Consider the following 72,089-nt stretch of genomic DNA (forward strand, 5'->3'; position numbering starts at 1 on the left):
GCTTCTCTGATCATTTTCTTGTGAAATAAATGTGGTATTTGAGAGACACTATTTGCTTATGGTCATCTGTTCTTCCTGCTGGAACCTACAAAAAACTAGTACTTCTTCTCCAATGGATTGTAATGTTAGCAAAATAGAGAGGTGATCAATTTCTCTATTAATGACATTTACATAAAAAGAATAAGAATCGGTACTATTAAAAAAGTTCGTGAAAGAAAACAAAAAGAGATTATGACTATGTTGAAAGTAGTGCCTCAAGTTACCTGTTGTTTCTTTTCAACAATTTCTTCATTCTTTAGTATTTCAAAATCTGATAACAACTTCCGCATTTTCTAGATTTCGTCGAGATCTTTCCAATGATTCTTGAATAAAAAATGAGAAAGTTAGATTGTTTTGAAATTTTTATGAAATTGTGAAAATTGTCATGTAAAATGTGGCATGGGAACACGATACTACAATGAAAGATGATGTAAGTAGATGAAATGACATGTTGATCATGAATTTCTGGCTACAATTCATTTTTTGACAAATAATTCATTTAGTTAAATGCATAGCTATAGAATTATTTTCCAGCTATAGAATGTGCACAGTTTCTGTAGCTAAAATCCTGAACAAACAACCCAAGTCAGTAAATAACCAAAAATGAATTCAAAGAGCAAGAAACAATGTAACTTGTAAAGCCAAAATCCAGTGATAACTGCAATGCCTTTTTCAATTTTTTTTTAATTAATTTCTTTTAATTTTCTTTATCAAAAAGAAATTATAATAAAGAAAATGATTTTTTTTTCTTTATCAAAAAGAAATTATAATAAAGAAAATGTTTTGTTTTTGCTTTTGTTTTTGCTTTTAATCATGAGACCCATAGGGAATGAGACAAATATGTCTCTAAAATCAACCTTATTAAATCAGATTGGACTCATAGACCTCATTCCATGTGGAGCAAGGTCTGTTATTCAATGGATTCTTTTAAAATCAAATTTATTAAATCTAATTGGACTCTTAGACCACATGCCATGTGGAGCAGAGTTTGTTATTCACTTGGATTCTTTTAAAACCAAATTTATTAAATCTAATTTGACTCTTTGACCACATGCCATGTGGAGCAGAGTTTTTTATTCACTTGGATTTTTTTCTTTCAACATGCCATGTTAAAATAATTCAAAACAAATCGTTTTTCCCTCACACAATCTACAAAATGGAGCTCTAAAGAACCCCGAATTTCTCCCAAATGGTTAGGAATACAAGGAAATGGCTTTTGAGTTATTAAATTCGTCCCGTTCTTGAAAAACCCCATGTCCCAGTTTTTTTAGATTCGTCCTGATTTGCTCAGAAAAATCATTTTAAAATTGGGTGTCAAGACAACTTACACTTTCTAGCAATTACGTTTTCTGCAAAAATCAATTTCATGTTTCTCCTAAATGGTTGCAAAATCCAGGAAATCATTCATACATTACCTAATTTCCCCTGTTCCAGAGAAAACCCATGTCTCAATTTTTTCTGATTCGCCCTAGTTTAATCAAAAAATTCGTTTTAAAATTGGGTGTCTATGCTGCTACGTTTTCTAGAATTGTTCCCATGAATTTTGATTTGCAGGTTTTAAAGGTTGGGCTTGTGGCTACATGGATATCTTCTAGCAAAGGAAAGGAGAAGATCTAACTCTTGCATTAGAGAGCTAAGGATTTTTGCACATGGATTTGCAAGTCTTATAGTAGCTAAATAATTTTTATGATATACTAACAAAACAATTTCTTTTTCTATTCCTCTAGGTCACACAAAGTGCAGAAGGAGAGAATGCTTGAGATATATATTTTTTTAGCATAGTCAAGATTTTGTCAATCGATTCCTTTGTAAATTTTGCAAAAATGAAATGAAAAGGCTTGATCTCATACCTTAAATTATCATTCGTGATCTTCAGTTGCGCTCCTTGTTCTCAACCATTCGTTTTATTGCAATTTTTTCCTACAAAGGGTCAGTAGATGGGTGGTTCTTACTGCACCATAAAACATCAAATTTATCCTAAAAAATATAAAAAATTATTTTTATTTTTCCTATCTATCTAAAAGCTATTTTTTATTTTTTATTTTTCAAGTATATTCATGCTTCCAATGAAGCCATTTACTGATTAGAATTTTTGAAATGCTCAGATCCCAACTTGAAAAATATACCTGATTGTCTATAAGGATTTGCAAAAATTGACTTGACCTTTTGATTTCCTGCAAGGATCTCTTGAAGAATTGATGAATATTGTTACCTAACTGCTTCTTGATACCATTCCTCAGTGTAGTCTTTACGTTGCATTCTAGATCCTATGTCCATAAATGGTTAGAAAAACAAAAACAAATAAAATACACTCTAAACTTAAAGTTAGTTCCTATGCACACTTCTCCGGCAACGGCATGAAAATGTTCGAGCAAAGTGATTACCCGTCATTTAATTTGTCAACTCAGGGGTTTTGTAAACTTCTAAAGCATGCATGTATTGTATGTGCTAGAAATTGTCTTTTAGTTTAGATCAATCTAACTAAAAAATAACAAAAACCAATTCACCTAATCTATGAAATCAAATAATGAAAATGAAATTCAACTAACGTGTGAAATAAAAAACAACTAATGTTACTTAGTTACTCCAGCATTCAATTATGAAATGTTACCTTCTTAAGATGATGTTTAAGCAGCTATTTATACTTTAAATTCTAATGTCCTAGAAAATCAAGTAAAATGTGCAAAAAAGAACTCAGTAATTGCATTATCAAATATTCAACCATTAAATCTTGAAATAAGATTAAATAAATTTCATAGAATGATCTTTAGGAATATCAATAAATGCAATTAAATGAGGATCTTAAAAGCAAATATAAAAGCATGAAAAAGTAAAGCTCAATGATTGCATAGGTTGAACATTCCATCACCCAATTTGAAGTCACCTTCTTGGCCTGATCCTTTATTCAATTATACAATGAATTGATAGTTTGATCTAAGGAAGTAAATAGTAGAACATGAAAGGAAACTAAATAGCTATGAGCCCTTGCCTCAAACTTAATCCAATTAGAAAATACAAAAATCTTCCATATTGAAATGTTTTTAGAAAAGCAAAGATTACATAGTCATTTTAAAAATATGCTAAGAAAGAAAATAAACTTTAATCTATAAAAGCAATTAAATCTCGCAATCATTAGATGGTCATTGCAATGGTGTATGAGGATGGCAAGTGAGGAAGCTCCATATGCAAGAAAAACTAAATCTTCAAATCTCCAAATTTTCTATTAAAAACATGAGCATTTCTCCAACTTTACACATGCTTTCAAAGGAAAATGCTCATAATAAGACACATATTCCCTAGGTGTCTCATAGAGTTCTAATCCAAATAAGAAATGATGATAAACCTCATAGAGTTACAATCCAAATAGGACACATATACTTCTTTGTCCTTTATCCAAATCTCCTTTCAAGGGAATTCGAATTTGAGCATTGGAGGCCACATAAGGGTGCCTTGGAAGCTTCCAAATAACCTACACATGTCATGAAACTCAAGCCACATTTATTGATACATGAAACCATGTTAATTTCCTAGTTTTTAATCATAAATTCACTTTAAACACATAAAATAAATAGCTTTGTTAAATAAGGATCCTAACCCATATATTTATGGAAATGGTGGATAATGAAAGATTATATGGTTATGGAGTTGCGACATGTGAGTGAAATGGTGGCGATAAAGGTGAAAGTGTATATCATTTTAAAGACATTTTGGAGACCCAATAGTCCTTGCTATAGCTAGGAGGACATGATTTTTGTGTGACAACATGTTATTCTCTGATACACGGAAATAAAATATGCCCTGAAACTTAAGATGTGTATAAACTCATCACATGAAACTCCTATTCTATAATCTCTCATACTTCCATGAAAATTTCATTACAAAGGTGAAATATTTATAGTGCAACCTACAACTACCTTGAGCAATGTATAAGATATTCCTTTAAGAAATTGTGGATGGAAATTTCAACCATAATTACACCTAGAGAAATGAGGTGATCTTACATCCCAGTTGGAAATCCGATAGAGAAGGAAAACACCTATATCACTTTGAAATTAGATCTTCTAAATCATCAATATAAAGTTGAAAGAGTATGGGACCTCGGCGACAATGGACATCTTTGCTTTGACATGTATAGTTCTATGTATTCCATTTGTTTCTCTGCGTTTCTACTAAATAGTTTAGTATGTCTAATTTATCTATGCTAATTTTATTGGTTCTTGTGGGATGGTAGTGTGTTTTTCTCATAGACATTAGCAGAGGGAGAATGTAGACATAAGTAGGAGAAAATCATAGTTGCCAATGCATTTACACAACATAGGTCCAAGGAGATAACATTGCCCCAATAGTTGAAACAACAATAGTCAATATCCAAGATAAATATGCTCACCCAAAGACAGAGAGATTAGTAGCCATTTTGTTGAACAACAACATTATGAATCTTGGGATGGAGTAACATCACAATGGGTTTCTTTTGATATTCTTGCAGAAGTTTGTTTGAGCTCCTATTCTACTCACAATCATCATTTTCAGCAGCACCTGCATCATCCTGCTCAACCATCATCTGGGTCTAGAATTTTTCCCCTAATTAGGTCTATTTTTCTGTAGAGGAATATATTGGGCTCTCTTTATGATTCACCTTCATTCTCCCCTATCTCAAGGGAAGCTATTGCATCTATTCACTCTCCTATTGGTGACTGTGTTGGGAGCTCTTTGAATGAGCCATTGCCATTAGCACTATCTAGGGAAGTTATTGTAGCAAACATAGTTGGTGCAAAATATTAGGTGTCCATTGACTCTTCTACACCATTGATTAGCCTCTTTATAGTCATTGGTAGGTATTTGGGTGTATTTCATATGCCCTTTAGGTATAATTATTTACTTGACAGACTGATAAGATGTAATTAATGTCACATGCATCCAATGCCTCTTTATATGCCATTTTTGGAATTAGTGTCTGCTAGACTGATAAGATGAATCACAAAGATTTTTACCATTAGAGAGATATTAATTCAAGACATTAATAAGTATACATTCTTCAAACTAGCGGTATCTTCTAGTAAATATGAAATATATTCTCATAAAAATAAATCAGAGTGAACTCTGGAAAATATTGATAAAGAAATCAAAATGGAAAATTTCATATTTTTTTGTAGTTAGTTGTTATATTTAATTCTAACATAACCCAAGGAGTTAGCTCAATGGGTTGTTTCTAATGTTTTTAGTCATTAGCTAGTTCCATGCCGGTAGACAACTCCTTTGAGTCCCATTGGGTTAGGTGCAATAGTCTATGTGGATGGTTTTACTGGGAGTTCCATCTAGTAATGGTCTGCTCCTTTAATTTGGACTCAAGAGATGCAATTATTGTCTCTTGATCATCCCTACAACATTTATGTTCCTTCAATTCTACCTCTAAATTTCTCAAATTTTCTTGTAACGTCTAAGCTATTTATCAAGTTCAAATTTTTCCTAGTAAGATTCTTGTAAAGTAGCCTCTAAATTTGTCTTCTCTACTCTGGAACAATATAAGGATATTTCACTTGGATCTAAGGTTGTTTTAGTATCTTCTAGGCTAGCTTTCAGATGCTCATACTCGTGACCCTTTTTAGTAAGTTTACTATTTTCATTAATAAGGGTTTGAACTTTAATTTGTAACGTGGCTAACTTCAGAGACAACTATTCAATCTCACTCCTATAATTAAGTTCATTCTTCACTTGTTTCTCAATCTCATGCAACGTGTTTTGTAGCTTTGATGATAATGCTTCACTCTCTTTCTTTGAGAGACCTAACTGGTTCATAAGTTCTTGTAGATTGTCTTGATATTGCTTTTTCATAGATGCAATCTCTTCTTCAGCCTTTCTCAGTGATTCTTACAAATTGGTTTTCTGTAGGCAGAATTCAAAAGATTCTTTAAGTGCTTGTGTTGCTAGTTTCTCAATAGCATCGAATGTTGATGATGTATGTTGAGAAAGCCTCTTAAATTCTTCCCGAAGTCATTCTATTTTAGTAGAATTATTCCATCGAGTCATTCTTAGTGCTTCTTCTTCCCTTTTAGCACTTTGTTCCCATTCCCTTTTAGATTGCAACAATGCATACAAATATATTGCAAACTTTGTTGTCTTTGTATCTATCTCTTGTTGTAATTGTTCAAACTTACTCTCTAGGATACTTGTGGTTGAAAACAAAGTTTCATGCTCATCTCTGAGATTTTATAATTCTTCTTATAGTTGTTCCTCCGATTTTTAATATGAACGCTTCTCATGCTCCCATTTTAGTGCTTCAAATTCATTCTCTAATTGATCCATCTCTTTTACCAAATAGTCCAATGATTCTTTGTAGTCTTCAACCTCTCTAGAGAGTTCAATAATATTTGCCTCTAATTCAAGGGTTTATGCAAGCTTCCTATCCATTCTCATCAATTCCTCTCTTGTTTGTTTTTCTGTTTATTTAGATCCACTTTTTTCTTCATCATGATTTAGTTGTATCAAGCTCACAAATTCTCTTAAGATGTTGATCATTTTTCTCTAGTAGATGTAGTAGCGTGCTACCATTCTTTCTGTGATCACCCTCTACCTCATAAGTTTTCTTATCTAAGATTTCTCTTATTCTGTTTTCAGACTCAGTATTTCCTGAGTATAATGACATTTCTTCCATTAGATCCCCATTCTGTTCTCGTGCTATCTTTTCAGCTTCTTGGCTTGCATTGAGGCAATTTTGCAACTCAAGGCTTTCTGCCTCCAAAGCTTCAAGTTTTTCTTCCATATGTTGTTTAGTTTTTGTCAGTTCCTAGGCTTACTCATCAACCATTTCAGCTTGAGATTCTAAGTATGAAATTTCAGTATTATATATCCTAATTTCCTCCTCTAATTTCTTGTTCATGTTTTCGAATTCAACTTGTACTTCATCAATATGAAAAATCTTATCCTTAAAAGCTTGTATATCACATATAGCTTCTTGGCTTGCATGGAGGCAATTTTGCAACTCAAGGTTTTCTAACTCCAAAGTTTCAAGTTTTTCTTTTAGATGCTGGTTATTTTGTGTGAGTTCCTAGGCTTCCTCATCGACCATTGTAAGTTGAGATTCTAAGTTTGAAATGTCAAGCTTATATATCCCAATTTCCTCCTCTAATTTTTTGTTCATGTTTTCCAATTCAACCTGTACTTAATCAAGCTGCAAAATCTTATCCTACAAAGCCTATATATCACATATATCATTTTTCTCGAATGGGTGGTTGTATTCCAACCTTTCATCCTCTTTCAAGTCAAGAGTAAGGTTTTTGACATTTTGTTTTTGGGCTTCTAGATTATCTTCACTTGTTTTGACAAGATGGATTGTCTTGGATGAATTATGCATACCATATTCAAGCTCAGCTATTCTTTTGTTTCTTGTATCTATTTCATTTTTTAAGTTACAAATCAATCTTCTACTTTATTTTTCAGCCTCTTAAAAATCTGTCTCTAAAGTCTCCATGTCACCTCGCAGGAATTGGAAGCTTCTTCCACTATTACTGTGGATAATTTTGTTAGTAATCTCTCTAATTTTTTGCTTTGAAGATGATAGTGTTTGTAGCCACTCCATTTCAATATCCTCAAATTTCCTTCCTTTATTATCTTCACTAGATTTTGAAACATCACAAGATCTGCTAGAGATCTCCTCAATCTCTTTACTTTTCTTCTGTAATAACACTTCTAAATCTTGAACTTCTAGAAGAAGCTTAGAATTTGATTCTTGAGCCTTCTATAGCTGCAAATTGAGATTTATATTAACCTGTTTCTCATAGTCTATCTCTTGATGGAGATTCTCTATGATAAGCTTAGCATTACCCCCCTCATCTGATGCTTTATTTTCAGCTTTAAGATTTTGGTTGCCTTCTCCTAAACCCTTAAGTTGTTCAACTTCTAGTTTCATGTTATCTTGCTCTACTTTGAGAGAGAAAATTTCCCTTGCAAATTCTTGTCCTTGTTTAGTCTCCTTTGTGAGTTGTTTCCAATTCCATGGATAACTCTTCTGCCTATCTGTCCAATGATGAAACATCATTCTAGAGTTCCTCAATGATTGTTTCAGAAGATTGTAGCTTTGCTTTCAGCCTTTCATTTTCTTTGTATATATTTTCTTTATTAATTTCCATGAAGTAATCTGAATTCCACCTCCACCTACACCTCCACATCAACATCCTTCCAGCACTCCACATCCACCTACACCTCCTTCCATCCCTCCACGCCCACCTCCATGTGTCAAGTCTACACCTACCCCTGCACCTTCCAACCATGGTAAGCATCTGAAATCATTTTAGAATCCTTAAATTCTCTTTTTGAGAAGGTAATTTTTTAAAAGTATATGTTATCTCAATTACAAATTCCATTTTCTTTTTAAGTATTCTTTGAAACATAATTGATTTTCATTAATATTCTTTGAAACAGAATTGTTACAAGAATCTTGACTGGTAAGTTTGTATTATCACTCTGCCAGCATACTCAAACAAAGGGATTTATATAGGAACATTTTCAATATTATTGACATTAATCATTAAATAACAGGCTAGGTCTTGGTCTTTCCTTTTAATCACTCGATATGGGCAAGAACGACTTTACAGTTTTATAGAGATGGTTCTTACTAAAAAACTAGGGTAAATCTTTCTTAGGATACACATTTATCAAACCATATGATACATATCTGTTAAACCTTAACACAGATAAAATATTCAACAGTAAATCTATCAATTTTGGAAAAAACTGTTTAGAATAAATATAGTTTTAAATTTTGGAGAGGGCATTTATCTGAGTAAGCGCAGATTTTGAAATATTTGAGAACTTTCAATTACACCATCAAATTTTCAAAAATTCTTTTTTCTTGATACAAATTCTAAAATATGTCGAGAATGTTTAGTACACCATAGAAGTTAAACTTCCTCCAAATAGTTCTCTGATCATCATGGCTAGCTAAGACTTGGTTGCCATGGGAGCTACAATAATGCTACAATAATCTTCCCCATAGGAGCTGTCCAAAATGGAATTTGGTCATAGTTGCCAATTTTAACACGTATTTACATGGTTGAAACAATTTCAATATGCACAGATGTTTGGCATATCTAACTTAATAATGGGAATTTTTAGAAAATAATCTGAAATTCTGGTTACAAATCATGTTAAGATTGTGAATTAAAAATAGATGTACAATGTTTTTCCAAGTTTTGGTGCAACAATAAATCATCTATCATATTTGTTTTAGTAATATGTTTTATTTCTAGTTTCAGTTCCATTTGAGGAATCCGCCAATAGTACATTTTGAGTCAAGTTGTTTCATCCAAATAGAAATATTTCTTCATGTTTTTTGGAGATTTGAATTGAAATTTCATACCTTGCTTCCTTTCTCTTTGTTTTATAATAACCAATATTTTTGTGGAAATTTACTTTCTTTTTCATTTATTTATGTGCAAAAAGAGATGGAGTTGTTTTATAATATTGCTACCTGTGAAGAGAGTTCTATCATTGGCGTGGTCAAGTGTGGAGAAGGTTGTACATTTTCTGAAATTCATTATGAAATTGTGGATGACAAAATCATTGGATACCCTTTTTATTTTATCCAGGATGGAACAAGTTTAAGTCCAAAGCAAGAGAAAAAATGGAAAGTTTATACAATACTTTTAGGCATCAAGAGGAAACTAGGCACATTTGAGGTGGAAGAAAAGTGTTCAAATGTAGTTGAAGCAATACCAGTATTTGAAAACATGGAAGTGAATGTGGTGGGACCTATGCATAAAAAACCAAGAGTGGAAAATATGTCTTTGTCAGTGGAACAAGCCATAGTTGTTGATCCTAGTGTATTGTCATCTTCGGAAAGAAATGTTAAAAGTTTAATGGAAGAGTTTGTCAATAAGAAAACTACTCTAAAAGTATATTCAGAAAAGGGAGAATCTAAAATAAAGATCCATTGTAAAATTTGTGGCATTGATTATGGAGCAGGTTATGTATCCTTGGCAGCACAAACAACACGGAACTTCAAAAACCATCATCCGAAAATAGGGGTCCATCAAAAATGCCTTTCAATGCCAAGTGGTAGTGAAATTTCTTCATGTAACGAAGTACAATAGACAATGATGGTTGGAGATCAATTTCATATTCATCAAGAAATCAAACTTCTAGATGATTTCAACAAGAAACAACAGCCTAATTTGTTCAAGGTGGTGGAAGCAACACTTGCTAACTATAAGGACATGAAAAATGTGAGAGTGGAATGTACACAATGCAATAAATGGTTTTTTTTAGCGCCGACAGGTAGTAATATTGTCAGTTCTCTAAATGGACACATGAAATCAAAGAAGCACACTATTACTACTACTACAAATGAGGTTTCACATGAGGATATCGGGCTAAGAAGTGACACGGTTGGGAGACCCAACAATCCTACATATGATAAGTTCCAAAAAAGTTTGACTAATTTTTTGGTCCCATTATCACCATCAGTATTACATAGGGGTTCGACAAGTGTAGATACTTCTACTTTAGGTGTGTTAATTATCAACTAGAATAAACTTGAATATGAATTTGTATATTATTTTATCTATCTTACTTCAAATTCATTTGTTTAATGTCATCTTATTATAGCTCAATTATCTTCGTTGTTACTAAAATGTTGGGGGTACTGCTATCCTTATATTGATAGAAATCGGGAGAGATTGGAAACAAAGGTCCTAATGGATGATCAAAGGGGTGGAAAATTATGGGCCATAGAGAAGGATACCAAGATCATGTTATGTTATGAGGATATTGAATGTCGTATTGATGGTACATATAGGCATATTCATTGCGAGAGGGCTTCTAAAATAGGGATCCCATTTGATTCATTAACATGCAACTTTTGTAAGTTGGTTCCAGAATGTGATGACTTCATGATGCGATTATATTGTGAATCAATGTGCACCAATAAAAGAAGTGAACGAGATACAGGAAAAGGTAGAAGACTCGATTATTTGACTCAAAATGAACCGAAGAATGTTGCAAGGGTTACAAATGCTACCCATTGATCAACAATGTGATCTCTTTAGTGGGAGAGGACAAAGGTTGCTGCACTCTCTATTAGAATGAGATCCCTAAAGGAAAAGTTGTTTGAATTGACAAAAAGGAAGGATGTCTTTAGGTTTTGCAAGGACGTGTGTGAGGCACATAAGAAATGGAAATTACAAGGTAAATATTCAGTTTGGGAATTTGTCAAGGATATTTTTCATAACTTAATGCATGCAAAAGCAAGGAGAAGGTATAGTACATCCACAAAATCCCTTTATGAGATGATCAAGCTATGGGGAGGTCCTAGATTCCATAGATTTATTAGCTTGAACTTCGATGGTCCTTCAATATCTACGAATTTAAAGCAAGTTAGAAGGTCATTAGCATATATCCTAGGGGAACACGAGCATATTTTTGAGGTAGTCAGAAACGTTTATGCTTCTTATAAAGCCAAGCATGGTATGGATGGCCCTGGAATTCCTATATTTCTCGCTCAAGATGAAACAATTGTAAAAAAATATGCTTGGTGGGTAGTAAAAAGTGATACATTGGTGGGGTTTTGTGCTATGAAAGAAGAACATTAATGGCAATCACATTTCTTGGTGAGAGTCGGTGAGGGACATGTAGGCTATGAGATTATAATAGATTCTCTTAAGAAAAATGTTATTGGCCATTATGCACGTGTTATCATTGCAAACCCTTTAAATGAAAATCTTCCTCGTTTAGTTGTTGTTCTTCATCCAACATGCAATAGGCTCAATGCAACTTTTATTTACCATCAATGGGAAAAGGTAGAATCTATGTGGAAGAAACACCTGGAAAATAATTCGGGACCTATTGTTGGTCATTCCTCAGATGGGGATAAGAAAAGAAGACAATTTATCTTGAAGGATTATTCTTCAACATCGGGTCTTCATTATCAAATTCGTTGGGAAGGGTGGAGGCTAATCAGGTTATACAATGGTTGCAATGTAACAGGATTGCATGACCAAGATTATATCCACAACGTTAAAAAGCTAGTGAATCTCTTGTTTAGTGGTTGATGAGAATTGGTCTTAGGAAATGATTACATAAGTTCTGGTCATGTCAGAATGGTTTATCACACTTTTAAAGTGGATGATCACAAGATTAAGGGTGAAGATATAGAGAGGATGGATCGAAAACATTGGGGATCTGCACAACACATTACTTCAAGGCATGTCCATAGGTTTTTGAAAGAGTTAAGAAGTACACGAAGTGGAAAGTGAGAGAGGACACTACCTACAAAGACTTGTCTACTGATTGTTATTGAGTACATTGACATCTTTATGTCTCATAGTTTGAGCCTTTGGGAAAGCGTGTGAAATGCTTTATGAGTTCATCATTTCTTCACATTATGGTTATGTTGGGTACATAAACAATCTCATACTAATGTCAACATAAATTTCATCAGCAAAGAAGCATATAAAGATTGAAAATTTCTTTCCATTCTGCAGTTTTGTTGATGACATTGTTTCTATATCATTACTATAACTTTGCATGTGTTTTGTGCCTGACTAGGACAGATGTATGTGACAACTTATTTAGTAAATTTGGTGGGATGGTTAGAGTGGAGACGGCCCATGATTTCACTGACTTGGTTCATGCTGTTGGGAACCCATCATAGAGTTGCTGAAGAAGAATCAAATCCCCAAGGTCATTTTAATAAATCTCATAAGAAGCAAGAAATCATTTGGAATAGATTGCACCAAGAAACAATACAAAACATTGACATATTATCGCAATATGATTTAATATCCACAAATGCTAAAATTTTAGAATCCCTTAAGATTGGATTGAAGGATGCACAAGACATTTTATCAACTCTTGGAACGTAACTAGAAAATTACACTTTATCTTCTTGGTGGGTTAAACCATTGACAAAGGATGAAAATTATCCAACATTTCAAATTGTGGATGAAGTAGTTAATGCTTCTCCAATGAGTTGTTACAACTCTATATTCCAATCTTCATCATCATTGCTACATAATGAAAGTGAATTGCAAATAATGGAAAGTGAGTGGAGACACAAGTTGGATGAAATTTTAGATTCCATTGATGAAAATGGAAGCAAAATGATAAAGCCAGTGGTGGATGTTGATGGTAATTATATATGTTTAAAGCATGTTTGGTTAGTCAGTTGAATGGAAATCTAACATTCTCCAAAGATAGGTTGACAAAATTGAGAAATGCGGTCTACTTTAGGAGAGATGGGAAGGCTCCAAAAAAGGGTGTTTGAATCGGTTTTGGGATTGGGTCAGATTGTGGGGTGTTGTCTGAAAGCAACTCAATTCCGCCCACTGAACATACTATAAGAAAACGTGTTCCTCGAAGTACAAAACAAGTTGTTTCTTGTGGAACATGGTACATTGGAATGGTTCAAAGAATAAGGAAGAAGAATGGCAATAGGGTGATTTATTACCATAATGACATTGACCTTTTGGATAGATTAGAAGGCATCGAGCTTCAATTATGTTGGTATAGTAGAATAAAGGGGCAACGCATGTATAAGTATGATTTGACAGATCATGCTTATGTACAACTTGAATATGTTATATAGCAATCACAAACTTATCATATAATGCCAGGAATGATACGTAAAAATTAGAAGAATGTGATTACAAAGTTTTTTCAGATTTTGAGAAAAATTTGAACAAGGTAGATTTTCAAAACATTCTACTTTCTCTTTCCTTATGTATTTCCATATGTTGAATCATTTATAAATAATTATTGGTTGTATTTTTGTTGATTTTTTTATATGAATCTAATGTTAATTTTGTTTGTTTTGTTTTAGGTCTAGTGAATAGTTCAAATGGTGAATGTTCAGGATAACTCAACCTTTTTTTGCTACCTACTTTTTGGTGTAATTTTCTTTCACTAGAAATTCATGCTTTTGTAGTTGTGTTTCATTCAAACGTTTATTTGGTATTTCCCCCATAAAAACAATAGAATTAAATACCTATATAACTATATGTACCCCTTACCTCAACACTTGTGTTGGATTCCTTCCACTGTGCTTCCTCTCAAGTTGGTCCATTTAATAATGAAAACCAAGAACATGTGGTTCCTTTTTCATGAATATGTTTTAAGGATAAGTATGTGGTTCTTCTTACTAATGCCAACATTTTCCTCGAATTTTTAGATTAATGACTCGCTTGCTAGAGAGGATCTCAAGGATCTGATGGCACAAGCTTTAGTCAAATAGTTTATGTTCACTCACGTCAACAAATTTACACCAAAGAAACATCGAGCACATGAAGTGCATTTTATTTTGAACGTTTATGTGGTAGTTGGGTTTCCTATTTTTTAAATTGGACATATAAATTAGAGTCTGTAGTTCAAATGTGCCATGAGAGTGTTTTTGGAAGTGTTTATGTTTTGGCCATATGCATGGGGTCTACAACAGTTAAATTGCACTTGGTTATTATTGACAATTGAGTCCTCAATCATATTTTGGGCATTTCCTTTCAGTGCTTTCACTAAATGACATTAACATTAATTACTATATGTAAAGGCTTTTGGACATGTGATGGTAGTTTGGTTTTAAATTGTTTGCAACTTTATTGAGATATGTGCTTCTGGTAGATTAGAAGGGTGATGGCACTTTGCTTTCCCAGAATCTCCAAGATCGTTGGTAAGATTTTAGAATTCTTGAATTCTTGCAATAAATGATATGAACTACATAAGCAGTTTGAAAGGGCACTTCTGAATCAATTTGAATATCACACTTTGAATATCATGTAGTTTGGACCCTTGTTACTAGGCACTTTTGAATCAATTTGAAAGCATCTTGGGTCATTATGAAATGATTTATTTTATGAGGCTAATTCATATCTATCTTACATTTCATTTTGGCTCATTTAAGGCACAGAGCAGCCCTTTCTTGAGGCCCCTCTTGACCTTTATGAGACCCCCCCCCTTTGTCGAAGGCTTTTTTGTATTAATTCCAGGCCTCTTCTGGGACCTGTTTGGGCCCTCTTCTTGGTAGACCTTAGTAGTATTTGACCTAAGTATTTTCAATGGCATCTCTATGGACAAAATTTGGGATACTTATGAGTGAAGTTGGAGGACATTATTGTGTTATCTCTCTATGGTTTCTAGAATAATCTGATGGCCATTTAAGCCTCTATTTTGGGCTCTTCTGAAAGAAATCTATATATATTCAAAATACCTCCAAGGCAGATTTTTTGTACCCTTATCCTCACATTTTGCAATATTTACCATTTCTACCAAATTTGAAGGGTTTGTTGAGTTATATCTGTGTCTGGAGTTGCATCTAGGACTGATCAAGGGCTTATTCAAAGAAATGATAGAAGCGTGTAAGGAAATGATGGCTATAATCAAATTAGGCCTTGTTTCTGAAACAGTTACAAGAAATCTATTATTAGCCATCTCAAGGGTATATCTCTCATCATTACTGGTATTGGTGTAATTTCCTAAATTTCAATTTTATTTTATGTTGTTCAATAATGATTATTATATTAGAAAGTGTATTATGTACAATTTTGATTACTTTTTATTTCCTTCCATTGATTGACTATTTTTTTATGTGCAATGTTAGACTATTTCAACGTTACCTTGTAGTCATACCCTTATATTTTACATATTGCTTAAATATTTTTACATAGTAAATGTTGTTGCAACAAAGAGCATGGGAATTCCATCCCAGCAACATGTTATCTATAGGTGGATATTGAAGCATAAGGTAGATGTGTTGTAAATGGCCATCTTTTGGTTAGCTATTTGGAGCATTACTAAGAATAACTTGCTATTACATACAATAACTATACTTATTTTCTTTTCCCTTTGCAACACCTGATTGACTATTTATGCATTGTATCTGTGCAAAATTCTTTTCTATTGAAAATGGCATGAAGAATCAGTAATTGTCCTTTTACAAGTCTTGGTGGGGAGGTATGCAAAAATGTTCTTGGGACATTGTAATTTTATTTAAGGTTTTAAATTTAAATTTATTATTGGTTTGAACTTTGGCATGACAAACATATGTTCTTGGCAGGATTCTTTAGATAAGTATCATCTTGGATGTGAGTTTATCATTGTTGACTCCACAAAGAATTATGCACATTTATCATTTCAAAACAAATGGAGGAAGTGGTGTATCAAATCTTTTTGGTGAAAAAGGAAATGCAGGCAGATGTTTCAGCATTAGTTGAAGAGTGCATTGGAGAATATAGTGCAATTCCCACCTTAAGTTAGATATAAGACCTCCATTTTCAGTTGATTTTCAACAAGTGATGTTTTTGTGCTTACTGTAAGACATTTTCCCTGATATTTGCTGCTTAGATATGGTTGAAGGCTTCATATTAATATTGCATACAAAAACAAGTGTGACACTTCAGAAGGGGATAAAGCAACAAATTTTCTAGATCTCGCATAGAAGAAGGCATTCCTTTGTCCTGAAGCTTATTACATGCTCATTGAAGAAGACTTGAGAAGAGAAGGATGTTGTTCTATTTAAAGTTGTCACTGGTCTCACAATTCTGCTGGGAAATTTCAGTTTTGAGCTCCTCTACAGGGTTAATTTTGTAATTCATCATGTGCTCAGAAGTAAGGGTTCTATGTGACCCATTTTCCTCTGAGTATAGCATCTCTAATCTCCCAGTAATGTACAAAGCCATAATGCAATGGTCATTGGCTTTGAATCTCATTCATTAATGCAATTACGACTTTCTCATATGTACCAAATTCTAAGCTACGTTGATATACAATGCTCATCTAATTCACCCAAAACCACTCACATCAAGTCCCCTTTCCATGGAGGATATAGTGGTATAACTATTGGAATTCAAGTCAAATTTGGCTGCTATTTTGAGAATTTAGTATTCTTGTTTGAGAATTTTTTAACTTGATTCGTATAAAATTTCCATGCGGAGATAGAGCAATAGAAAAGGTTGATTATATTCATGTATAGATATAGCACTAGAGAAGACTGATTGTTTTTATTTGTAGATAGAGCACTAGAAAAGGTTGATTATTTTCATGTAGGTTGTTATATCTCGAGTTTCTCACAATCAGTTAATATGGTTTTTGTCAGGCATAAATTTTTGTGATTCTTTCCATTTTTAAGTGGATCTCCATACATAAATACATATATATCTTGTGTTACAGGCTGAAAACGAGAACCTCTCACCTGTGGTGAAAAATGAAATTTCAAAGGAGTTGAAGAGTCTTAATGAATCACCTCATGGAGGTATAAAAGTGGTGGTGAATAATGACAAATTGTTCAATCATAGTTGCGGACATTGAAGGACCAGGTACATTCTATTGTACCATTATTTGGTTTTGATAAGATAAATATTTGTCAAAAATAAATTCAAAATGTTAAGTTAGGATATGGATGAAAAATAAAAAAATCAAAAAATGTTAGGACAATTGTTCATCTTATATATATGCATATCAAATAAAATGTTAAGAGTTAGGTTCCCTAAATAATGGGGGAAAAAGGAAGCAAAAAATGTTAGGGAAATAAAAGAAAATAAAATATTCGGTTGAAAAATAATAAATTCAAAGGCTTCTTGTTTAAATGCACCACATAAGAAATGTTAAATTTTTACTAATTGATGATTAATTTCCCTTAAAAAGGTATTAATATTTGTTATAAATATTTTGACATTAAAGTTTATGTGAAATGGCACATATATTTTTTTAGGCCAAAGTCACTAGTGGACAAAACATCTTGTCGGCTTCAAATAAAAAGCCCGCGTCATAGAACGGTGGATTTAGTCCCTCCCAAATCAACAATGGGGAGAAACTTTGCACCCCCCTCAACCATTTTCCATTAACGTGGGGGGGGGGGGGGGGGGGGGTCAGAAAAGTGGTTTTAATGGAGGACGCCCCAACCTTATGTGTCATAATCTCACAACTCTGCACCTCCACCCTGCTCAAAACCATAAATGATCTGCTACCCCCTCCAAAATCCGCCAATGGTTTTCTTGTGTTAATGGTTCTCCATCCCGCGCTTTGATCGTTATCCCTTGACCAATCAAACACTGCCACCTCACATATCCATTGCCAAGATGTCATACCCATTCTTCCTATTCATCTGTTATAGCTCCGCTACTAAAACATTAAAGCCGCTACAGTCATAAAACAAACCATTAGCCAAACCTTGCATGCTATAAATAGAGATAAACCCATCTCTTTTTCACTTTTGTTTGAATCTTTACTATTAGTTGTAGGTGAAACAATTTCCTTGCATAAAACCTCTTGCCATTTGATCAATCTGTCACCAGAGTCAAGCAGTGTACCTGTTATCCACTCAACTGACAACCATCTTTCATCTCATTCTTTTTTCTGTCAGTATGGCCCCAAAAGGGAAATCTAAAAAGTAGAAAATGAAAGAAAGTGTTTCTACCACCACCCCAGTCAATCTTGTCCATGTTCCCCTCGATGAATCCCTTTTCAATATTGCAGATGCCAACTATGAGTTCGACTTCCATTTACTTCACCTATGGCTCAGACAAAAGTACCCTGACCAATAAGACCCAATCAGATTCTAGGAATCACTGTTGCCTTTCTTTAGCTTCACAAAAACACATGGTTTCCCTAAAACGATTAACCGATGCGAAGCCAGATATGACCCCATAAAAAGAGCAGCAGTGGTTTAGAATGGAGACATTTTTATCACCATCTCTGCTGAAATCATTAACTAGGTGCTCTTAATTCCTTAATTAGACTCTCTCAGCCATTTTTCAGAAGCAACACTTATGGATCTGTACCATAATCTAACCTTTCCACAGAGAGCCCAAATATTTGAGATATTTTTTCCTGAGGATGCAGAATTACCAAAAAGGAATCCACCCTACCCATCTTCCATATTTCTTTAAGCCTCCAGGCATTATATTTCTCTACTTTCCTACTTTTTAGGATATCCATATGACCATTCTATTGATGAACCCATCCTTTGATCCCTTTCCATATTCAACAAAGATCAACAACCAACATTCATGTATAATTAGAGTCAATTCTTGGCTGATAATATACATGAACAAGTCATGAATCTCACTATAGAGGGAGTGTTCAACTACAACTTTGTAATTTTCCACATGTTTCTTTTTCAGCAGGGATACCTTTTGCCTCTCAAGCTTAGCAAACAAGATGAACAAGGAGTGAATCACTCAGTGATTAATTAGACTGAAATAGTTAGGACCACTTCCACAAGCTCTTCATTCTCAGACTTTATAGATACATTCATACATCCAGTGGCACAACTTCTCAATAGTTAGAGAGAGCCAAGGATTGGAGATGAAATAAAGAGGATTTACACTTCAGTGAGCAAACTAAAAACAATTACTGGTATTTATACCAGAACTATACAAAGATAAGGGTATATGGTTGCGAGCTTGCACCATATAATCTGCCCAAGTATGTTCCATTAAGAAACTTTTCTCTGGAATATATTAGGCATATGATCAACATGGACGACCTGCAATTTGTGTCAGGAAAAAAATCTCAATTTAAAATCATGTAAAGAATTGGATCATTCATTTGCAACAACACATCAGCTGGTGTTGAGGTAGATACATTGTTAAAGAAAATGAATTTTCAGCCTAGCTTTACCTGGTCTTATGACCCTTTTGGCATAATTTATGCCTTCAAAGATGAATTAAAAATGACTCCCTATAATCATACTCCAAGACTAGAAATAGAAAAGTTAGTGAATCAAAAACAGTGGGTTGATGGGACACTTCAAGAGGCAGATGAACAGGTTTTATCCACCCCCAATGAACATACTCAAGTTTCTCAGAGCAAGCAATAGAAAAGGGTGAGAGAGGATACTTTATCTATTGAGGAGACTATGAAAGATTTCATTTTACAATAGAAGAAGCCAATGATTGGATTGACACCATGAATAGAAGAAAATCAACTAGTAATAATTGATCTTAGAGATCCAGAAGATTCTACATCAGGAGGAGCTAGTGTTCCAAGAACTCATCCTACAACTTCACCTTCTAGAGAACCTCTAGAAATCATTTATTCCATAGGAACTAGTTCCTCATATGATGAAAAAATATTCTCAAAGTACCTTGAAATTAAACAGAAGAATGAGACTTTGAAGTCTAATGTATACAACCAATTTTGGAAACAAACACCAACTTCCCATCTTAGGTTTCTTTCTACTTTCACCAATGAGAAAGGCAGAATGAAAATGGGTTTATCGCAAGCCCAAATCCCATTTCCTAAGTCTCCATCAGATTATAAAAAACTATATTTCCATTTGATGCCAATCAAATCCACCCAATTGACCAAATGGATATGCACAAACAGACTGATGAGATGTTGTTTTCCATCATGACAACTATAGCTATGTCCCTTTCCAAACTTAGGACTGCCCTATCCAATGCTCAATATCAGCTTGGGATAGAAAATATTTCTTCATTAGCTAAAGATAACAGAGTAAAGGCACTCGAGGACTTAGTGATTAAACTAGGATATGATCCCAAAGATGTCAAAGTTGCAGATTTAGTCCTCGAAAAGAAAGATGTAGACATTGTTGCATTAAAGAAACTTTTGAACCTTCTCTCTATAGAAGATCCTGTAGTAAAGGACATAGTAGCAAATGAATAGCAAAAGGAGGACATGCTCAAGCTTATCATTGAGCAAAATATACAACTAAAGAAAATGGAACACCACGTTAAAGAATTACTAAAGGAGAAAGAAGCAGCAGGAGTTGCTATGGTTTGAGTCACAACAGTCCCAATAATAGTTGCAGGTAAGAAACCTATTTCATCATCAACAGTCATTGATTCTAAATCAACAACAGCTGATCCAACAAAATTATCACAAGAATTCAACACACAGAAACAGGAAAATGAGAAGTTACTACAAAAATTCCAAAATTTAGAATTGCAGAAAGTCAATAGTGATACTTTGTATGTAGAGGGGATGCAGAAGTCCCACAAATTGAAAATTAATGTCCTGAACTTGGAAAGTGAGTCCCTAATGGTACATACTTTGGCCCAAGCCAAGGAGAATATTTGGACACACATCAGCCAATCTATGATAGATGTATGGCCATACATACAAATAATTTTTGAACAACAAGAACTCATTACCAGATGCAAAGAAGAAATAGAAGAACATAAATCATCTTTGAAGACCAAGCCAACAAAAGCCACATATATGATAAATAAATTAAAAAAGAAGAGAAGAACTAGAAGAGATCAATATTTTTGATAGAAAAACTACTATGTTAGAGATTAGGAAGGCCTTACAAAAGAAGAATTCTATTAACCAACTAGAAACAAAATGTCAAACACTGGATATTATTGTCCAAAGGTTTCATTGAAAATTTAATATTTTAAATCAGAAAGGACTACTAGGATTGGTAGCTCTAAATGATAAATTGATCAAATTAGAAGATTATTGCAAGAAATTGTATAATATTGCAGTGGACAGAGCCAAGTTTGCAGGAATCAAAGGACAAATAACACAAAAGGCCTTTCTGGAAGCCTTGGAGTTTGATTTTACCATCAAGCATGAAATTAGACATCCATTTCTTAACAAACCAACTTTTGAGAGGTACACAGAAGTGGATGAAATATTTAGAAAGATGGTGAATTTGGAAATCCCAAGTGAAGAAATATGGGATCAATTGTGTGATACCATTGAGTAATTTCTGATCCTCACAGTATGACAACTCATCAGCATTTTCAGGCCAGATCATCAACATATTCCCATAAGATAAAGTGACCTCTTCAGCAGTTTCTCGGTTCAGACAATATTGTCCTATTTTTGTAATTTTTTCCTATTTTGGTATGTTCTTCCAACAGATCATAAATGTTTTTCAAATTTTGTATAAATAACTCCTTCTTTGAGTTATTATCCATTGAACCCTTGAAGAAGCTATCAAGTAGATTTGTACTAAGCCGAAGCATTTTTTGGAATAATAAAGGATTTTGGATTTATCTCATATGGTCTGTTTCTGAATGAGTTATATTTCATGTTATTCATTCATTATTTTATGTTCATATAAATTAAGTATTTTACAATAATCTAGACAAAATGTGACTAAGTTTCAGTCTGATTTGGAATCCCATGTGAAGTTGTGTTTATAATAAGAGGATAATTTACAGAATTATTTGTTATTGTAAGTTCTTCTTTAATTATAAATTATCTCACCTATCTGAAATAAGTTAATTTTATTTTTTTGATAAAGAAAACATCATTTTCTTAAATTATTCTTATAGTTTGTTAAGTATTTAGTTTGACTATTCAACGAATTATACTTATTTATGCTCTAATTTTCCACTCCATTAAAATGAAATTAACTATGTGCAGTTAAAGAACAACCTTTTGTTTTACTTGGAAATCTATCTGAGTTTAAAGCACCTATTTGTAAATTGTTCATTGGTCATCCAATAATGCAAAACAACAAAACAATATAGATGCTTTGGCATAACTAATTAACCTAGAGTGATCTCAAAGGACAACACGTTCTAAAAGAATAATCCAGAACACTCTAACATATTTAGCATGTTTTATGCTTGAGAGAGGGATTATTTTTTCATATTGCATTTACTGAAGCATCTGAGTTCATTTTCTTCATGGTTATTACTAGATTTTTGGAATATGAGCTATATTTACATTTATTGATACCTTTTCCTGCAGTTAGAAATCCATATGATTTTGGTGTTTCTCGAGTGAAACTAGTTCTAATTCATAGTTTTCAAACTCTCCTCCGAGAGGTAATTGTTGATCCTTATAATGGTGCTTCGTTGAATTTACATTCTCTTAAATGGATATTATGTTCGCTTTATATGTTTGGTTGCCTATAAGACATTATTTTTGTTTTTCTACTTACTGCTTATCTAAATCATCAAGTATATAAGGCAGATACATGACTTGTAAAAACTGAGAAATAAACTTTGGTGTCTTTTAATAGTAATGATTGGCTTAGAATGCAGGGTAATTTTTCACAAAAATCTTCCACCCTAATATTGCAATCAATGGAGAGATATGTGTCAATACTTTGAAGAAGGATTGAAATCTAACGCTTTGACTGTGAGACATTCTACTTGTATGTGTTCAACGACTTATCAATTTAGCTTATTTATGGGTACGATGTGATTATGTTACAAGAGGTACGATGTGCTTATGTTATAAAAAAAATATATTGATATGGGTTTATTTTGTAGGATCTATACAAGCATTCACACTTTGAAACCCAAATTGAAATGTAAAGTGGAAATTTCAGATTCTATTGCTTTAAATGAAGGCCCAAGAAATACCCTTGTAACCTCTCGTACACCACCTCTACCATGCCAAACAAATATGAGGATAATATTCAAGATCCAAGCATAAATGTCACTTCAACAGAAGATATAGTAGTTGGTGCATCAACATTTTATAAGAAGAAGGATCTAGCTTCTACCAGAATGCACATTAATAATAAAAAGCTCAATTTAGGAGGCCATGGTAGAATGTGAATTGTATGATATGTACTTTGCAACTTACAGATGAATATTCTAACACCAGGCTTTGTAATGTGTCTTGAGAGTGGTGATAGGATTTTCACAGTATGCATAGGTTTTCTGTATTAGTTTTAAAAATCTTTTTCTGCCCAGTGGTTAACAAGCTAACTTGGCTCTAGGTCTATGGTGTTGTTTGATAGATTCAATTTATTCTAGCATGAAGCACGATCATAAACATGCAATATTTGAGTTTGTAGAAGTGGACATTTCTAGAGTTGGATGTACAAATATACTGTTGGTTGTATCGTCATCCCATAAACAATTGTTTGATGGAAATGCTTTTTTAAAAGATATATCATAATGTTCTCAGGCCTTGGCATATATTTGTTGTTTAGATTTAAACTGTGGAATGGTTGGAAATTTGGAATATTGTTTTTAATGGTGCACGACCTAGGTAGTTTGACTTCATGCTATATAGTGGGGAGCTTTCAAGTGCAATATGGTCAGATAAAGAATTTTTTTTCTTCATTATGGGCTAGATATACAAATTTAGTCTTGCTTACAATGGAGACTATGTTTTTTTACATTATTTCATGTTATTGTGTATTTAGATTGTGTTTTGAGTCTTGTCAATATGATTTTTTTTTACACCATATTGTTTAAAGTAATTTTTCTTGGCTTGTCCAAGAGTTTTTGATTCTTCTCATGGCTCTTACACTAGAGTAGACATTGTAGGTGGCACAATGTTTATGAAAAATCCTTGTATGACTATTCGTTGTGTTGCTACAACAGTGCTTGAATTCTATTGGAAGATCACCCACTTGCATGTTCTGTTAACTATAAGAATATCATATTTTTAGACTTTATTATATTGTTTTAAGTATATTTATAATTGTCTAGGTACACCTTACTAGTGCAAAAAAAAAAACAATCCAAGGCTTTCTGAAATTTTTTTCCTATGAAGGCTTCCCAGACATGATTTTCGTCATAGTCTACATGCAACTGTGTATTTCTGAGGCCAGTCTGTGATATGTAATGAGAAATATTAGGTATGGTTGTATTACACATCTGTTAACTTGTTAATTATTTTTCGGTATGTTACAACTAATAAGTGGGTGTATCCTTAATAATAAGTGAGTTTTTTTTTTGTTTCTTATCATTTAGTTCTCCTTAGTAATGAATTTAATTATTGTCCTTTTTAGCAACTAGGAAAATATTTCTTGCTGATGTTATCTATGTAAAATGATAACTTATGTCTAACATTTACAACCACACATAGAGAGCCCCTGCTTCAATTCTGTTAGGGCTAAAATTGCCTCCAATTGAAACTTTTGTATATCATTATTGCCAAAAAAATTTGTAGTGTTGTTGCAAAGCCACTTCTGAACATTATCATTCGATGTAGATTCATATAAAGTTGTAAGCTCAAGGTCCACGCCCTGCAAATCAATGCAGCCTTCTTTAACAACAGAAACCAAATTTGAGCGAGGATCTCAACCTTCATAGCAACATGTTCGAAATCTACATGGGATGAACCCTTCGCTGCTATCTAGGCTATAACAAGTTTCGAATCCCTCAAGAAGGCATGACCACTTTCATAACTATGTTCCAGATCTTCCTCTACAGCCAATGCTATATCGCAAGATGAAACATCAACCATTGATTCCTTGATGCGAACAAGTACATTGAAATAAAAAAAATCTTATTTCTCACAAAACGTTTTGATTCTTCATCCTTTATCTACTTCAATGCCTCCAAATCCATCTTGATCTTGTCAAAATATAATCAGTAACCTATTTTTCTATTGTGATCCTCCACTAGATTTATGCCATCATCAATGACCACAACTCTAGGCTTCAGGGAGTCAACATGAACCAAATTTTCCATACCTCCAGTAGAAATAACAATATCTGCATCTTGAGTAATATATTGGACCAATTTCAAATGGCATGAATGTGAATAGATGCTCTATGGATTTTGCAATTCCCACACCGAATCATGATGGGTTAAATTCCTTTACATCATTTCCCCACAATGATGGATCATGGTGGATTGCAAGGATGGGAAGTAGAGGACCAATGCCTCTAGGAATTGAGAGGTTTCCAAGCTCCATTACTTTGTGTGTCTGTTGTTCTCGTGGTGAAGATAAATGTTGTACATGCGAATCATGGCCAAACAAGACCGTATTGCCAATTTAACCATGCATTGTTATTGAAACCACAAACATATTTCGGAGAGGGTCTCAAACGGTCAATGTTTTTGGACATGGGGGATTTGAATTCCTTCTGCTAATGCCACGTAATATCAAAATAGCTTTGGAAAAACAATATTTCGGACGCTTCCTAGTTGTTAAACCTCGGATGAACTTGGGGGGTCCAAAATAAAATGACAATCTTTGATCTTTATGCACTAATTTTTTAGCATTGAAAAGTGATTGATATTTATCCCATGTACTTAGCATATTATTTAATGCGCTAACCAAGGTATGTAAAGATCATGAAATCATCATAAGTGAGTTGAAATTGAACAGATCAGTATTATCCAACCTATGCGTCGCATACAGAACTTGACTACTTTTGGTATCAGAGATGGCAGAAGCATTACATCGACCTATGAGAAAACAAACCTTTGGCTTCCATCTCGGTAGGTATATTATTCATCACTTGCCTCAATATCCCTAATAAGCTTCGCATAATAAAAAATAATGAATCCAGGTCTCTCATGCACTTGTTATAACTCATATATAAGATCGACTCCCTGATTTGTGAGGTCAGTTCATATAACTTGGAGATTGGATGTTTGGTCTAATAATTTTAACAAAAAGTCTTAGTAATAAATAAATAAAATTTATAAAAATATATAATATTTCTATAGATTTTACATTCATTAAAACTTTTATTAAAATATCATCATTTACAAACAAAAAAATTTATAATTGTTTGAAAATAACGAGCCAGGAACAACCGATAAATTCCACTGAAAATTAATTTTTGGTGTACCAAAATATGTTACAATAGATCCCTTGTCCCACAAGTAAGGGGGTTTCATACACCAATGTGGTGTGTGGCTTGGTTGTGAGCTTAAAATTGGATAATCAAAATATCCTCTAGAAATCTTAGAATTGTATTGCAAAGCTGTGAGAGTGTAAGGAGGCCTTGTCTTTAGTGAGGTTCATGATAAGGTAATGCTTGCCTTCAACATGTAGAAAATGTTGTAGATGTTTGGAGGTTTATTTTTGAATACACCAATTTTTTTATCTAGCCAAATGGAGTAGATCACCTATACAACCAAATTTTTGTCTTTTGTTCCAGTTGTAGTCCATTCATTTAATTCCTTTGTGTTACCTCCAATCAATTGTTGCATTTTACATAGTTTATGAGTGATAGCCCATATCTCATTGATGAGATGATAGTGAATCAAAATGTGATTTCATGCTTTCATGTTATTCCCTTAACAGTGCATGCGTTGGGACTTGTCCATCCTCTTCTTCTAAGCATATCTAGATTGGGATTGCACCCTTGATTTGAGATTTGGGGATCCAACATTTGTTTTAGATGGTTGTCTTGCATCTAGATGGTCTATACTTGTGCTTGAACACCTTATTTGGTGCAAACCTATTCATAAAGATTCATCAATTGACTTTTAATCATCATATAGTTTAACTTATATGTTATTTTATATACATGCAGATAATCAATCTTCCTAAAACATGGTTGATCTTTGTGTAGCTTAGACAATTATGCAAAAAATCATAGTGAGATGTGATTGAGTGTGGGTTAAGTAATTGCATTGTGGGAGAACTAATATGCATTTACAATGTACATCAAAAGAAGAAAGGTGCAACTAATATGCATTTACAATGTACATCAAAAGAAGAAAGGTGCAACTAATATGCATTTACAATGTATATCAAAAGAAGAAAGGTGCATTGTAGAATGCATGTGGGGTCATAAGAGAGGCATCATGTCACTATACCAGGGATATAAAAACAAAAGGATATAAAAAATGTGAATAAAAAAATGGATACATACAATATTTAGTGAAAATAGGGGTTTTATAAGCTGCAAAGGTTTCTTGGATTAATATTGGTAGGGGGTTAAATAATGTGATTTTTAGAGGTATTTTCCAATATGTAGTCAAATTAAGGGTATTGTTGAGTATGCCATGAACACAGGTGCTATGGTAGAGGTTCATTGAGTGAAGCCCCCATGTACTAGATAAGCCATATTTGAATGACTAGAGGGTCTGCTAGATGTCATGTCCACACTGCAACCACCACCACCAAATTTTTGCACCTAGAGATTTTGATAAGAGCTTTGTATCTTTCAAGCCTTGACCACCGTGGATATTTGGTTTGCATAGTTTATCCCAGGCCACCAATGCCCACTATTGAAGGATATGAGCTCATGACTAAATGAATCTTTGAAACTTGGAAATTATGTTCTTATAGACACTTTGATGGGATGGAAGGGTTGAAAGCTAATAGATTTCGATAGCCTGGAGGACAAATCTTAAGAGAATTAGTTGACCATCAGAGTTAAAAGCCCTGAAGGTCCAACTAGATAGTGTACGATCAATACGCATCAACAAATCTTTCCATCATGTTGTTCTTAGAGAGTTAGAGACCAACGGGACTCCCAAATAATTAATTAGGAGGAAACCAATATGAAAAACAACGGTCCAAGCTATATGACTTCACACCCTTTGGTGGGTGTTGAAAAAGAATATATGTGATTTTCCTGCATTTATGAGGCTGCCCGAAGCCTTGTGGAACTCCTCAAGGATGAAACTAAGTTTTTTAGATTCTTTTAAAGTTGTCTTCCCATATAACATGTTTTTGTTAACAAACTATTGTTGTGTTATCAGAGGGGCCTCTGGATAAAGACTCAGGCCCTCGAGATGTCTGGACTCAGATGAAAATTTGATGAGGCGACTGAGGCCTTATGCTACAATAATAAAAAGGAAAGGAGAGAGGGGATCCCCTTGTATCAGGCCCCTACAACCTTGAAAAGTGTGAGATGGAGAACCATTAATGAGGATGAAGTAGAATGGAGTGACGATCATAGATTTTACCCAAGTGATCCAGGAATGAGAGAACCAAAAGCATCAATAATAAAGAGGAGATAATTCCAATTCAGAAAATCGTAAGCTTTAGATAGGTCAATTTTAATAAGCATACCTGGAGATCTAGATGGGGTCAGAGAATAGACTACCTCGTGAGCCACTAGGATACCATCCATAATTTACCAAACTTCCATAAAACATGATTGCTCAGGTCCAATAATAATTTTCATTAAGGATTTAAGACATTGGACTAGAATTCTGAAAATTATTTCGTATAAACATTGCACAGGGTAATTGTTTTGAACTGATCTTAGTCCAATAGAACACCTTTCTTTGGAATGCGAATGAGGAATGTGTCATTAAAATTTGACCAATTTTTTTGGGAATGATGAGATTCCTCAACCAATTCATGGATTTTAGGATTGAGAAAGTGTCAACCAACTCTAAAGAAGTCTTAGGTAAATCCATCATGACCTAGAGCTTTGTTTTAGGGGAGTGTACAAATGACCTCTTCAACTTCTATGTAGGATATCTCCATCATGAGTGCCTCATTATGATCTTTTGAAATTAGTTGTGGAATGCAGTGCCTAACTCTAGAGATGGCATCGCTTTTCTATACCCTTGGATCTGTCAACAGGGTTTGGATGTGGGTGATAAACCCCTCTAAAACCTCCTCATGTTGAACAAGTCACTCACCTACTGATCTATTGAGGGAGAATATCTTGTTAAACTGCTAGTGCTTTAACATAGTTCTATGAAAGAATTTTGTGTTTCACTCTCCCTATTTGACCCATTGGACCCTTTATTTTTTCCTCCATGGGATCTCCTCCTGCTTTATCCTTTTCTCTACATCATTTACGACCTAACCCTCCTCTGTTGCAAGAGTTTTAATCCAGCCTTTTAAGATAATCTGATGCTGGATTGACGCATTGCCTCCAACGCCTCTTATCGTTTTGAATATTTTTGAAATATGAATGATTCCAAGATTTTATCCTTTTCTTAAGTTCTTTCAACTTCAACTAGAAAGTTTCCATATCACTATGCCCCACCATCATGATGTAATTCCATGATTCCTCTAACTTTGCCATGAAGTTGGATCTTTCAAGCCAGAAAAATTCAAACTGAAAAGTTTTTTTCCTCTAGGCCATCCTCAAGTAAATTTCCAGGAAGATAGGCCAATGAAATGATTTCATGAATGGAATAATTGAAGCTTGAAAAGATATGTCATGTTGGAGGATATCATCTGAGATGAGGAAGCGACCTAGAGGCGAGGTGATCTGGTGTTTTCTCCCTCGTCAATTATTCCATGCAGAGAAGCCATTAATGAAATCAATGTCTTCAACTCTAAGATATTGAATAGTTTCTTGAAAGGAGAGAGAGATAGAATCCAACCGTCTCACTCCTCCTTTATTTTCTCCCATAGCCTTGATCAAATTGAAATTTCTTACAATAATTTAGCTACCCATGCCTAGAATCTCCTTTATTATCGTAAGCTGCTAAGAAAAGCTAACATTGCCCCTAGGATAGTATGACAATACACCCTTGTTAACCAAACCTTCTCTAAGGAGCCTATAAATTCAAATTGATCTAAAAGAGTGTTAGCGAAAGAGATCAAGACACTAAATAATTTAAATCTAGTATCCTAGAGGATTTCCAACCATCTTGTGGCACCCTTGGCATCCAATTCCATGCAATCTATAATGGGCCAACTTCTTCTCATGATTTCCTTTAGTTTCTCCTATGTTACCTTAGTTTCTTGCACAACTATGATATCAGTTTTTTCTTGCTAGATTCTATCTCTCAAGTACCTCAACTTACCATTCGAGTTGAGGCCCCTTATATTCCAGGAGACCACATCCATTGAGGAGGAGGCTGGCAGCATTAATAGTACTTCGTGATGACATTGATTTGTCCTTATTTAACTAGGATCAACCCAGCTTCTCTGATCACATTACTGGTGGGTTCTCTGCCCTTCTTTCTCTTCTCAAACGTCAAACTGGATTTAGCATGGTTAGAGGACACTTCCTCATCACAACAGGCCAAGGTCAAGTGAGGGGAGGATTCTAGAGGAGCTTGATGTTGTTACCATTCTTTGTAGATCGTGTGGAATTGCTCTAGTTATTTTTGAAGAGTATCTTTAGATTTATCCTTGGCCTAATTCCTTAGGAAGGCTATCAAAACTCGCTCATCAGAATTGAGATAATCCGTTTTAACTTCATTCTCTATGGTTTACTAAGCTTGTGCGAGGACTCACTGAATCTCCTTACTAGTCAAAAGCTCTTTTAGAGATTTCCTTTTGCTTGGTTGTTTACTCTTACGGCTTTCTTGGCCCTCTTCCACTTCCATTTCTACTTGATGTTGAGACACCAATTTTGGTGCTTTTTTCTGACCCTTCTCACCTGTATCTACTAGAAGAGGAAAAATATTCTCGATGGGTGATTCGGGGCTGGCAGTGGAGGGGCAGTGGAGAGTTATTGGGAGGACCTTTGTTGGCCGAAGAACGTCGATCTGCGACCTCCTGAAATCCACCTTGGGGTATATTGTCCCAAGGAATAGGGGTCCTTTCATGTCCTTGAGTGAAATCACTAAACAAGTGTCCATCCTCATGACAAATTATACATTTGAAAGGGACATGTTCGTAGTCTAGTGGTTGGCACCAAACTTCATCCTGATACTCAATTTCCATTGATTCTAGAAGGGGTTGTGACATGTTCATGTAAACATAGATTCTGGCATAGGATGACAACCTTTAGCATTTGGCGTTGTCCGAGACTTACACAAAATTTCCAATTCATTCCAGAATTTCCATCTCCCAGGAATCCTTTGGAAAAGAGTAAATTTGAACCTAGATAGGTGTTGTGAGGAATTGTTCCTTCTCCAAGTTGTAACAGGCTTCCTAATGCCTGATAAATAACCTTGTGTTGTTCAAGAAGTAAGGCCCGTTATCTAGAATTCTCTTCTAATCTTCCAAATCCTCAAAGGTCATCGTGAAGAAACCCTTTGCTTTGAGGTGAAGAATGATTAGAGATTTTGGCTGCCAATTGAGTTGTATTCATTCAAGAATATTGGAGTCCTCGGGTAAAATGCCCATAAATTTGCATATTATTGCATGGTATTTCATAATTTGTCATTATTGTTCAAGGCAGTGATTAGCCATCACTACTCGTGGATTTTTAAATGACATTGGGTGGTAGAAACCCATCATTCTTAACTTCCATTGAGCTCCCAGAGCTGACGACTCTAGTTGCTTCTGTTTTTGCTGCTATTCACTGGAGGACGGGCCATTAGATGAGTAATAAGCATCGGTTATCACATTTTTTAAGTGAGGGGAGGACCCCCTTACCCTAGGAGGGGCTGACATATGCCCAACTAGCCATAGAATGATTGTAGGGTTACATGTCAATTGTGTATGTAGGGAAAATGTAGTTTTGATGATAGTGATTAAAAAAACTTGAAACCATAGCAGATCAAATTTCAAGTTGTTATGATATTCTGACAATTAGGTAAAGTTTGTTTCTTCACTTTTTACTTTCATAACTTACAATCCGATGGTCACAATATGTTCTAGACATGAAGTGATTTGACAGTTCGTTCTATCCTACGTATACTGACACTTGATTTGTGGCTTAACACCCAATTGGTTCATGATCTCATTTTAAATAGCATGGAGGGTCATTTGTAGGGTGATCGTTCATGAGAGAAGCTTATGTAAATTTTATTTCTTTTATTAACAAATTTCCTAAAGTGGCCACATTCGCTGAGGTCGTGGACTGTTTCCCTCTTTGAGGGTTTTAACCTCGTCAAGAATACTAGTGTATTGAGTTGTGATCCGTTTGTGAGTGGTGTACTTTGGTGTTCTATTTGAGGAACTTACTCTGTAAATTCGTACATGGTATCAGAGCTATTTGGGGGCTACGTCTACTCGTGATCCAAATCGGAAGCCAATATAACTGGATCTGACTTTCATTTCCTAGATCTACTGTTTCTCTCCACTTTTGGGCTGAGAGGGATGCTCAATTGTGTTAGGAACATTTTTTCCAGTGACGAACCCTTTTCGCTTCACGCGAAAAGGTTTCTAGTAGCCCTAGCTATGTCATTTTTAAGATTTGGAGGTATACAGTCTTTATTTGCAGTTTTAGTTATTTATCTCTCTATTTAATTGGTTTATTTATCTCTCTATTTTATATTACCAAATCTATTCCTTTCATTTCTGCGTATGCTCTTTGCCCTTCGAGTCTGTGCGATCTAAGCAGATCAGAAACAAAAAGGAAGGATTTTTCTCATGCGTATTCTATTTTCCGCCGCACCTTAGTGTGATCTTAGAAAATCAGAAACATTGAGGAAAATATTTAGTTTTTGGCAAAAGCTAACTTCAAGCTGTAATGTTTTTTTTTTTTTTTTGTATATCCGTGTTGGGTTGTGTGGGTTTTTTGTTTTGTAGGCAGGAAGTTTTTTTCAAGTAAGCACGCGCAACAAAGCTTCAATGATTAAAAAAAAAAACCTTCTTCATTTCCAAAAATTACTAACCTTTTAAACTAGTTCACTTGATCCAAAGTTACTTTATGAGAATAGAGGTCTTGAGTTCAAGTATTTCTTTTTGTTGAATTACTTTTTCAAAAAGCACATGTAACTATTTTTTAAACCTACTTTATGTAAAAGTGTTCTCACCCATTATAAAAAGGGACTCACTTATAATTCTAAAGTCTCTTGATCTTTTATTTAAGTTACAAATTAGTTGGTAGCCCATAAAGTAACATTGTAAAAGTGACTTTCACTTAGTTATAAAAGTGGGTGACATAAAATCTTTTTTTAAAGTGAGCTAATTAGATTAAGTTTGGAAGGGGGAGGGGGGGCGGCTTAAAATCTGAAATTATCATTCACTTCTGCACATTCACACACTTCACCAGCATCTTCAACAACTTTTCTTCAAAGTGCCATAACTTCTTCATCCAGAAGTCGTTTTCAGAGCCGTTTTTTTTTTAGCCTAATTTTTTGAGATCTTTCAATTGGAACAATTACTTTCAGCATCTACAGCTTCAATTTATGTTAAAATGGAAAGTCCATGCCAGTTTATTCTTGACAACACCAACTACTTCTAATGGTGGTCCTACATTACGGATTTACTTAGAAGTAAGGTCTCTATAGAATAGCCTCAGGCCAAGAAACTAAACCTAAAGATGAAGATAAGGTAGCCAGATGGGAAAAAAGGCAAGATCAAGCACGTGGGTTGATAACAATGCCTATTTCTCTAGACCTTAGATTCCTTATCGTAGGGCTTGATACCCCTAATGAAGTAATGAAAGAACTCACTAAAGTTTTTGGAATTAAAAATTAAATTAGAGCCCATCAACTCGAAAATGAGTTTCTTATGTTGGACCCGAATAATTTTTCTTCCATTGAAGATTTTTTGTCCAAGTTCAAAACCTTTAGACTTCTCCTGGAAGGTGTTAAGGTTAAGAAAGAATATGGTAACCTTATCTATTCCATTCCTACTAAGTCCAAACCAACCTACTCTGTGTTTGTTTCCACATTCCATTCTACTAGAGAAGCATTTATTTTTCAAGGACAGGACTACAGTCCCCCTCTTTTGATTCCTTTCGTGATTTTTTAATAAGAGAACAAGAAAAAATATTACATCTTGGTCTTCTCAATCGTCGAAACTCTTCTAAGAAATCCTTAGCTACCCAACAACAACCAAACTCAAAGAATCCTAGGAAACAGTATCCTAAAAAGAATGGTCCTAAACCAAACAATGGTCCTAAGAAACTTTAGTCTCAAAATGAAAAATCAATTCAACAAAATGCTAAGGAAAATAAAAACAAAGGGAATAATACTGATAGACATTGCAACTTTTGTAATCGATATCGCCACCTAGAATCCAAATGCTTTAAGGAGATGGAATCCTTGGAAGAAGCAATGAAGAAGCATGACATCCATTTTAAGAAGTATTCAACTTCAACTTCATCCTCAATAATAACACTTTCGGCATGTGGTTGTTAAGAATCTTGGTTTGGTTATGAAGTAAATGTATCTTCTTCTTCTCATTCTCATGAGTGGCTGATTCATTTGGAGCTTCTTATCACATGGAAAAAAAAAATCCATGTTTTCTTCTTTAAATGATTGTAACACCAAAAATATATATGTTGGTGATGATATATCTCTTAGTGTTGTAGGAACTGGAACTGTCCATCTAGACAATGGTAAATTTAATGATGTATTATGTGTTCCAACCTTATCTTGCAACATTCTATCTGTATATCAGATAACTCGTTCAGGTGAGGGTAAAACCATTGAATTTTCACCTCACAATGTTGTAATTAAGGACCTAAGAGATCCTAGATAGATTTTAGGTACTGGCATTGCTGATGATTCTACAAGGTTGTATAAGTTTAACAACTTTGGGTCATCAACTCTTCCCTTGGTATTTTTTGCTCATAATGATGAAGTGAGCAAATTTTGGCATGAGTGATTTGGTCACTTAAACTATCGCTCCCTTCAAAATCTATGTAAAAAAAATATTGTGATAGGTCTTCCTGTGGTATCTTGCATAGATGGTGCTTGTGCTCGATTTGTACTTAGAAAAAATCATCAGGATAGTTTTGGAAAACATGCCTCTTGGCACACCTCAGCCCCTTTATAGCTTGTGCATAGTGATTTATGTGGTCCACTTCCAGTTGTTTCATTCACCCGCTAATAGTATTTCTTAACTTTCATTGATGATTTCTCTAGACGCACTTGGGTATACTTCTTAAAACTCAAGAGTGAAATATTTAACATGTTCTTGACCTTTAAGGCCTTTGTTGAGAAACAATCTTGAGATCATATTATTAAGCTAAGATCTGATAATGGTTGAGAATATGTTAACAATAAATTGATCAACTTTTGCACTGAGAATGGAATTCAAATGCAACATCTTGTTCCATATACTCCACAAAAAAATGGTGTAGTGGAAAGGAAGAATATCACCTTAAAAGAAATGTCTAATTTTATGCTTCAATCTAAAGGAGTTAGTGTTAATTTTTGGGCAGAAGCAATTAATTGTGCAAATTACATAGTAAATCGTACTCCTACTAAGGTTTTAAAGAATATCACTTTAGAAGAATCATGGAGCTCAATTAAACCATATGTTAGTCACTTTCGTGGTTTTGTAAGTGAATCATGGGCTCATATTCTCAATGAGAAACATAAAGCCTTAGAACCTAAGAGTGAGAAATGGATTTTTGTTGGATATTCTTACGATGTCAAAGGATATAGAATTATTCCACTTAAGTCCAAAAATGTTATCATTAGAAGAGATGTAAAGTTTGTTGAAAATATATCGGCCTACGAGCCTAGTTCAGTGGATGTGCCACCTCTCTCTATCCCTTCTACTTCTGAAAATATTTCTTCTTCAGATGATGACAGGGAGGATGAAAATCCTCCCTCACCTTCCTATGATCCTCCTTCATCTCCTCAGCTTCCAAAACAGGTATGTGCTACTCAGGATGTAGTAGGTGTATCATAGGTGATCCTACAGATCAGCAACATACACGTTCTCAATTTGATAGAGCCTCTTCTTTACTGGTTTAAGCTTCATAAAATTATAATCCTGACACCTTTGCAGAAGCTTCAGGCCATCCAGATTGGGACGAAGGTATGAATGAAGAATATTGTTCATTATTGGCAAAGGATACATGGGATCTTGTTCCTCTTCCAAAGTAACAAAAACTTGTTAGATGCAAATGGGTTTACAGAACCAAGTTTGGACTAGATGGAAAAATTGATAAACATAAAGCTCGTCTTGTTGCTAAGGGTTTTTCAGAAGTTGAAGGAATTGACTATACTAAAACCTTCTCCCCTGTTGCCAAAATGAACTTTGTTTGCCTTGTTCTTTCCCTTGCTACCTCTTCCAAATGGGAAGTCCATCACATGGATGTTAAATCTGCCTACTTGCATGGGGACTTGCATGAAGAAATCTTTATGGAACAACCTCCTGTCTTTATACAAACAGAATCTAGCCTTACATGTCGGCTTAAGAAATCCCTTTATGGTATCAAGCAAGCCCCTCAGGCTTGGTATGCCAAAATGGATAGCTTTCTTTTAGGTAATGTCTTTTTAGGTGTCATTCTAACAATACTGTCTACACCAAGAAAGTGGGTAAGTCTCTTATCATTATTGTTCTTTATGTTTATGATCTTATCCTTACTGGTAGTGATCTGCACCTTATGAACCATGTGAACTCTAGCCTTAAAAAGCAGTTTGAAATGAAAAACTTAGGACACTTGCATTATTTTCTTTGTCTTCAAGTCTTGCAATCCAAGGAAGGTATTTCCCTTTCCTAGTCCAAGTATGCATGTGATCTTCTATGCCACTTCCATATGGAAGACTTTAAGCCAGCCCCTTCTCCCTTTCAGTCTAGAGACAAAATTTCAGTCACTTTTACTTCCCTTGAACTTGATGCTACTTTATACCATCGGCTTGTAGAAAAAAAAATTGTATTTGACCCATACCCATCCTGACATTTCCTTTTTTGTTGGCCTTATTTTATGGTTTATGCAAAACCCACATGAAAGTCATTGGAAAGAAACTAAAATAATACTTCGTTATGTTTGAGGTACAATTCAATTGGGATTCATTACAGTGCAAAATCATCTCCTCTATTAGTTGGTTTCATGATTCAAATTGGTCTGGTGACCTTCATGATCGGAAGTCTACTATAGGTTGTGTGTTCACTCTTGGTTCTGGACCTATTACATGGGCTTGCAAGAAACAAAGTTCCATTTCTCTTTCTTCAGCAAAAGCAAAGTATCGTGGCATTGTAGAAGCTAGTAAGGAAGCCTTGTGGCTTGATCAGATCTTGTCAAAGTTTGGCTTTTAGCAGTAACATCCGACTACACTTTGGTGTGATAATCAAAGTGCCATTCAACTATGCAAAGATCTAGTCCCACGTGAGCACAACAAACACACCATACATGCACTTCATCAGAAAGCTCATTCATGACCATGTTCTTGAAGTGCAATATTGTTCAACCAATGATCGAGTTGCAGACATCTTTACAAAGGCTCTCGCAAAGGCGAAGTTTACTAAACTTCAATTTATGGTTGGAGTTTATGAAGTTTTCACTAACAGGGATAGGCTATAATGCCCCCTTCCTTATCCTACTGTGTCATATTTGTACATCCTTCAATCTTATCCCATGTTGTTCTTAAGGGGGGATGTTAGGATATTCCGAAACATAGAAAATAGTTAAGTATAACTTGGTCTAGTGTAGAGTTAGGTAAAGTGTGTTCCGCTACTATGTACTTTTGTAACTTACAATCTGATGGTCACGATATGTTCTAGACATGAAGTCATCCGACGGTTCATTCTCTCCTAGGTACTACTGACACTTGATTCGTGGCTTCGCACCCGATTGGTCCATGATCTCTATTTAAAGAGCATGGAGGGTCATTTGTAGGGTGATTGTTCATGAGATAATCTTATGTAAATTTTCTTTCTTTAATTAATAAATTGCCTGAATTGGCCATGTTGGCTCAGGTCGTGGACTATTTCCCTCTTTAAGGGTTTTAACCACATCAAGAATACTGGTGTATTGATCTGTGATTTGTTTGTGAGTGGTGTCCTTTGGTGTTCTATTTGAGGAACTTACCCTGTAAATTCCTACAGAAGCAACTGAACTTATTATTATTATTATTTTAATGTAATATGAGCATTATGAATAGTTTTTTTGAATAAATTGTTTATAATATAGCAAATTCAATAGAACCTACTTATTATCTTTATTACTCTTTATGTTTAATTATTATTTTATAATCTAATACTACACTACAGTAACATATTATGTATTTTCTTATAAATATCTTTCGTACTAGACATTAGGTCACCTCTATAGATGAGATATATTTAGGAACATAAATGAGATTATTTTCAATATTTAAAAGAATTAAAATAAAATTTGAAGTTTAATTATTATAATATGAATCAATATAACAAATAATTTTTTTAGCTCTACTATTTAAATTGTTGGGTTTCTTCTCCATAGCCATATATTCTTCGCTCTGTAAGATGGGGCTTTACCCCCTTTTGGAGTTTGTAATGAGTATACGTACATAGGTATTCCAAATAAATGTCCTCGCCTATGACATCCCTTTCATAAATCAATTGGACAAAGAGGGGCTTGGGGTTTTTGAAGCAAACTCTCTAATTGGTGCATTGTGACAACATAAAAATCTAGGGTGCTCTGTGTGAAACGAAATGTAAGATCCAAAATATGAGGTTAAATATAGTAAGATTAGATATTATATCTAATATATGCAGGATCATTCTGAGATATGCAAATTTACTATTGCCCTCTAAGAAGGGTTTTATTGGGTGGATCTAAAATAAATGCAACACCCAATGTCAAATAGAATTCAAGATAGGGGCCAAGTTTTTTTTACAGATATTTAGTTCGGCTAGGAAAATAGATTGAAGGATTTTGAATGGGGGCCATTTTTTTCAATAATGCAGAGCTCCTCATGCAATTATGGAACGAACATTATAATCCACAAAAAGGAGGATCTCCTTGCTTCCCTAATGTGGGTTCGTCTATTTTATCTTCCCAAGCAATATTGGGTGGAGGAAAGCCTTGAAGGTATTCAAAATGCCATCGACAAAATTTTCATAGTATTCGTACACTTCATATGTATGGATTTATGTTTACATGAATATCTCCTACTCTCTTCCACACATACACATATTATCATGATAGTGTTTGGAAGAAATCTCTAGATTACGAAAAAAGTTCCCTTTAAATGCAACATTGCCATGAATATGGAAATATTATTCGGGATTTTCCCATGATTACCAAGGAATAGTTTGAAAAAAGAGACATTTGATTCATGGAAAGCCCTCAAATGAAGGATAAATTTGAGTCCCTTGGGTACATCAAATCCTAACCATATCCCTATATCTAAAATAGGGTCTTTGAATGAGACCCAAGATTAATTCAATATTCAATCAAGCATGCTAGCAATAGAAGGTAAATCTCATAGCCCCTTAGATGGCATGCAAAAGTCCCTTAAAGAGCATTAGAAGAATCCATCGCCATAGGAAATGATAAGGTCCCCATTGGAAGAATCTAGAGTAGAAGACTTGCTAGAAGATATGGATATGGAGGACCCATGACTGAATTCCCTTGTGGAATAATGGCATGGAAAATATGTGAAGGACATGCTAGCTCAAGAGCTTATGATTTTGTATAAAGTCTATCTTTGAAGAAAACAATTGGGCTCGAGTTCCTCACACTTTGTTCTTGGGTTTAAATGATGGACTTCAAGGTGGTATTTAGTAAAGACGCTAAAAATGAGTCTACAAGAGAAAGAAGGCACTAATCCAAGAAAACACTAAAAAATTAGTGAACTCAAGGAAAGTCATGCAAAAGTTAGATGCATTTTCCCCTTGACATCAATGTCTTCCATGCCATTATCATTATCATAATCATTTTTTGGTAGGAAGCTTATTAGCTTCAAAATTCTCTGACATTTTAGTCCTCCTTTGGAAATTCAAGCTATATGTAACTTTTTCGCATGAATGAAAAGATCCATTTATCCAACAAAATAAAGAGGAAACATTAATGTAACTATATAAATAGTTCATAAACATTAAATTAGTTTATCCATATCAATTAAATACCCATGCACATCAAAATCACTATATGATACATTTCACATTATTAAAATTGATAGAAATAATAGAAATAAATTAAATTACAATTAGACTTAAGAATATTATCTTTTACCCTTTTAATTCTATAATTAAATTAGTTTTATTAGTTTTTAAACTATAGACTTTATATTCTTATGAGTTTCATATAAAATGGTGGGTGAATTTTTTTATTTGTATATTTAAAAATAAAAAATATAAATATAAATAGATATTTAATTTTTGTTCTTATGTATTTGCTTATCTTTTATAATTTATTATAAAATAGATGTCTAATTATTTACCTACTGAATATATAACCTCTTAGCGCATAATATTAAAAATGATTAGTAATAAAAAATAAAATAAAAAACAAATTGAGCATCCATCTATATGCTATTAAAAATCATTGATTGTGGTTATTAAAAATCATTGATTGTGGTTAAAAATGATTAGTAATAAATGACATTACTAATCATTGCTCGCGACGCTTTGTAGTCGTAACCGCTGGAGGCAGTGTTTCTCTCTAGATCTACGAGCAGGGATCCGAAAGTACTAAAGAAAGGACTTCCGCTTTGGATCTTCTGCGTGTTACACGCAGACGATACGGATTTTGTTTTGGGCTTGCCTACAGCAGTGCCCACCATCAGGGCTACTACCATTACTGCCAATCCAAAGCCAAATGAGTACCTCATCTCGAATGATATATATATAACCTCTACAATGGGAAATGAAATGCTGGGTGGAATGATATATAACCTCTACAATGGGAAATGAAATGCTGGGTGGAATGATATTATGTGACACGATACTTAATAAACCAATGGGCTGAGAGGCCTCCTACTTCACGCTTCCAGAATTAGCATGCTGCTTAAGATGAAAGAGATGGTATACAATTTCATAATTACTATGGAGACGAGATATGGAGAGGCTCAGAGTGAATCTATTAATCACATAGAATTACAACTCTCCACTCGTAAACCACTTCTGCATAATTCTTGGGATAACTATGTAGATCATTAACCTTACCCTTTTCACCCATGCATTTCTTGATTTGTTTATGCTTTTCTTTCTGTCGAGCCATTTCCGCATTCCCCATTCAGTGAGTCAGCCCGCATTATAGGGTTACCGCTCAATTCAAACGATCTCCCGCATTAAAGAACAAGAAGTATCATGGCGACAAACATTAGAGCAGCAGACCAAACCGGAGAAGAACATCTATAGAGAACATCTGCTATAGAGCATGGTTACACAAATTAGCTTTTTACGATTATGTCGATGATGGATGGACGATTTTACTCGAACATCTGCTGTAGTGGTACCGCTCGATACCTGGGAGCACACAGTTAGACGCTGCTAGCCGATACCGGGGGAAAAGAAATTGATCCCTACACAGTTAATAAATCTATACTATGAATATAAAATATTAAAAATACTATACTAAATTAAAAATAAAATAAATTTAAATTTTTAATCACAAATAAATCTATACTATAAATATAAAATATTAAAAATACTATACTAAATTAAAAATAAAATAAATATAAATTTTTAGTCACAAAAAAGTTTGGTCCATAAATTTGCTTAAAAAGATTAACATGGGAATAAAATTAATAAGAACACCAAAGAAACTAAAGCAAGATCTACTAATTACCATATCCTAGGGTTAAAGGAATATAAGATATTTTATTACTTTTATGAAAAGTAATAAAATATTTTTTCAAAGGCTTATGTTATTAAAATTGTGCATTAAGTATCACTTGAAGTATATTTTGAAGGGAAATTATTGTTAAAAAAAAATTGTAGAGGAGAGGAGTCTAGTTAGGAAATCACAACTACACGAACGCTTAATTAAAATACATAATTCACTGCGAAAGAAATAATGTAAAAGTAAAATCATTGCGGTAAATCTATTTGTGATAATTTAAGACTATTTAGCAACATAACATACTTTTGATTATACTTCAAAACATAGGAAAATACATTCGGGTGTTAAGAAAAAAGATCTTAATGCGATTTAGGCTTCACCATCGTTGGGGAGTAACACACAGTTACCTTGTTTTCACACCCCCACCAAAATTCACTCCATGATTTTCTTTTTACCTCTCACATTCACCCTCTCAACTTTGCAAATGACTTTTATATTCATATCTATACAAAACATACATTTGACTCATTAATTCATGACAAAGAAAACATTAATACACAACATGGGCGAATTTACATAATAAATGGTTTTCTTTGCAGGTGTTGTGGAGTGTGGGTAACTATTGTGGAGTGTCGGAAATAGTCGCCGAGTGAATATTTGCCCTTAAATATTTACCCAAATTGATTAAATGTCTTAAACTCTGTGGTGTGTTGCAGAATGGTCAACGATGTATTTTTGCTAAGACTTTAGTCATTCCACCGACAAAGAAAATTTCAACCTGCAAAAATACTTCTAAGAAGTATGGTTGTTGTCAAAGTGTTTAAGATGGTGGTTGGGATTCATATTTTCAACGCCCCCCGTTAATCACAACTGTCGCCATGGAAAATTCCCAAACAATCTTTTAAATAATCAAAACTTTCAAGTGTCAATAACTTTATGAAGATATCAGCAAATTGTTTTTGTGACCTGCAGTGCTACAACACAATTTCATCATTGTTAATCAATTGTCTAATAAAATGATATTTAGCATCAATATGCTTGGTCCTCCTGTGAAAGACAAAATTCTTTGACGATGAAAATGTGGAAGTGTTGTCGCAGAAAAAAGTTGTCATGCCCTCTTGGTCATGGCGAAGATTCCTCAACATCCTTCTCATCCAAACTGCTTGACACATTGTTGTTGTTGCAACGACATATTTAGCTTTTGCTGTCGACAATGCAACTATGAGTTCTTTCTTGGGGGCCCATGAAATGGCTCCAGAACCAAAATTAAAAACATATCCTTACGTGCTCTTTCTGTCATTGACACTTCCTGCCCAATCACTATCAGCGTAACCAACTAACCTGAAATCATCTCTTGCAGTGTACAAAATACCATACTATTTTGTCCCATTGACATACCTTAGAATCCTTTTCGTTACTTGCCAATGTGTTGCATTGGGTGTCTCCATGAACCTTGACACCAAACTCACTGCATACACTATATTCGGCCTAATGGCGGTCAAATGCATCAAGCTGCCTATCATGCTTTGTATAATGTTGGATTGACATGGTTACTGCAATCTTGTTTGCTCAACTTCAACCCCATGGCAGTTGGATTTGGTGCGGGCTTCTTGTTTTTCATATTAAACCTCTCCAAAATGTCTGCTACATAATTTTCTTAATAAATAAAAATTCTATTTTTGGTTTTCTTCACTTCTATGCCCAAAAAATACCTTAACAACCCCAAGTTAGTCATTTGAAATTCACTCTTCATGAATTATTTGAAATCAGTGATGAGGAAATCATCTCTAACTGTAAAAATTAAATCATCTACATATAAGACAACAATAAGAATCTTACCATCATTCTCTTTGATGTAGAGAGTAGGTTCACCGTCAGATTTGTCGAAACCATTGTCCAACAACTAAGCATCTATCTCGATATACCATACATGCAGTGCTTGCTTCAGCCCATAAAGAGCTTTCCTCAACTGATACACTTTTTCTTCTTGGCCTTATACATCATAACCAGGTGGTTGTGCAATATACACTTCCTCTTTCATGAGTCCATTCAAGAATGTTGATTTTACGTCCATTTGATACACATTCCATTTATGTTGCATGGAAATCGCCACCACTGTATGCATTGTCTCCATCCTCGCGACCAATGCAAACATCTCCTCATAATCTCTTCCATGTTGCTGCTTGTATCCTTTGACAATTAGCCTTTCTTTATGCCTTTCAATCTTACCATCGACATTTCTCTTGGTCTTATAGACCCACTTCACTCCAATGGCATATTTTCCTTGCGGAAGGTTCACTAACTCCCATGTCTCATTCTTTTCTATTTCTTCTATTTCTTCCTCCATTGCCGCAACCCATTCTTCTTCTTTGACTACTTCCTCAAAATGGATTGGGTCATCTACATGACAAAACAAAGAAAACAAGGAGTTTAGACAAGCACTACTATCGACATCATCTTGCTCATAAATCTCATTTAAATTTCGGAATTTTGGTCTTCTTGTGCTTACTAAAGATGGGCTTGACATGTTACTTGGTGTTTCGCTTTGTGGCGTGCGTGGAGAAGCACTTCCTTGACTGTGTGACGTAGTCCTATTATTTGTTGATGGTGTTGTTTGTTGCGTGCTTTGTTGCACTTGAATAGGAGTAGAGGGAGTCATTGTTGAGGAATTACTCATTGTTGTTAATTCCTCTTTGTCCTCATGTGGCATACATGGTTTGACATTGAATTTCCTCTCTAAAATTCCATCCCATGCTTCCTCTTCTATGAAACGCACATCTCTGCTAATTATGACCTTCTTCATTGATGGATTGTAGAGCTTGAATGCCTTGGATTCATCACTATATCCAAAAGATATGCATTTCTCACCCTTCCTCAACTCATCCAGGATATGTGCATATGTCACACATCCAAAGACTCTCATGTGAGTGACGCTATGCTTTCTTCCACCCCATGCCTCTTTTGGAACTACGTTCTAGACGTTTTTGGTTGGACATCTATTTAAGGTGTATGTTGCACAAGTGACAAATTCAGCCCAATAATCATTTGGAAAATGATTTGCCTTCAACATTCTCCTTTCCATTTCCATAATGGTCATATTATTCCTTTACGCTACACCATTTTGCTGAGGTGTATACCTTGTTGTAAATTGCTTGTGAATTCCATGTTCCCTAAAAAATCAAATAAAATAATTTAAGATGTATTCACCACCTCTATCATTCCTAAGGACTTTGATGTAGTGTCCACATTGCTTCTCAATAAGAGCCTTGTATTGGCAAAAGCACTCAAACACTTCACTTTTATGTTTTATGAGATAAACCCATGTCTTCCTTGTGTATTCATCTATGAAGGTCAATAAATAGTGGTTGCCACCAATTGATGATGTTTTCATTGGTCCACATAAATCTGAGTGGACAATCTCCAAAGTTTCCTTTGTGCTTATTGACTTTCCTGCTCGAAATGTCTCTCTATGTTGTTTTTCCAAGATACATCCTTCACATAGGTTGTCCAGTTTCAATATGAGTGGAAATCCCTTCACCATGCCTTTCCTATGCAGCAAATTCAAACCTCCAAAGTTGGGACGTCCAAATCTCAAATGCCATAACCAATTTTCATCTTCGACCTTTGCTTGGTAGTTCACCTGTGTAACAACTGCAAATTTTCTTTCATCCTCTTGTGAGTTCATTGATAGTTGTGCTTCTACACCTCATTTCTCCAAATATGATCTTATTTCTAGGGGTAACATTCTATTGCTCGTCATCTCAACCTTTGCAATTAGTTGTCTCCTTGGAGGGTTATCCAAAATTGTGCACACATCATTTTCCAAAAAGTCATTGTAGCCCTTTTGCATGAGTTATTCAATGCTTATGAGGTTATTCTTCAAACCAGGGAGAAAGTAAACATCTTATATGTACTTCTCCTCCCCCTTCTTTGTTCAGATATTAATTCTTTCTTTGCCCATGTCAGAGACTTTTCTATCAGTCCCTAATGTTACTTCAAATTTCACACTTTCATCTATATTGGAAAACATTTCTATGTTCCTTGACATGTGGTTCAGCTATAACCTTAATCTAGATAACATATAACACTTTGTCTTTCTTGTGCTACATTACAAGCTAAAAGCATGATATCATGGTTCTGATTTTCCTTTGTGAAATTTACGATTGGATTGTTACTAATGTCATATTGCTTCTTTCTACATTCATTTGCATAATGACCATACTTCTTGTAGTCTTGACATTCACTTTAGATTTATCATACATCTGACCTTGTTCTTGATTTTGGATTTGGCCTTGACTTGGATTTTGATTGATGCCCCTCTGGATTTTGGATTTGGCCTTGACTTGGGCTACTTCTTCCACCTTTGCGTGGGCTTCTTGCTCTTCCTCTAGCATATGATCTTCCTCTGCCTCAACCTTGACCAAATGAAACTTTTTTCTTGAAGGCATGCTCCAATGAGGAGCTTGTTGCTCTATTTAGTCTATGTTCATGAGAAATTAGTGATGCATGAAGCTCATCCAATGAGAACTATGAGAGATCCTTCATCTCATCAATCGAGAACCATGAGAGATCCTTCGTCTCTTCTATGGCCACAACAATGGCACCAAACCTTGCTGGCAAACTTCTCAAAATGTTCTCAACTATTCTCCTTTCCCCAACTATCTCAACATGAGACCTGATTTGAGTAACTAGTCCAATTACATATGTAAAAAATGAGTCTACATTCTAAGACTCTTTCATACAAAGTGTTCCAAAATCTCTTCTTAACATTTTGTTGTCTTGACTTTTGCCATGCCTTGGTAGGCTGTCTAAAGGGTGTCCCAAGCTTGCTTGGAATTTGTTTATACTATTAGGGTCCTATAATAATAAGATTCATAATTTTTTAATTGACTATGATTAAGTCTTGTAATATTGTACATACTTTTTCTTTCTGCAAAATGTATTCCCATATTAAAAATAAAAAATGTAAAGAGGGTAAGTCCTAAAAGAAAAAATTAAAGGACCAAAAGTAAAGGATAAAAAAAAGAAAATAAAATATGAACCCCACCAAAAAGAGATAAAAGATAGATTCTGAAAGTGATGAAAATTCAAGTACCACTACTTTTTACTTTTCCTTGCAAAATAACATTGTGTGAAGCTTGTCAAAAATGCCATAATCAATGATGGTCAAATAATCTAATCTGGATTCGTTCATGCCTTAAATTTCATGCTGATAGATAGAGAAGAAAGATCTAGCCAGGCTATTTAATCTTGGCAGATCAGTAGTTAGGTGGATAATAATAATGAGCTCATCAGTTTAATATGAGCCATTAGAGGTTATAAGAGTAGAATTAGATAGTTTGCTTATCAAAGAAAAAGAAATAAAGGGTCAACAAGCTCAAATGAACCCAATGAATGAAGAGAAAATTCTAAGGTAAATAAATGGTAGGTAAAAAAGGTTTTGGAATGCATAAGGTTGCTACCTCAAATGCACCTTCATCATGCTTAATCCTATGTTTCATGTGTAGAAGGAATTACAAAAGAAAGAGGACATTCACAAAAGTCATATATTACTTTGGGGTATTTACCCTAAAAAGTTCTATATAATTTTAGGCCTAAATACTAAAGCTCATTCACTAATTTCCCCTTATTTAACTAAACCCCTACATGTTTAATTTATTAATTACCCTTCATTTCCCCTTCATTACATGCCATCCCTAATGTTTTTCCCCTTCTTGATTCCAAAGGACCCTTCCCTCTTCATTTCTCCCTGTAAACATATCCCTTCCCTTTAATCTTACCTTTTCCATAATTTTATCTCATTTTCCCTTGTAAACCCACTAAAACCCCCTCATCTTAAGTTTAAAAATATAAAATGTATCAGGCCCCATTAAAAAACCCTCCCTGATACCCTTTTAACTCATCCCAAATGTTTTCCTAAAACACCCACTCTCGTATTCCCTAAACCCTTTATATTATTCTAAGCTATAGTTTTTATACCTATAGTCCCGCTTTATATATTTCACCTTCCCACTATTTATATCCACGATCCCTAAGAACCTTAGGATATGGGTTATAACCCTCCGTCGTATAACTCATGGTCACCACTTGTATTTTAATACCCACCGCATTGCTTATCCCCGGGCCTTGCCAATCAACACCCTGACTCATCCCTCGCAACTCTGCCACATGATAACCCTTCGATCACCCACCTCCAGATCCAACAGCCTGCATCCCATATCACGGGCTACAAAATCTGAACTTTAAAATCTCAAAAGCACGCGAGATTCATGGTTTCCCTCACCCACCTTTTTGCTACGTGGAAGCCCCACATTATATCGCGTCCTCAGAAAAAATACCACCTACCACTCAAAATCGGTGTGATGAACCATAATACCGCCTCCTCGCTTAATATGAAACGGCCTACTATTCACACTTAACCCCACGCCCAAAGGTTAACCACTATTGGTTAAAATCCAAAAAGACGCACTTTCTATCCTTTTTAATGTTATTCTATTGCAAAGAACATTTTCCAACCAATTCTAAAGTCGACAAACTCTTCTCAACTATTTTAACTCATTTTACGACCAGAAGACACTGCAAACTCTAATTTGAAGCAGCATAAAGATAATTGAAGCCTCAAAAAACCTTTGCTACCCCCATATAACCTGTTTTCATACCAAGTCTTTGTTTTCTAGGTATTACCGAAGTACCAGAAGGCCTTTACTTAAGCTTTGCACAACATTTTTAATGAATTAATGAATTAAACCAATTAAACACCTGGCCAACCTAAAGCAAGCCATTGTTGCATCCCAAACCCTTTGTTGTAGACTGTATTCACCTTTCACACTATTCCAGAGGTCTTAACGCCATTCCCTAAGCCAGATACTAATTAATTCAATCAAATAAACAAAACTATGGATTCCAAAAGCTTTCTGAATGAAAAACCCCTGCAAACTCCTCACCTGGATATTGACCAAGTCCCATTGGCTGACAGAGATTTCCAGATCAAAGACAAAGCCTCCCTTGGCCATTTATTGAAACTCCACTACTGGAGTAAAGACAAATTCCTCAATCAGAATGATGATATTCAATTATGGTAGTCTAATTTACCCAAATAATTGTTCCCACAGGTACACCAGTTCCATGAAACCATCCACCTATGTCAACTCTGCTATATCCCAATTCAAAGAGCCATAGTCTCTCCTAGCCGACAGATTTTATTCACAATCACTACAGAATTAATAAATGAAATGTTGTAGATCCACGCAAAGCCTAATGAAACCCTATTTTATATTGAAAGCCTACTTGACATGTACTTAAATCTGGACCTTCACAAAAGATCTCAAATTTTTCGGACATTCATCCTAGAAGAGGCTTATATTCCTATAGATATTCCTCCATACTCTTCCACAATTTTCTCTGAGAGGGCCAGACAGATTGTAACCATGTTGTCTTGTATTCTAGGATATACCACTGATGAACATGTAGATGAGTCTATACTTTCTTTCCTTTTTTATTTTTTGCCCAGCAAGCCTTCAGCTGCAGTTTTCAATTTTTCCCAATTCTCAGCAGATAGAATCCATGATCAATTTAGCAAATTTCCAAATGAAAGAGTATTCAGATACTCTTTAGTATCATTCGATATGTTTCTATACTTCTAGTCAGACAAGTTTCCAATTAACATCCAAAAGGTGGAGATTAAGGGCCATCCTATATCTGTTATCTTTTGGACACCCTTAATCCATAAATATTCCACAGTTTTCATCTACAAAGATCTCATTGATTCCTTTGTTCGCCCAGTTGTTAATATGCTAAGTAGTAGCAATCAACCAAGGATTAGTGATGAGATAAAAGGAGTTTTATAGTTGTCCAAATAGGGTAGAATAGGGGACTGGAATTTATACCAGAACCACACTAAAGTAAGGGTGTATGATGTCATCTCGCTCCCTATAAGCTTCCCAAATATTTCCCCACAACGATATTTGCGTTAGAGTATATCAGGCAGATCATAAATTTAGATGATGTGAATTTCCTATCAGATAGTAAGAAGACATAGTTTAAAATCAAAAACCATCTTGGTCCTTTTATCTACAATAATAGGGAAGCTGGATAAGAAGCAGAAAAATGTTTACCGAAAATCGATTTCAGTAATAGTTTCAAATGGTCGTATGTTCCTTTACGAGTCATAAACAAATTAAGTCTCAAGTTTAAATTCAACCCTTTTATGCATGAGTCCAAGCCAAATATTGAAAAATATGCCAACAAATTAGAGTGGCTGGAAAACACCTTCATAGATATGAAGAAAGAAATGGATACTAGTTCCATTCTACATACGCCAACCCTACATGACTAAAATGAAAAAAGGACTAGAGAAGAAGGTTCTTGCTCAAACAAGGATACAACAAAGAATAGATTTGAAATTATGTACATGAAAGAGCCCAAGCTAAATCATGTAAATGAAAATGAAGACACAGTTGAGACAATTGAAATCATTGATACAGATACAGTGGTAAGAGAGAATACAACTCCAATAGTTTCAGAGGAAACTCATCAGCCTTGAACCTCTAATACTCAGATTTTTCAAAAGTAGCTTAGTATTGAAGTCTCTTCATCCAGAAAACCAGTGGATAAATAAAAAGGCATAAAGGAGAAATATAAAAGAAATCAAGTTGAGAAATGAAGCATTGAAAGCTAAAACCTATGCCTAATATTTCAAACACACTCCTAGTGATCAGAATAGGCTACTCTCAGGTTTTGACCTTAAAATAAGGAAGATGCAGATGGCCTTTTTGCAGCCCATAGTATAGCATCCTAAGTCATCAGCAGATTACACAAAGACAAAATTTGAAGTTTTGGCCAAGAATGTTCATCCTATACATAAAATTGAGTTTCATAAGCAAGAAGGAGAAATGATATACTCAACAATGACCAGCAAAGCTATGAGTGTACAAAAACTTCAAAATTCTCTAGATATTATCACAACACGGTTTAAACTAGAGAAGGCATCCTTACAAGAAAAGGATAACATAATTAAATCACTAGAAGAATTGATTATTGAGATTGGATATAATCCAAACGACATAAAGGCAGCATAAAAGCTCATAAAAAAGAAGATGAAGACATTGTTGCATTGAAGAAGCAAATAAAATTACCTCCTTCTAAACATCCACAGACCAAGAAAGTTATGGAGAATCAAATCTAAAAAGATGAGATGATCGACCTCATTCTCGAGTTAAATACTCAATTAAAGGAAATGGAGAATGAGACGGATAAGTTAGTGTAGGAGAAATAGGCCAAGATGGAAGTAGCTACTATCACTATTATTCTTATATTTACTACAGTAGTTCCTTTGACTTTGGCAGCTTCAATGGCCATAGCATCTCAATTAGCTACAACACTTCCTGCTGCATCAACAACTACATCAGCGACTACGTTAGTAATAGGTTCAATAACAGCAGCAGCTCATCCTAGTGATGAAGCAAGGAAACTGATCAAAGCCATGGAAAATATGTCCATCCAAACAAATGAAATAAATAGACTTAAAGAACAAATAAAATTTCTAGAGGATGAAAAAAACTGGCTAAAATCATACATAATAATGAGACACAGAAGTCAAATAGATTGAATGAAAGGATACAAAAGATAGAAAAAGAACTGACACTGAAAGAGCCACTAGCCCAAGTAAAACAAATTTTATGGGCCAATATGATTGACTTAGTCAATGATATTTGGCCATCTATACAAGTGATATTTGAGTAGAATGATTTGGTCAAAGAGGCTGTTGAGGTAATTGAAAGGGTTAGAGCCCAACTTGGGAATAATCCAGAAGAAGCCTCAAGAATAATCCAGTTCCTTAACTCAAAGAACAAGTATGAATTGCATGAGCTTGGAGTAGCTGATAGAACTTAGACCATACTAGAGGTAAAGAAGGTAATCATGAAGAGGAACCTAATGATACAACTAGAGGAGAAATGCCAAACAATGGAGCTACCAATAGCTAGGTTTACGATAAAATTTTATGGTTTGAGGAAGAAAATTCTACCTAATCCATTGTTGATTAATGACAAGTTGATGCCACATGAAGGCTATGATAAGAAAATTAGAGAAGTGGCAAAGGAACAAGCCAACAATTCCTCCATGAAATGGATTCCTACAAGAAAAGTGCTCTATAAGACCTTCGAGAACCTTTTTTACCTCCAGCATGAGGTAAAACATGTATTTATAAACAAGCCTACATTTGAAAAATACAAAGAAACTCATGAAATATATAGAAGAATGGTAAATATTAAATTACTAGATGCAGAGTCTTTGGAAAATTTGAATGATTTACTATGAAGATTAAAAGTAAAATAGGTAAAAGAGTAGTCAAGGTTAAAATAGAAACATAGCAGTAACAGAGTTCAAAGATGAAAGAGTATGAGTGAAATGAAGTATAAGAGACAATTTCCATGAAAGAAAACAGCAAGAGAGAAAAATCAGCATAATATCAAAGGAAAACCAACAACAAACAATAAAAGAGGGACAACTTGCATCAGTTACATATTTGTCTCTATCTTCTTGCATGAAGATATTTCTTTTTCCTTGAATAATGACTAAAACAATTTAAGATATTTTATGATAGTTTTTTGTATAAATACTTCATAATTTGATGTATTGGGGGTGGATTTATGAACATTTCTATAGTTATATTGTTCTAAAACCTTAGGGTTTATTGTAACATTTTCAATTCATCAGAGTAGACTAAGTAATAAAGGCATTGCATTACAGGATTCACGTGTTGAGCCAATTCAGTGAAGTATCTTTTATTTGTTAAATTGCTATTTTATTAAGTATTTCACATACGTACATGTTTTCCAATTTGAATGAAATAACTGGAATGTTACATTAGAATTTGTTTAAGTACACTCTGTCTTGAACAATTATTCATTTTGATGTCTTCTTCTAATATCCAGAGTAGGGAATTCTTCATTTCTCCCTAGTTTCAATTGACCTCTTTCATTTCCCTCATTATCCGGTTTGAGGAATCCTTAACTTCTCCTTGACCCCAATTGAAAATACCACTTTACCATCCAACCTAAAAGATCTGAATTTACTCAGCTACCTTGCCTTGTGAACGCTATCTTTAGAACTTAATTTTGTACTATTTTCTTGACATTTAGACTCCATTGCCCAATGGTAAAAATACATTTAACTATCAATCTAAATCAATGATTCCACCACCAAATCAAATCAAAACCCAACCAAGCTTAATAACTAGGGTAAATTCAATTAATCCAACAAAGTTAAATCATTAAGAGAGAGCCCTGTCCAAGCATTAGGAAGGCTAGATCTTGATCTCAAAAGTAGATTTGTGGTTACCTCTATTATTTATTTAAACACAACATGACAGCCCTAGGGAAATTTTAGAGTGATAACATAGTGGCAATCATATTGGGGAAATCAGTACTAAGTTTAATAAACCTTACAGGAAATCGTAAATATGATCTTTGCACCTTAAGGCCATTTTACAGTTGTCAAAGGTTTCAATAAAAAATTTAAAAATTAAAATTTTGGCTTCCAAAAGAACATATTATACCAGGGCACATCGAGATCCAAACCCTACTATAATTGTTGATAATCCAGGCAAAATCTTAAGAAAAAACAATAAAGTAGGAAGTCAAGAAAGCATTATTCAGATAATCAAAGCAAATTCACTTCCTAAAGAGTTATAAAACTTAGCGGATCTTCAATTTGATTTATCATTTAAGAATTCATTGTTCCATACCAAATCTGAAACTTCAGTCCATGATACTGTAGTAGACCCTGCTTTTATTCAATTTATTGAACCAAAGAAGAATACTATACATCTTGATTTAGATCAGCATGTTCTAGACACTTTTGACAAACTTGATGATTTAACCTCAAATTTGATAAGACACATAGACAAAGCCTATTTTCAACAGCTAGTTGAATTCACTGCCCTAATTGTTGCTACTCCTAAACCTTCCACCATTCCATTAGAGTCTGAAAATTCATCTTTATTTAGTACCACCTCATCTATTATTTCCACTACACTTCATTCCATAGAATTGTTGATCCCCAAGCTTCCTCCTCAGCATAGAGTTTTATTTCCATCTCCAAATACTTCAAGCTCATTTGTAAGCCCTTCAAGCTTATCTGTAAGCCCTTCAAGTTCATCTTCAAGCACTACCTCTTTACCTCCTAGCCAAGCTAGAATCTTAGTCATGGCTACTAGATATGCTCCTTTGACCTTGGGAGCTCAACTACATGCCATGCCCCAACACTACCAAAGAAAATATTTCATTTTGATGGTACTGGTCAATATATTGCATGATAACATGTTAATAAAATGAGTGATTATTTTGAATTGCATGAAATTGGCGAAGAAGATGTACATATGAGATTATTTGCACAAACACTAGCAGGAGATGTTAAGAAATGGTTTAAATATTTACCTGTTGGTCATACTACTGATTTAATTATTTTCCATAGATTTTTTATCAATAGATGGGAGAGAAAGAAAAATACTTTACAAATATTGTCTGAATATGAAAACATTAGAAGAGCTCCTAATGAATTTGTGCAGGACTATTGTACTAGATTTAACAATATTTATAATGGAAGTCCTACAAATATCAAACCTCCACAAGACTTGGCACTAATCAAATTTCCTAATGGTTTTGACACTGATATGTATTACCAATTGAGATAAAGAAACCCTCCAAATTTAGAATAGATGCAAAGTGATGTAGTTAGTGTAGAAGCTAACTTGTTGGCAAAAAGAGCTAGAATGAGGAATGAGAGGAGAGTTACCATTAAGGAAGAACCATCCACTTCAGATGTTAAGATAGATACTTTGGCTAAAAGTTTAGAAAACTTAGTAGATATAATAGAAATTACGGAAATAATACCACTATGGGATAATCAACAACAAGGTCCTGAAATAAGAAATGCAAACTTTAGGAGGAATCCCAATACTGGTAAATCTAAAGAAGGACCACCTGATCAACATACTAGACCACATTTGCAAGAAAACTATGCTGAAATTTCTCACCAAAATGAAGATGATGAAGATACTTAGATTAATTTAATGGGAATAAATAATGGTAATACTATTTTTCTTACCCAAGAAGAACAGGAATTATGCATGTCACAACAATAAGAGTGACAATATGGAGAGTCCTTTAATTATAAAAAAGGTTATGAATTTGCCATTAATGAAGTTCATAAGTAATATAACCTTAGGAGTAAGAGAAACACAGAATCCCCTACTAATAAAACTATCCAAACTAATACCAATAAAACAGTAGGAGCTCCTACAACCAAAGTGCTACAAATTCTCTCTAGGGAAACCCAAAAAATTTTCACTCCAAAGATTGTAGCCAATCCAAAAATTGTAGACATTACAGAAACTGTTGTTAAAACTTCGGCTGATATTAAGAAATCAACTATTGTTAAAGCTTCAAAGGATGTCCAAAAATCAATTGATACTCAAGCTCCAAATGTTTTTCATATTTCAACTGCTTCCCAAACTATTCCAAATCAAAAATTTGAAAATAGTAAAACAATGGACACCCAAATAGAAACCGAATTACCAACTGAAGATAATAAATAAAAGACTACAAAAACTCCAATTTCCAAGGAGAAAATCATTCAGTTAGGCAAAACACAAACTTCATTTAATACTCAAACTGAAATTGCCAAATTGAAAATATCAATTTCTTTAACATAATTGATAAAAAGTGATTCCTACAAAGCCCAAATCACAGAAACACTGAATATAGATGAAGGAGAAGACCGTGTTAATCTAAATTATGACCAACCAGAGTTAATATTTGGTCCTGAGGTAAATGGAAAACATGAACAAAGTGGTGTTCATCCATTCTACATTAGCTTGACTATTCATGATCAAATCTTACACCATGATATGTTAGATTCAGGATCATCTCACAATTTAATGCCTAAAGCAATCATGGAAACATTGGATCTAGATATAACTAGACCATACAAAGATCTTTTCTCTTTTTATCCTAGCAAAGTTAAATTCCTGGGCATAATAAAATACTTGTGTGTCACTCTTGTTCAATACCCAGGTACGAGTATTGACATGGATATTGTAGTTGTTGATATCCCTCTAAATTATGTAATGCTATTGTCTGGCTCATGGGGAGAAAAATTGTAGGGATCCCTATAGTTAGACATGTCTTATACCACAATTTCAGTATTTGGTCAGCCCAAAAAGCTTTATAGTGAAACTTTAATGAAATAGATGGTCAGTAGTACAGATAAACCACAAAACTATCCTATTAATTTTGTACATTCTGATATGGATTCTTTCATTTGATGTAATTCAGACACTAGAAAAGATAGTAACACATTTGTAAAACAAGAACATAAATAACCCGACAATGATAATATATTTCATGAATCTAGGTGGCACTAAGAGTTTGATGGTTCATTGAACAGATTAGGAGCATGTGCAGGAGTTTGGATTCATAACATGGAAAACAATCATTCTGAAGGTCATGCCTTTAGATTAAACTTTAAATTCACAAATAACATGGCAGAGTATGAAGCTTTGATCTTAGGAATGCAAATTGTAAGAAACCTTAGAGCCAAGAGAGTTTCTATCATGGGAGACTCAAAATTGATCATAAAACAAATTAAAAGAGAGTATTCTTTGAATAATCCTAGACTTAGCCAATACAGAGAAACTATTCTAGATTTTATTAAAGAACTTCTTGAAATTGATTTTGTTGTTATTTCTTGGAAACAAAACATGCAAGCTCACAGTTTCGCTACTTTTGCTAGCACTTGCAAATTATCTTTTCAACCCAATCACCAATACATTGCAAAGGTAAGACACAGGCCTGTTATACCTGATAATCTAAAATATTGGCAGATTGTTTCACAAGATTCTCAAATCTATGATTTTATGAATGCTGAGGGAGAATTCCAAAACTGTAGCATAGATATTGGTTGTACAGTAGATGGCATCATAGATTGTGCGATAGATATAAATGTTGTAGATGTAAATAAACCCACTAAATTCACTAAAGTAGAAGTAGATAACTTAGGAAAAGTAAAAATAGAAGAAATAACCAATGATGATTGTGAGATTTTAAACCTTAAAAATAACTTTTTTCCTAGGGGATAAGTCCCATTAGAAGATTTGTTCAATTCAAAAGATGTAGCTATAAATGGAGCCTTTAACATCAGAGATAGAAGAATGTAACCTCGGAACAAAAGAAAAACCTAAGCTTATTAAATTATCCAAAGCACTACCTCCAACTAAAAAGCTGAAATACATAAGTCTGTTTAAAGAAATTCAAGATGTCTTTGCGTGGAGTTATGAAGACCTCAAGTCTTATCACACTAGCATTATTCAACCTAAAATACCCATCAAAGAAGATCAAAAACCCTTCAAACAAATACTTAGGATAATTAATCCAGTTCTTATGCCATTGATTAAAAATAATTAAAAAGGATGTATGAGGCACAAATCATAGCACCTATTAGATATTCAGATTGGGTCTCTAATTTAGTCAACAGTAGAAAGAAAATAGGAGAAATCAGACTCTGTGTTGATTTTAGAAACTTGAACAAGGTATCACTCAAGGATAACTATCCCCTCCCTAAAATGGACCACATTCTCAAGAGGGTAGTAGGATCGTCTAGAATTTCATTACTTAATGGATTCTTTGGATACAATCAAATCCTAGTCCAACCCGAAGATCAAGCAAGGACTGCATTCACCACTCCCTGGGGAAATTTCATGTATTTAAAGATGACCTTTGGATTGATGAATGCTGGAGAAACATTCCAAAGAGCAATGGACATAGATTTTGGAAAATAAATCCATGACTTTTTAGTTTTTTACCAAGATAATATCACAGTGTTTTCCAAATCAGATAATGAACATCTAGATCATTTGAGAAGATCTTTTATTAAATGTAGAAAATTTGGCATTTCTTTGAATCCAAAAAAGACAGTCTTTGGGCTAGAAGAAGGTAAATTCTTAGGACACATAATTTAAAAAGTGGGCATTAGAATTGATCTAGCTAGAATAGAAGCAATCCTAAACATCAATCACCCTAGGAACATTAAAGAATTGCAATCATTCTTAGGTAAAATAAATTTTGTTAGAAGATTCATTTCTAACTTAGCAGAACTAACCAAAGATTTTAATAACATGTTAAAGAAAGATTCAACACTTAAGTGGATAATAGAGGCTAATAAGTCTTTTTAGACAATCAAAGAGGCCCTTACTAAAACACTTGTCCTCATAAGTCATGATTTCAAAAAAGATTTTATAATTTTTTCTTTTGCTTCAGAACACACTATTACAGTAGTCTTGTTGCAAAGGAATGATTAGGGTTATGAGCAACGTATTCCATTTTTTAGTAAATCTTTGAGAGATGCTAAACTAAAGGATAATATAATGGAAAAACAAGCTCTTGCTTCAGTAAAACCCATAAATGATTTCAAGGTGTAAATTTTTTTACTCACATATTATTGAATATGTTCCAAATTCAGTAGTAAAGGACATTCTAACATGGAATGGGCCTGATGGAAAGAGAGGCAAATTGATTGCCACTATTTTTGAATATGATATTCAAATAAAGTCAACAAAACTAATCAATGGCCAAGGTTTAGCTAAAGTCATGGCTGAATCGAACTATCAAGCCTTAGATATAAATTTCATTGGTGCTCTAGATGATCCGGAAGAGATGGCAACTCCAAAGATAAGTGAAGCTTTTTTAGATTCACCTTGGCATATATATATCATATTTGTTTTACTAAATTTACAAGTTCCTCCTGGTTTATTTAGATCTAAAGTTGTATTCTTTAAAATGAAATCAACGAAATATTGTATCATAGACAATTCTTTATTTTGGAAAGATAATGGTGGAATTTTGTCAAATTGTTTACTAAAAGATGAAGCTGACAAAGTCATACAAGAATTTCATGCAGGAGATTGTGGAGGACACCTTTACTGGAAAACAACTACTAATAAGATTTTAAGGGTGGGTTTTTACTGGCCCAACCTTTTTGTAGATCTCAAAAAATATGTGACCTCCTATCACAAGTGCCAAATATTTGATGGAAAGAAGAAACTCTTACCATTACCCCTCAAACCCATATCCACAGAAATGCCATTTCAACAATGGGGTTTAGAGTTCATTGCTGAAATTCACCCATCCTCCTTAATCCGGCATAAATGGATTTTGATAGCCACTAATTACTTTACTAAATGGATAGAAGCCATCCCTTCTAGAAAAGCCATTGATTCTGTCGTCATATCATTCCTTAGAAACAATATCCTTTCAAGATTTGGATGGCCACAGAAGCTCATTACTGATAACGAAACTACTTTCAAATCTAAGAATATGGTAAACCTTTGTAATAGATATCACATTACCCTTGGCCATTCCACTACCTATTACCCTCAAGGCAGTGGGATTGCAGAATCCTCAAACAAAAGCATTGCTAATATCATCAAGAAACTGTTAGAAGGCAATAAGAAGACCTGGAACAAAAAGTTGGTTAATGCCTTATGGGCAAACAAACTCAGTACAAAAAGGTCCATTGGTACATCTCCTTATCAACTAGTATATGGAATGGATGATATTTTTCCATCCTATTTAGGAGTACCAGTGATAAAAATGGTTGAAGAATTGTAGGTAGAATTCAATGATATCCAAAGGAGGGAAGAAGTCTATGTCAAATCCAAAGTGATCCAAGATAAAATCAAAAATATTTTTGATAAGAAAACCAAAGTTGATGATTTTTACATAGGTGACAAAGTACTCAAATGGGATTCCAAAAGAGAAGAAAAGAGTAAACATGGTAAATTTGATTTGCTATGGCCAAGCCCTTATATAATTTATGGTTACAGAGGTAACATTGCATTTTTCTTGAAGCAGTTAGATGGAACTTATCTACGAGGTGGACAAGTCAGTGGTAGAATGTTGAAGCATTACTTGTCTGAATATTAACATTAGTTCATATGTTTACTTTGCTAATTGTACATAACATTGCAAAGTCTAGATTGGATTGGATGATTATGTCTTGAGGTTGAATCCTGAAGAGAAGGACCTAAGCTTTTAAAGTGTAGCATCATATGTATGAATAAAGAAAATCATAGAAAAGTAGTTACAAGGCAAGCATAGTCAAATTTTGAAAGGATACTCATCTTAAAGTTCTTGACATTTCACCAGGAAATACCATCCCCATGTGGAGCCAATGTTAGGGTCCTATAATAATAGGATTCATAATTTTTGAATTGACTATGATTAAGTCTTAAATATTGTACATACTTTTGCTTTCTGTAAAATGTTTTCCCATATTAAAAAAAATGTAAAGAGGTTAAGTCCTAAAAGAAAAATCAAAGGACCAAAAGAAACAGATCAAAAAAAGAAAATAAAATAAGAACCCCACCAAAAAGAGATAAAAAATAGATTCTGAAAGTAATGCAAATTCATGTGCCACTACTTTTTACTTTTCCTTGCAAAATAAAATTGTGTCTAGCTTGAAAAAATGCCACAATCCATGATGGTCAAATATTTTAATCTTGATTCATTCATGCTTTAAATTTCATGCTGATAGATAGAGAAGAAAGATCTAGCTAGACTATTTCATCTAGGTAGATCAATAGTTGGGTAGAGAATAATAACGAGATCATCAGTTTAATTTGAACCATTGGTAGTTATAAGATTAGAATTAGATAGTTTGTTTATCACAGAAAAATAAATAAAGGGTCAGGAAGCTCAAATGCACCCAATGAATGAAGAGAAAATGCTAGGGTAAATAAAGGGTAGGTAAAAGAGGTTTTGGAATGCATAAGGTTGCTAGCTCAAATGCACCTTCATCATGCTTAATCCTATGTTTCTTGTGCAGGAGAAATTACCAAAGAATGAGGACATTCACAAAAGTCATATATTACTTTGGGGTATTTACCCTAAAAAGTTCTATATAATTTTAGGCATGAATACTAAAGCTCGTTCACTAATTTCCCCTCATTTACTAAACCCCTACATGTCTAATTTATTAATTTCCCTTCATTACCCCTTCATTACTCACCATCCCTAATATTTTCACCTTATTGATTCCAAATGACCCTTTCCTCTTCATTTCCCCTTGTAAAAATATCCCTTCCCCTTCATTTTACCTTTTCCCTTATTTTATCTCGTTTTCCCTTGTAAACCCACTAAAACCCCATTATCCTAAGTTTAAAAAGTCAAAATGTATTAGGCCCCATTGAAAAACCATGCCCAAAAACCTTTTAACTCATCCCAATTTTTTTTCTAAAACACCTGCTCTCATATTCCCAAAACCCTTTATATTATGATAACTTATAGTTTTTATACCTATAGTCCCACTTTATATATTTCACCTTCACACTATATTATACCCTTGATCCCTAAAAACCTTAGCATGTGGGTTATAACCCTCCACCGTATAACCCATGGTCCCTACTTTTACTTTAATACTCACCGCATCACTTAACCCAGGGCCCCTCCAATGACACCCTGACTCATCCCTTGCAACTCCACCACGCGATAACCCTCTGATCAACCAACTCCAGATCCAACTACCTGCATCCCATATCTTGCGATCCCAAATCCGATATTTAAAATCTCAAAATCACGCGAGATTCACGGTTTTCCCTGCATGCCTTTTGTGATAGCCCCACGTTATATCGTGTCCTCAGAAAAAATAGTACCTACCACTCAAAAGTGGTGCGATGAACAATAATATTTCCTCCTCACGTAATATGAAACTGCCTATTATTTACAATTAACCCTTTCTATCATTTTTACTGTTATTCTCTTACAAAGAACCACTGCCAACCAATTATGAAGCCCAGAAACTTCGCTCAATTGTTTTCACCCATTTTACAACCAAAAGATGCTACAGAGTTTAATTTGAAACAACATAAAGACCATTGAAGCCTCAGAAAGCCTCCGCTGCCCCTAGAGAACATGTCTACATACTAAATATTCATTTTCCAGGTATTCTGGAAGTACCAGAAGGCCTATACTTAATCTTTGCACAACATTTTTAATGAATTAATCAATTAAACCAATTAAAAGCCTGGCCAACCTAAAGAAAGCCACTATTGCATCCCAAACCCTTTGTTGCAGACTGTATGCACCTTTCACACTATTCCAGAGGTCCTAACCCTACTCCTTAATCCAAATAGTTATTAATTCAATAAAATAAACAAAACTATGGCTTCCCAAAGCATTCTGAATGTAAAACCCCTAGAAACTCCTCATCTGGATATTGACCACCTCCCATTGGTTGACAAAGATTTCCAGATCAAAGACACGACCTCCCCTAGTCATCTATTTAAAATCCACTAATGGAGTAAAGACAAATTCCTCAACCAGAATGACGATATTTATTTATCAGAGTCTAATTTACCGAAATACTTGTTCCCACAAGTACACCAGTTCCCTGAAATCATCCACCTATGCCAACTCTTCTATATCCCAAGTCAAAGAGCCATAGTCTCTCCTAACCAACAAATTTTATTCATAATCACTATAGAATCAATAAATGAAATGTTGCAAATCTAGCCAAAGCCTAATGAAACCCCGTTTTCTATTGAAAACCTACTTGATCTGTACTTAAAGTTGGACCTTCCCAAGAGATCTCAAATTTTTCAGACTTTCATCCTAGAAGAGGCTCATATTCCTACAGACAAACCTCCATACTTTGCCACCATTTTCTTTGAGAGGGTCAGATAGATTGTAACCATGTTTTCTTCTATTCTAGGATATCTGTCATAACCCGATTTACAGATAAATAAAAAAATATTATTTAATACAATTTACCCACATATATTTACTCTCACTAAACACTGATAAAATGTAAAACAATTTTATGTGTGAACCAAACTAGGGTCATCTACCCATCCGGCTATTACAACATCAAGTGCATCCACAAGTCAAAGGGTTCAATCATAATTTAATGGACTGTTATGATATCAATATTCCGTATTGTGGAGGACAATCCCTTTTCAGTCTGGATTTTATTGATTCATCCCTCCAGCTCGGACTCCAGGACTCGCCTCGAGCTCGGCGCACCTTCGGTTTCCCCTGCATTTACACTACCTGTCAAGTTGTGTTAATACAAATAGTAGAGCTGTCAATGTCTCTCAGGATCCTTCGCTGCATCTACGGAGGAGATCACCAGACCTTGATCCAACTACTCTAGTTAGCTTGGTGTGTTTTACCATCTCCTCGGACAGGCTCCGTGGTTCATTTTTCCCTTTCCTCCTTCACGCTAATCTCTGCTCTTTGTCCATGGTGGATGGCTTTTTCTGCAACCATGTCACTTGATGCTGCTAGATCATCTCGAGTCCTACTCGAGGGGTTCGTGCTCATGCTCAGAAATCTTTCTTTGCAGATACCAAAGTGAGGAAGTTCGCAACTATAAATTTCCTTTACAGTTAAATGTTACAGGTCTTGCTATACTAATTCCTATGTTCTGGCTGTCTTTTGTAGGTTTGGAAATGGGATGGGGCTGCGCCTCTGGAAAGAATTTCAAAGGGTTTCAACCCCACCCATATAGGGCTTGAGATCCTAATGGCTTTCCGGGTGAGCTCGAATGGCTCCCTTAATGATTTCTGTTTCGATTGGTGAGTTCTCTCTACATGAAGGTGTATTCTCAGAAGTATTGACATATTGGAAGCTCTGTTGTCATAGGGAACTACTTGTATTGAGCTGTACACAATGCTCCTTGTTTATCCCCATGTTGTGTTTCATTCTTTCTGGTTAAAATGTAAATATCTTGTCGTTACAGTGCAAGCCAGGGTTAAGAACTGTTGAGGCCGCACCGGTTTTTGGGTTGTATTTTTTGTTAAGGCAAGACCTATTTCGGCTTGCATGAGGTTTCTGTGATTTTTGTTAGTTTTCCTTAATGTTTTGCTACTCAGCTTCAGACCATAAGTATTTATATATTTCCAATGGTTCTCTCAGATGTACTTTGTATTTATCATTCCGTTGTCATAAGAATGTAAAACACGGTTTTCCTATTTTGATGTTCAACAATTTTCCTATTGTTGATAGGAACGTTTATGAGTTTCGAGAAATGTTATCGTTCGATTTATGTACAATTCTGCTAAATTATTTGCATGACGTGAACGCCTTTTACTTCCTATTTATCTGTTAATTCACTTACCATTTATTCTGTCTGATGAGGAATATGATTTAAATGTGCAATTATGTTCATGGGAACAGGGTCGCCCTTGGGCTCAAACCCTAACCCTTAAGATAGTTACTTTGTTGCTATTTCAATCTCATAGAGTCATATATCTCCATGCTATATATATATATATATATATATATATATATATATATATATATATATATATATATATATATATATTTAGTTTCACATTTCGGGTTTTTGTGACTCACAAGTGGGTCTTGGCTTGTATTCATCGCTCTGGCTATCGCCTTGGAAATTTTGCCCAGTCAAATTCAGATAGGAATTTGTGTTTCTATCTTTCCATAGATGTGCATTCAGTAGTTTTTCTCTTGGTGGAGAAATAATTCCTACTGTTTAAGCTTTCGTTGTTCAGTGGCTATTCTTTTGATCCTTGTATGGACGTACATATTTATGGGTTTTATATTTTCTTGCCTTGGATCTTGCTAGAGATTTATGGAAAATATACATAGCTTAAATTGCTCAACATTTACCTTAATATAAAGAAGAGACCACTACTACTTTGTAGGTTAAAATAACATTGCATTTAAATGCATAGAACAAGCAATTTTAAGCGAGATAATGTTTCACACAGTATTACTAAAAAATCACTCAGTTGTTTCCAGAACTTTCACTGGTCCTTTACGATCATGTAACCACTTACAGTTTCCAGTTTATAGTATTACTAGTTTGTCGGTTGCAACCTATTTGGTTAGACATTCTCTTGCAATCATTAAACTTGCGGTATGAAATGTTCTTTATAGTCTAGATTATCCTAGGGTAACTATTAAATAGAAAAGCATATTTAACTTACTATGAAATCACAAAACCCTACTGCTACCATTTTTCCAAATTAATATCAGTGAGAGAGCCTGCTCCCTCTATGTCATTCATCATTGTCTAAGTAATTTTGACAGTACTACTTACCTGTTCTTCGATTTAACAATATCCAACGGACTTTATTCACCTTTCCATTGTTCTCACTTGTCAACCACCCATCCTTGAGATTCATCTTCAAGACCAAATCTCCCCCCAAGCCTACTGTAAGACTGTTGTCTTCAACTAAATTTAATGCACTCTATGCTAATGCTATTTGGTCATCACCAGACATAGCATTTTTCCCTCTTTCCGTCTGTCCCAACAGCACGATTTTTCCTCCCCTCACCGCTTTTTCCCCTAGGGTGTTTCTAGTTACGGGAGGCAGTTAGGGTATTTTTGGCAACTACTTTTTTTTTACTTCTTACATGAGAAGTTACCAAATCTGTTATCACTCAACCATTTCCTTGCTTCAGAAAATTAATAATATATTATTCAACTAACAGAGAATAACAATATTGTCTAGTTTGTTTTCTTACAATGGTAATTAAAATATTTACAGTTTTCCTAGGGACATTACATCTCCCGCCCTGAAAGAAAACATTGTCCCGATGTTTTTTAGCCTCAAACAGCTATGGATATGCTTCTTTCAAGAGTTTTTCATCTTCCTAGGTGGCCTCCTCTGGCCCAAAGTGCTGTCATTGCACTTTAACCTTGGTGATGACTCATTTCTGTAGCGTGACTTCTCTCCATTCGAGTATATTCTGTTGGAAATAATACTGAGAGGGGGATGAAACAGTATTATCAAGTCAAATATTTCCTTTTTCAATTCCAGATGATATACGCTACTTCTGTTAATAAAAACCGCGTATATACGCAACTACAGATAAAGAAACCCGCGTATACAAAGCAGAATTAGAATTTGATTTATCTTTCAGATCTCAATTATTAACTTGTGTATCAGAAGCAAATAAACAATACCAGAAATGGAGCAGAATATGGTCACACACAAGAACACAAGATATAAGGAGGAAACCCAATGTGGGTGAAAACCCCCTGCTGCAATTCGTCTCTATCTTCCTTTTAATTAGAAACTTCTCTTTACAATGTTTTGTACTGGTGCAGTCTTTACCAGTACGCAGGCTGCAACCTACAAAGAGCTACAACACTCTCTCGTTTTCCAGCTTTCCTGGAAGGGAGCTCCAACCCCCTAAGCTCTTGTACTAGCTTGAGATACTAGAAGGCTGCAACCTTCTCCTCGTTTCATTAATTTTCAGACTGGATCCACAAGTAACATTAATCAAACATCAAGAATTTCTGCATAACCCAAACTCCTTTTCACCAATCAAAAGCTGAAACAAATAAACACTTCTCTGATCGCTGTACCCAGAACACAGTAACTGTAATCAAGCACCAATTCTAAACCCAAAACACTGTAGTAATAAAACAGAAGCAGCTAGAACATAAATCAAGATATATACACTACTTCATTGTTCAGCAACCTGTGAGTATACGCTTCTGTACCACAACCAACCTGCGTATACGATTCTTTCATTCATAGAAAAAGCGTGTATACGCACCTGCAATTCACTGAACCTACGTACAGATCTATCAAGGGTAATTTGTTCTTTTAAGCATTTAGACATTAGTTAACCCAGATATATAGATCAAGAGTGCGCCACATATAACAGATCAAAATCATACAGAGATACCAATGTTCAACCCTTGAGATTTTGATCCATCAATAGTCCTTATCCCTCTTGCACTCAGGTTCCTCCTTCATTCAGATCTAGATCTGTACCATAACCCAATCACCAGTATTCCAGATCTATAACAATATCAATCATTCAATAAATCAGATGATCTTTTGCCACATGATCTCCTTCCTCTTTTATAGTTTTAGGCCTTCCACAATACCACGGTCCAAAACCATAATGAACAATACCAAGGGCCCAATACCTGGGGTCAACACATCTGACGAGATACCATGGTCCAAAACCATAGGTTCAAATTCCAAGGACTAACAACCATGGACCAAAAATAATTTTCCCACCATCTACGCGCTTTTCTGTGCATAAAAGAGCGTGTATACGCATACGCCACTTTTGAACATATAACCCACGTGTATATGCGTCTTCGACAAGGTTAACCTGCGTATACAAGATTTCCTTCATTCTGAGCACCTGAACTGAGATCTGACACAAAGTGAGTTGCCATCAAGGACAACACCTTTACCATAGACCCACACCTGTGCCAAAAATGCCAACAATCTCCCCCTTTGGACATGATGGCAACCCCAAGATCCTCAAAGTCATTCTCCCCCTTTGTCATCAAGGGTAAAGGGCTGTGCTCCCCCTGAGTACATGCTAATATCTCTGCTCTCCCTGAGTACATGCTGATATCTCTGCTCTGCTGTGCTGAACATGCTCCCCCTTACTGTAGGTAAGATATGCAAAAAGATGTTCTTCAAGAAGAACCATGACTTATACATCATAAAAGACCTTCCTATCACTAAAAGACTCAATACATACAACCATCACCCAACCAAGTGGGGATCATCCACCCAACCAAGTGGGGATACATCAGAAATTTACAGATGACAACCAATTGCATCAATCATCCGAGGCATAGTGGGAAAACCAAAATAGGCCGTTACATGACCTTCATAGAAAAGGATATACATTGACGTAGAGACGAAATATCAAGACTATGCAAATCACCAATAACTACTATCAGCAACATCTGACAATCACTGTATATATTAGCAACCATGTTCTCCTTCTGTTATCCTTTCTGCAGCTGATCCACCTGAACCAAAAACAGCTTAGAACCAAGAGCTTCTAAGGTAACGCCAACAATGCATTATTAGAAGATTATCTACTCCCGCTGAACCTGTGCCTGATGGTATCTGACAGACCCATATCAGACTCTCTTCAACCAGAGTCTGTCCTTGCTGATTTTATTCAGAACTCCATATACGTGACTGCACCTGCATAAATCAGCGTATGTACGCATCTTCCCCTCATCCAACTCGCGTACACCAACTTTTCTTTGAAACAGACAAGCTTCAACAGCAGGATGAAGCATCAACTACTCCCAGCTCTATCTGAGATATTCAAAAGTTTCCCCGGGCAGTGGTTTGGTGAGGATATCAACAATTTGTTCCTTAGAAGGAACATACTCCAACTTGACTTTTTGCTCAAGCACTTGTTCCCGAAGAAAGTGATATTTGATAGGTATGTGCTTGGTCTTTGAATGCATGACAGGATTCTTTGAAATTCTTATTGCTCTTGTATTATCACATAAGATAGAGACAGGTGGAGTACATGTGATCTGAAAATCCTACAAGGTTTGCATCATCCAAAGAAGTTGAGTGCAACAAGATGTAGCAGCCACATATTCCGCTTCAGCTGTAGATAAAGTAATCGAACTCTGTTTCTTGCTAAACCAAGATATTAATCTCGAACCCATAAAGAATGCACCACCACTTGTGCTCTTCCTATCATCCACGCTTCCCGCCCAATCTGCATCTGTGTAAGCATGAACTGTGAGATTTGTATCTCTAGGGTACCATAAGCCATAGTTTTGAGTTCCTTGAAGGTACTTGAAGATTCTCCTTACTGCCTGAAGATGAGTTTCCTTTGGATTTGCCTGAAATCTTCTAATTATTCCCACTGCATGCATGATGTCTGGTCAGGTACCTGTCAAATAAAGAAGACTTCCAATCATAGATCTATAGGTTGGTTGATGCAATGCTACCGGTTCATCATTTGCACTGAGGCTGCATCCTGTAACCATGGGGGTACATATTGGTTTTGAATCTTCCATGCCATACTTCTTCAGAATCTGCTTGAGGTACTTGGTTTGAGACAAGAAGATACCGCCTTCATTTTGTTGTATTTGCAATCCAAGAAAGTATGTCAGTTCTCCAAGCAAGGACATTTCGAATTCTTTCTGCATCACCAAGGCAAAGCTTTGACTCATATCTTCTTCATTGCTTCCAAAGATAATATCATCTACATACACAACAAGTATTAGCAATTTGATATTTTCAATTTTTATATAGAGATTGCTATCTGCTGATCCTTTTGAAAAACCTTGTTGATGAAGATATTTATCCAAACGATAGTACCAAGCCCTTGGAGCTTTTTTAAGCCCATAGAGAGCCTTTTTAAGTCTGCATACAAGATTTGGATCATTCCCAAGGATAAATCCATCTGGTTGCTCTATGTACACTTCTTCTTCTAAGTCTCCATTCAGAAAGGCCGATTTTACATCCATTTGAAATACTTTGAACTTCTGGAAGCTAGAGAGAGCAAGGAACATTCTGATGGCCTCAAGTCTAGAAACGGGAGCAAAAGTTTCTTCAAAGTCTATTCCTTCCTGTTGAGCATACCATTTACAAACAAGTTTGGCCTTGCTTCTAATCACTTCCCCATTTTCATTCAACTTATTTTTGAAGATCCATTTTGTTCCTCTGACATTTTTGTCTTTTACTCTAGGAACCAACTCCCAAGTATTATTATTTTCGATCTGCTCAAGCTCTTCATCTATTGCCTTATTCCAACACTCATCTTTGCATGCTTCTTTTACATTTTTCAGTTCAGTGGAAGAGAGAAATGCCAAATAGCTTGAAGCTTCTGCTATTGTTCTTCTTGTTTGTATACCTGCTTCTTTCTGCCCCAAAATTTGAGATTCTGGATGATTCTTCTAAACGTACCTAGATGGAGTCTTTTCTTTTATCCTTATCTGTTCATCTGGTGCCTCTTGGGGTTCTTCTTCATCATCTGTTTGATTTGAAGAGTAGTCTTCATCCTCATTGATATTTTCATGATTCACTTCCCTAGGGATGTATCCTTTTTCATCAACCACTACATCAATGCTATCAACAATTCTTCCAAGCCTTTTATTGTAACACTTATATGCTTTGTTGTAGGGAGAATAACCAAGGAGAATGCCTTCATCTGCTCTAGGTTCAAGTTCGCCAAGCTGCTCATCAGTATTCTTAATATAGCATTTGCTCCCAAAAATTTTGAAATGCTTTACCGAAGGAGTCTCACCATACCAGAGCTCATGAGGAGTTTGAGTGTTGTTCACTCGGACATTTGTTTTGTTGAGAATAACAACCGCTGCATATGCAGATTCACCCCAGAAGGTTGTGGGAGTTCCAGACTCATCATGCATAGCACGAGCCATTTGTTGGATTGTTCTGTTCATCCTTTCTGCCACTCCATTTTGCTGAGGAGTCCTAGCTGTAGAGAATTCCCTTCTTATTCCATGTTCTTCACATAAATCAAAAAATTCATTTGACGTAAATTCCCCACCTCTGTCGGACCTGAGGCACTTAATTTTGTAATCTGATTCATTTTCAGCCAAGGCTTTGAAGGATTTAAATTTTTCGAATGCTTCGTCTTTGTGCTTCATAAGTCCTAACCAAACAAACCTGGAGAAGTCGTCAATGAATATTATAAGGTATTCTTCTCCTCGAGGTGACCTTGTCCTAAATGGACCACATACATCTATATGGACTAGCTCAAGAGGCCTGCTAGCTGATCCTTCCTTCTTAGGAAAGTTAGTTCTGGTTTGCTTACCAAACTGACATGATTTGAATATGGTGTTGTCTGGAATTTTGATATCTGGAAGACCATGAACTGTCTGGTATTTGCATGCTTTCCTTATTTGTGAAAGGCTTAGATTCCCCAACCTTCGGTGCCATAACCAGTGTTCATCATCCTTACTTAAATAGCATTCTTGTTGTCCTTCTTCAAATATGTATAGATTATTTGGAGTTCTTCAGCCTTTGATCATTGTTTCTCCTGTATCAAGATCATGAACACTACATCCATTTGATCGAAATATTACCTCGGTTCCTTGATCGCACATCTGACTAACACTTAGTAGATTATGCTTCAAGCCATCAACATACAAAACATTTCCAGCTTTGACTTGTTCTTTCAACTGATCTGTGCCTTTTCCTTTTATGGCTGCAGGGGTATCATTTCCAAAAGACACCTTCTTTCCCTTTTCTAATGCAGTATATGATTCAAGCTTTTCTTTATCCCCTGTCATATGCTTTGAACATTCGCTGTCCATATACCATATATTTTCCTGTCCTTCTGCATAGAAGGCTATCCCACATCTTTCTGGTTGTGGTTCCTTCATTCTCCATGTTCTGGCACTTGAGGTATGTTCCTTCTCATTTGTCTTCCAAAACCTGCTCCTGCATTCAGAATCTTCATGACCAAAGTTATTAAAAATAGAACATTCAAATTCATTTTCAAGGGCCGAAAAGTTGTTATAAGTCCTTTTCGTGATTCCAGTCATCTTCCTTTGTTTTTGAGCTTCTCTAGTCATGATTGTCTTATAGGAAACACATTGAGTTGCTTTGTGACCAAAATTATGGCAAGAGAAACATTGGCCATTGAAGAAACTCCTGCGATTATCAAATCTATCATCCAATCGATTGTAGTTTCTACCGACATCCCTTCTTGAGGAAAATTGGGAAGATTTTACCTGTGGCTGATTGTAGCTTCTGTTTTTCCTTAAGGTAGCTTGTCCCCGATTTTCTTGATAGTCTTTATTCGTTCTTGAGGTAAACTGTCCCCGATTTACCTGCTAATTTGTATTAGGCCTTTGCTCGCTCTTCTATGCTGCATCAATATAACTTTTGGAGGTACAAGCTTGAGATGTTTCTCCATTATATCCCAGACCTGTCTTGATTAGTGGAGAACGCTGCACATTGATAATCTCATCCAGAGTTTTAGATCCTTTAACAAATTTAAGATTAATAGCTTTTGTTTTCTCAATCTCCTTTCTAAGACAAACAATTTCACATTCCAATTTTTCAAGATGTTTTTCCCTTTCAGCTAGTTGACATTGTAGAGAATCAATAATTGCAGTTTTCTCTTCTAAGCAGATTTTGAGATTAGTCATCTCTTCAGAAAAACCTTCTACATCTATAGCATCCATGTAGTCATCATCTTCAAAATCCATTAAAAGTTTATACTTATTACCTCGTTCATCTTCTTCACTATTTGAAAGTCCATCACTATCTTCGTGAGTGTAATAGCTTTTCTTATTTGCATTCTGTTTCTTGTTCCATCTAACAGGTTCCTTCCCTTTGTCAATCTTATCCTTGTGAGGACATTTGGCAGCATAGTGACTGACTCTTCCACAAGAAAATAATTTGAAAGGTAACTTACCTCGG

The sequence above is a fragment of the Pinus tabuliformis genome, chromosome 4_1 (genome assembly GCF_031772625.1).
Source record: "Pinus tabuliformis cultivar Carrire ecotype Pingquan chromosome 4_1, CPIR1, whole genome shotgun sequence".
NCBI classification, from domain to species: Eukaryota; Viridiplantae; Streptophyta; class Pinopsida; order Pinales; family Pinaceae; genus Pinus; species Pinus tabuliformis.